General features: G+C 44.5%; 1 protein-coding gene and 2 pseudogenes across 1 annotated transcript in view; all 3 read left to right on the top strand.

Annotated features, from left to right (window-relative positions):
- The first annotated feature begins 849 nt into the window (after positions 1–849).
- LOC134395709 (zinc finger protein OZF-like) lies at positions 850–2,876 on the top strand (annotated as a pseudogene).
- Positions 2,877–7,479: 4,603 nt separating this feature from the next.
- LOC134395708 (zinc finger protein 845-like) lies at positions 7,480–36,721 on the top strand (annotated as a pseudogene).
- Positions 36,722–58,479: 21,758 nt separating this feature from the next.
- LOC134395707 (zinc finger protein 239-like) overlaps positions 58,480–61,325 on the top strand; it is a 3,445-nt gene continuing 599 nt past the window's right edge. Inside the window, exons 1-2 of the mRNA XM_063121871.1 lie at positions 58,480–59,332; positions 61,025–61,092. Of these exons, the coding sequence (XP_062977941.1) occupies positions 58,531–59,332; positions 61,025–61,092 (870 nt within the window). The 5' untranslated portion in view covers positions 58,480–58,530. The remainder of the gene's footprint in view (positions 59,333–61,024; positions 61,093–61,325) is intronic.

Here is a 61,325-nt window from a genome sequence, read left to right as displayed (position 1 = left end):
TTTAAGCTTTCCCTTCACTTATTATTTAACCAAAATTTATTCCCCCCGCATTGGGATGATGGTTATTATAAAAATAAAGAACACATCTCTGAATTGCAGCTAGGAGTGCTTACAGGGGGTCAGGTAGTCACCTTTAGGAACATCTGGCTTGGCCCTAAAGTGGAGTTTTCTCCTGTCTCCTGAGAAGAGAAAGGATCTGGTCATACTAGGCAGGGCTCCTGCAGCTTGAACAGTTGTGGTGAAGAGGGAATTTCACCTGGCTTTGCATATATACAAATGACACCTGCTGAAATTCCCTTTTCTGTACAACTGTTAAAGATACAGGAGCCCCGTCCCCCTTTTCATTTGATCACCCTACGAATGGAAATGAAATCCATATATAGGTTCAACCAGTAATGTAGAAAACGTTAAAAGAGTAATTAGCGATTTGGATTTGATAGTGATAGAGTAAGAAAAAACCCAGTATTGTCACATACCTTTGCTGGGGAGAATAATGGAAAATATTTTATTTTTGTGTGTGTTTTCTGTTGTTGTTGTTTGATTTGCTTTGTTTGGTTAATGCATGTGTGTGTGTGTGTGTGTGTGTGTGTGTGTCTGTCTGTCTGTCTGTCTGTCTGTCTGTCTGTCTGTCTGTCTACCTATATGTATTATATTTTGCTCTGTAATGTCTTTCATTTATTGGTGTTTGGAAAAATAAAAAAGGATTTTTTAAAAAGGAGCCCTGTCCTCTTTTCCATAGGATCATCCTACTTTATTGACTCCCTCCCCTGTTTTTCGTTTCCCACGTTTCTCTAGTCCAGGGTATCAGTTCCTTGGGATTCTCTTGTTTCTCCAGCTGACGAAGAGTAGATGAACAGAGATGATGGGGAGGAAAATAAGGCAGAAGAACAAGGACAGGAGGGGCCACGAGAGTCATCGGTGTCGGGAGTACGAGAGAACCTTTCCCCAAGTGGGGGACCGGAAGCTGCCTCAGCAACCTTGGAAAGAGCAGAACGTCGGCAGGAAACCCACCCAACGGAGGAAGCGGAAGGCCACAGTCAACCCGGAGTCAAAGCTATTCGCAGGAGGAAGAAGATGTTATCCCGTGAGGAGCTGCAGTGTTATTCTCAGAGGATTAATCCCCAAGAGCTGTTAGGTAAAGTTACCTAATTTGACTTCTACTGACTTTTTCAAATACATAGTACAGCACCCAAAATTGTCTCCAGATATATAATATAATATAATAAAATATAATATAATTCTACCAGCTTTATCTCTGCTGCTGTGGTTCTCTTACTTCTCCAGTAAATAGTTGATAATAAGAGAAATCTGGCCTTTGCACATCCGCTGGGCTTTCATTTGCAATCTGCGTTGGGGGCTTTCCCCAGAAACCCAGGAAATCGTTCAGGTTTTTTTGTTCGTGTTTGCTTGGGTAAATTTACCTAAACAAGCAAAAACCTCATTTCTGCCAACAGATAACTTAAAAAATGAGGTGCATTTACCCTATAATTGATCCCCCAGCTTCTCAACTCTGTTTTCTCTTATTGATTCCATCAGAGGAAGTACAGGTGAGTGAGGATGAGGGAAAACAACATAGAGAACCTCCACCAAGAAGAACTAGAAGTGAGGAGGTCTGCAATCAGCCTCAAAAAAGGAAGCAGTCAGGAAACAGTACGCAGGGAAGGAAGGATAAATCCGTTCCCTCTGTGAGTGGGGTCTCCCTTGAACAAGGAAAACAGAAAACAAAGAGACCCAAAAAGTGCCTTGATGCTGCTTTGAGAATCCGCACGGTGAAGGAACCCAGCCAAAGCTCAGAGCCTGTGAAAAGTGACCCTCTAAGCAAAAAATCGATGAAACATCCAAGGCGTGATGCCAGGGGAAAGACGCATAAATGTTTGGTGTGTGGAAAGAGTTTCAGATCGGATTCAGTCCTTAAAATACATCAGCGAATTCACTTCGGGGGGAAACTGCATAATTGTACAGAATGTGGAAAGAGCTTCACTCGAAGATTAGACCTTATTGTACATAAAGTGTACCATAGAATCGAGAAACGCTTTAAATGCAAAGAATGTGGGAAAAGCTTCAGGCAGAAAGTATACCTTACCATACATCAACGAATTCACACAGGAGAGAAACCCTACACGTGTAAGGAATGTGGGAAAAACTTCAGTCAAAATGCAAACCTTAAAAGACATAAACGAATTCACACAGGGGAGAAACCGTATAAATGTGAACAATGTGGAAAGTGTTTCCGTCAAAGATCAGCCCTTAAGCAACATCGCAGGTGCCATACAGGGGAGAAACCCTATAAATGTGAACAATGCGAAAAAAGCTTCAACCGTAAATCACACCTTAAACAACATCAGAGGTGCCATACAGGGGAGAAACCCTATAAATGTGAACAATGTGAAAAGTGTTTCAGTCATAGATCAACCCTGAAGCAACATCGCATGTGCCATACAGGGGAGAAACCCTATAAATGTGAACAATGCGAAAAAAGCTTCAATCATAAATCAGACCTTAAAAAACATCACAGGTGCCATACAGGGGAGAAACCCTATAAATGTGAACAATGCGAAAAAAGCTTCAACCGTAAATCAAACCTTAAGAGACATCAACAAAATCACTCTGGGAAGAAAGATTTTTAGTGTAAAGAATGTGGAAAAACCTACAGTCTGATCTTATCCCTTAAGAGACATTGAGGAATTCACACAGGTGAGAAACCCTTTCAATGCAAAGACTGTGGAAAGGACATCAGTCAAAGCAACAACCTTAATGTGCACAAAAAAATCCATACTGGAGAGAAATGTTTTCAATGCTCTTCGTGCACAAAAGCATTCCATCCCAAGTCCCAAGTTATTAACCATCAGAGAGTTCATAAACAGGAGACTCTCTAGAATTGCTCAGGGTGTGAGAAAAGGTTGACTTGTATCGTAAACCTTACCGTACATAACAAAGGTTTTTATAAACAAGTGGTCTTTTGCATCTCAGAAGGAATTCCATGTAACAGGGTCTTTTGAGTGGTTGTGATACATGGATCACCCAACCTCCGTTTCATGTGCTTTATTAAATGTACATTTTAGTTAGATTAAGCTTTTAATACCTTAATTGTACTTCCATATTCTTAAGAAAATTTCATGGGAGGATATGCCTTGTGAATGTGTAGAGATGCGTTCAGAGTTCGGAACTTACTGCAGTTTAGAGAATGCACACAGGGAAGTCTCCATATAAACATGTAAAAATATATATTCACTTGTACAGAAAAGTTTAAGGAACATCTTGGTATCCATACAGAGGAAAAGTCACATAAATGATCACAGTGTAGGGGTTGTTTGGATGATGAATCAAGCCCCTGTGAACTTGAGATTGTGCACAGGAGAGACATCCCTTATGTGGAATGTGGTAAGTTTCAGTCTCTGCAAACACATTCTTTCTCATCAAAGAGGACACATTCCTGTTAGAATCTCCAAATATAAAGTGTTGATCAGCTGGTATTTTGATTTGTGTGTTGTTGCTTTAAATTTTGGAAGGTATCTGCATGAAGCAGGGCCTTTTTAGTGGTGGCAGCATGTAGGATTCCCTCTCTCATGGTGAATGACTCATTGGCTGTATTAGACATTTTTTGGGGGATGATTTTTACAGCTTAATATTCTATGTATGTGGTTCATTGATGGTATTAATTGCATGTTTTATCTGAATGTTTTTAGTATATTAATAGTATTGTATCATTTTATGAAATTTGGCTTTGGGAGAAACCTGAGGAAATAACTCCCCCCCCCCCCCCAGCTGAAGAAATGCCAGCCATCTTGTTTTGACATAGCGGCATTCCCATGGCAGCAGCCACACCAAGGAATGCTGAGATGGTGGTGAGAATTCTGAGAATTGGGCCAAGCTATACAGGTTTAAATGGAAACGTTCGGGATTTTGAAGTCACCCAGAGGAGAGAGGAAGAAGCGAAATGTTGCAGCAGCTTCTGTTTTTTCTCCATTATGGAATTGAACTGGAAACCTGGTAGAGTACCTGTTGCTGTTTTTTAGACAGGCTATGTAATTTTTAATTTGTTTGATTAGTAATAAATCTGTGTTTGTATTTTATTTGTTATAGTCTTTGTTGCTACTTTTAAACAAAAATGGTCACAGGTTGAAAATTTAGACTACCGTTTCCCGCAGTGTGAGTTGGCCACGTCACACATTGTGAGACAAAACCCCCAAATAAAATCCGTCTCTTCTCCCCTCCACCAGGGCCTCTTGTGCTGCGTGGGCGCAAGACTGAGCATCCGACTAACGCCACACCCACGTTGGATGAAAACAAGGGGAGACCACCAGGGACATGGGTGGAGTGCAGCCACTTGATAACGATTGGGCAGATAGAGCCACACACGTGCGGCACTCGAAACTAGGGCTGCACTCACTGTTGGCCCAGACGGGAGCTGTCAGGGCAGCTGAATAAATCAAGCCGTGTGTGCAGTGCGGCTGCCGGCTGGACAAGGAGGGTAGTGTGGGCTGCGCTAGCTGAAGACCTTGGTAGGAGCAAGCTGAGGCAAGCCGTGTGTGGCATGCACCACGGTTGGAAGAGCGGGTGCTGCAGGCCTGAGCAGGGAGCAAGCCCAGGCAAGCGGCCTGTGCCACGTGCTGCATCTAAACAAAGCGATGGACTGGGCTGCGTGCCACAACTCAGAAAAAAGGAGGGCGCCCGGCCAGGGGCAAGGCAACCTTTGTGCACTGCCTCCGGCTTCTTCCTCCTCCCCCTCCCCCTCTCCTTCGCCCATGGACTGTGGTGTTTGTGTCCTCCTCCACCTCCTCCTCCTCCTTCTTCTCTACTGCTCCTCCACCACTTCTCCTCCTCTGTCGCTTCTCTGCTGCTGCCACCCGTTCTCCTTGGGTCTCCTCCTTTGCTGCTGCTTCTCCTTTGCCATCGCTTCTCTTCCGCGTTCCACTGCCAGTGCTGACTTGCATAGCAAACCTTACCGTACATAACAAAGATGTTCAGGAACAGGGGGACATGAAAATGCCCCCACTGTACTTCTAATTTTCATGTTGAATCCATCCACATGAGAATGCACACACACACTATCTCTTTGGAACGTGGTTGAATGTTCATATCTTCCACACACTTTACAGGAAAGAATCCAAATGCTTTCTCATCTGATCATCACAAGATTAGTTCATTATCAGTTAGAACCCTGTTTATGGTGGCCTTTTGCATCTTGGAAGGAATTCCATGAAACAGGGTCTTTTGAGTGGATATGATGTACAGGTCACCCAACTTCCATTTTATTGGCTATATTAATAGTATGTTTTAGTGAAATTAAGTTTTTAATACCTTAATTGTACTTTTATTGTTTTAAGAAAATTAAATAGTAGGATATAGCTCATGTATGTGTAGAGATGCATTCAGAGTTCGGAACTTACTGCAGTTCAGAGAATGCACACTGGGAAGTCTCCATATAAACACGTAAAAATATATATTCACTTCACAGAAATCCTTACGGTACATCTTGGTGTCTGTTCAGGGGAATGTCACATAAATGTCACATAAATGCTCACACTATAGGGGTTGTTTGGTTGAAGAATCAAGCTCCCTGAACTTGAGAAAGTGCACAGGAGAGACATCCCACATGTGGAATGTGGTACGTTTCAGTGTCTGCATTGATGGTATTAATTGCATGTTTTATCTGAATGTTTTTAGGATATTAATCGTATGGTACCATTTTATGAACTTTTTCTTTGGGAGGCACTCTAGAATCAGAACTTTGCCACCCAGTTGGAGAAATGCCAGCCATCTTGTTTTGACATGGCAGAGTTCTTGTGGCAGCAGCCACACCAAGGAATGCTGAGATGGTGGTGAGAATTCTGAGAACTGGGCCAAGTTACAGAGGTTTAAATGGTAACGTTTGGGGATTTTAAACTCACCCAGAGGAGAGAGGAAGAAGCGAAATGTTGGACTAGCTGCTGTTTTTTCTCCATTATGAACAGGGAAACTGTATTTCTAGCCCAAGGAATAAGTTCCTTGGGATTCTCTTTTCTCTAGCAGAGCAAGAATGGATGAACAGAGATGATGGGGAGGAAAGTAAGGCGGGAGACCAAGAATGGGAGGGACAGGAGAACCTCAGCAGGTTTGGAAAGAGCAGAAGGTCAGCAGGAGACCATCCCAACAGAGGAAGCAGAAGACCCCGGTCCTTCTGGGGATGTAGGCATGGGCCCCAGACAACCCACAGTCAGACCTATTCGCAGGAGAAGGAAGGTTTTAACCCATATGGAGCTGCAACATTATTCTCACAGGATTAATCCCCAAGAGGTATTAGATAAGGCTACCTGATTCGACTTCTACTGATGTTTAAAATACACAATACAGCACCTAAAATTATCTCTAAATCTCAATATAATATAATATAATATAATATAATACTACTAGCTGCACCTCTTTCTCTTCTGCTGGGGTTCTCTTGCATTTGCGATCTGAGTTGGGGGCTTTCCCCAGAAATCCAGGAAATTGGTCAGGTTTTTGTTTATTTGTTTGCTTGGGTAAATTTACCTACACAAACAAAAACCTCATTCCTGACAACACCAAGCAACTGTCCCTCCCCTCTAATGGGCACTGTCAGAGGGAGGCGCATTTGCTTGGCAGTAGCTGTGACAAGGTGAGGTCAGGGGGGAGAACCAAGGTGCTTCCCTCTCAGCTCCAACCCTGTGGCCCACCAAACGCTAACCCTCATGGTCTCCTCACTGGTGTCCGTAGCACTGGCAAGACGAGCATGAGGAAGTGGAGGTCTGAGAGCTGTCCCAACTCACTCTGGTCAAGTTAAGCCAGATCATGGACAAACAAGCAAGGCAGAGTGCAAAGGGTGGAGGAGGATCTGCCCAAGGGCAGGCCGGATCCCCTGGATGGATTCCTCTGACATCCCTAAATGGATCAGGGAGGAAGGAAGGAAAGATAACTTAAAAATTGAGATGCATTTTTCCTATAATTTATCCCCAAGCTTCTCAATTCTGTTTTCTTCTATTGATTCCATCAGAGGATGTACAGGAGAGTGAGAATGTTGGAAGACAACATAGAGGACCACCACCAAGAAGAACTAGAAGTGAGGAGGTCTGCAAACAGCCTCAAAAAAGGAAGCAGGCAGGAAACAGTATGCAGGGAAGGAAGGATAAATCCGTTCCCTCTGTGAGTGGGGTCTCCCTTGAACCAGGAAAACAGAAAACAAAGAGATCCAGAAAGTGCCTTGATGCTCACTTGAGAATCCCCACAGGGGAGAAACCCAGCCAAAGCTCAGCGTCTGTGAAAAGCGACCCTCTGAGGAAAAAAACGATGAAACATCCATGGTTCAATGCCAGGGGAAAAACACATAAATGTTTGGAGTGTGGAAAGAGTTTCAGATGTGATTCAGTCCTTAAAATATATCAGGGAATTCACTCAGGGGAGAAACTGCATAACTGTACAGAATGTGGAAAGAGGTTCATTCAAAAATTAAACCTTATCGTACATAAAATGTACTATAGAATGGAGAAACCCTTTAAATGCAAAGAATGTGGGAAAAGCTTCAGTCAGAGAGTCCAGCTTACCATACATCAACAAATTCACACAGGAGGGAAACCCTATATGTGTAAGGAATGTGGGGACAGCTTCAGTCATAATGCAAACCTTAGAAGACATGAAAGAATTCACACAGGGGAGACATCCCATACATGTGAAGAATGTGGGAAGGGCTTCAGTCAAAGCAAGAACCTTAATGCACATAAAAGAATCAGTACTGGAGAGAAACCTTTTCAATGCTCTTGGTACACAAAAACATTCCGTTACAAGTCCAAACTTATTAAACATCAAAGCATTCATAAACAGGAGACTCTCTAGAATTGCTCAGGGTGTGAGAAAAGGTTGACTTGCATAGCAAACCTTACTATACATAAAAAGATGTTCATAAACAGAAGGCCATAAAATGCAGCCACTGTACTTCTAATTTTGATTTTGAGTCCAACATTCATGCACATGAGAATGCACACACACTATCTACTTGGAACGTGGTAGAATGTTCAGAACTTCCACACATTTTACATGATAGAATCCAAATGCTTTCTCATCTGATCTTCACAATATTAGTTCGTTATCAGTTAGGACCATGTTTATGATGGTCTTTTGCATCTCGGAAGGAATTCCATGAAACAGGGTCTTTTGAGTGGATGTGATACATGGATCATCCAACCATCTCATTGGCTAAATTAATAGTACGTTTTAGTGAGAACAAGCTTTTAATAGCTTAATTGTACTTCCATTGTCTTAAGAAAATTTTATGGAAGGATATGCCTTAAGAATATGTAGAGATGCGTTTAGAATCCGGAACTTACTGCAGTTTAGAGAATGCACACGGGGAAGTCTCCATATAAACATGTAAAACATATATTCATTTGTACAGAAAACCTTATGGAACACTTTGGTGTCTGTTCTGGGGAAATGTTTTTTGGAATTTAACTCAAACAAAACCCTTCTTTTACCTCCACCAACGGGGCCTCTTGTTCTGGGTAGGAGTGCTGCATGGGTGCAAGACTCAGCAGCCAACTAAGGCCACACCCACATTGGATGAAAAAAGGGGAGACCACCTGGGAGCATGGGTGGAGTGCAGCCACTTGAAAAAGAGAGGGCAGATACAGCCACGCATGTGCGGCACTCAAAACTATGGCTGCACTGACTGTTGGCCCAGATGGGAGCTGCCAGGGCAGCTGAATCAATCAAGCCGCGTGCGCGGTGCGGCTGCCGGCTGGAAAAGGAGGGTAGTGTGGGCTGCGCTGGCTGAAGGCCTGGGTAGGAGCAAGCTCAGGCAAGTGGCATCTGCCACGTGCTGGATCTAAGCAAAAAGATGGACTGGGCAGTCAAATCCCCATGTGTGTGCCACAGCTCTAAAAAAGGGGGGGCACACTGACTGGCTCAGCCTCCTCCTCCTCCTCCTCCTCCTCACAAACTCCTTCACCCATGGGCTGTGGTGCTTGTCTCCGCCTCCTTCTCCACTGCTGCTTCACTGCCTCTGCAGCTGCTTCTGTGTCCTCCTCCTCTACTGCTCCTCCACCAGTTCTCCCCCTCTGTCGCTTCTCTGCTGTTGCCAGGAGCTTTCACGGACCCACCCGGAGACTTCCTTTCTAGTTCACTCCCCCAGGCTTCTTGTTGCTCGCAAAGATGGTGGCAGCACATTGTTAAATTATGGAACTCACTGCCACAAGATGTAATGATAGCCACCAATCTGGATGGCTTCAAAAGGGGGCTGGATAAATTCCAGGAGGCAAAGGCTATCCATGGCTACTAGCCCTGATGGTTGTGTGCTATCTCCAGTATTCAAGGCAATAAGCCTGTGTGCACCAGTTGCTGGGGAACATGGGTGGGAGGGTGCTGTTGCACCATGTCCTGCTTGTTCATCCCTGGCCGATGGCTGGCTGCCCACGTTGTGAACAGAGTGCTGGACTAGATGGACCCTTGGTCTGGTGCAGGAGGGCACTTCTTATGGATAGCAGCCAAAGTTAGTCCCAGGTACAGTAGACCTTTCCATTTCACTGTAGAAATGACCAACACCTGGTCCCATTTAAATCAGCAAAGACATTGAAGTGAGAAGTGAGGATTGGAAGGAAGGAGGAAAACTATAAATCCCTCTTTGTATCCAGCAAGAACTCAGCCAACAACCCAGTCTGAATATCCAGAAGAGAACTTCAGGGTTGGGCCTTTCCACCCAGGTTTGTTTATTTGGAATTTAACTCACTGGCTGCTCTGTTGCAGATGTTCTTCCTCACCTGGGGTGTTTGCTGGTTTGTTCCTGGTTGTGGCTCCGTCCTTGGCTGTAGACCTTCCTTGGCTTTTGGGGAGATATTGGTGAGTTCAAGGAAGATTGTGCCTCTCTTAAGTAAAACAAAGCAGAATTAGGGAACTCCCTGGTTAGAAGGGAGGAAGATGACCAGCAAGGCAAGGAACTACAGGAGGAGTCACCACTCCCATGGCAGCATGAGAGGTGACAGGAACTTATTTTTTTCCATGGCAAGATCTACAGTACTGCTTTAAAATAGTAGTGGCAACTGTTGGGGCCAGGAAACACTCCATATACAGTTTTCAAACTGTTTTCAAAGTGTTGTGTCCTGCTTGGTATAGGTCTGGCCCACGTTTGCAGGTGTGTTAGGGGTGTTCCTTTCTCCAGGTTCTTTAAAAACAAACTGAAACTATCTCCTAAGTATTTTACTTACCCTTGTGTAAGCCCACACAGCCCTAAGTTGGGTTAGAAACATGGACGTTCAGGAGGGGGTGGGATTTAAGCTTTCCCTTCACTTATTATTTTACCAAAATTTATTCCCCCCACATTGGGGTGATGGTTATTATAAAAATAAGGAACACATCTCTAATTGAATTGGGGCTGGCAGTGCTTACAGGGAGGTCAGATAGTCACCTTAGGGAACATCTGGCTTGGCCCTAAAGTGGAGCTTTATCCGGTCATACTAGGCAGGGCTCCTGCAGCTTTAACAGTTGTGGTGAAGAGGGAATTTCAGCAGGTTCTTCATATATACAAATGACACCTGCTGTAATTCCCTTTTCTGTACAACTGTTAAAGATACAGGAGCCTTGTCCTCCTTTCCATAGGGTCACCCTACAAATGGAAATGAAATCTAAATGGGTTCAACCAGTATTGTAGAAAATGTTAAAAGAGTAATTAATGATTTGGATTTGATAGTGATAGAGTAAGAAAAAACACCAATATTGTCACATACCTTTGTTGGGGAGAGTATTAGAAAACATTTTATTTTTCTGTTTTTTTCTGTTTTTTTTGTTGTTGTTGTTGCTTTGCTTTGTTTGTTTTCTGCCTGTGTGTGTGTGAGTATGAGTCTACCTATATGTATTATATTTCGCTCTGTAGTGGCTTTCATTTACTAGTGTTTGGGGAAAAAAAAGATTTTTTTAAAAGGAGCGCTGTCCTCTTTCCCATAAGACCACCCTACTTTATTGACTCCCTCCCCTGTTTTTCATCCCCCAGATTTCTCTAGTCCGGGGTATCAGTTCCTTGGGATTCTCTTTTTTCTCCAGCTGACGAAGAGTCGATGAACAGAGACGATGGGGAGGAAAAGAAGGCAGAAGAACAAGGACAGGAGGGGCCACGAGAGTCATCGGTGTCGGGAGTACGAGAGAACCTTTCCCCATGTGGGGGACTGGAAGCTGCCTCAGCAAGTTTGGAAAGAGCAGAAAGTCAGCAGGAAATCCACCCAACGGAGGAAGCGGAAGGCCACAGTCAACCCAGAGTCAAAGCTATTTGCAGGAGGAAGAAGATGTTATCCCGTGTGGAGCTGCAACATCATTCTCAGAGGATTAATCCCCAAGAGCAGTTAGGTAAAGTTGCCTAATTTGACTTCTACTAACTTTTTCAAATACATAGTACAGCACCGAAAATTGCCTCCAACTATAATATACTATAATGTAATATAATAATATAATACTACCAACTTTATCTCTGCTGCTGGGGTTCTCTTACTTCTCCAGTAAATAGTTGATGATAAGAGAAGATGGGGAGAAATATAGGGTAGCACATCTAGAATTCTATTGGAAGCACAACTGCCTCAGTTGAGTGTGAGTGGTGGTGTGAAATAGCTGCAATGAGGTCTCCTAGAGTAGGTCATCCTTCAGCCATTCCTGATGAACCATCACAGGGAGTCAGAGTATGCTGCTCAATCCCTAGGATCATAGAATTATAGAATAGCAGAGTTGGAAGCTACAAGGCCATCTAGTCCAACCCCCTGCTCAATGCACGAATCCACCCTAAAGCATCCCTGACAGATGGTTGTCCAGCTGCCTCTTGACGGCCTCTAGTGTGGGAGAGCCCACAACCTCCCTATGTAACTGATTCCATTGTCGTACTACTCTAACAGTCAGGATGTTTTTCCTGATGTCAAGCTGGAATCTGGCTTCCTGTAACTTGAGCCTGTTATTCCGTGTCCTGCATTCTGAGAGGATCAAGAAGAGCTGCTTGTTCCTGGAGTAGGTTTCCAGGAACGAGCAGTGGCCAGGAACTCCATGTGAGGAGAAAAGTAGTTTAGATGAGTGGTCTTCAACTGGTGGGTCATGACCCAAAAGTGGTTTATGAGATCAGTCCAGATGGGTTATAGCAAAGCTGTTGCCGCCATGTTGGGCATGGAGGAAATTGTGAAAGTGGGTTCCATGTTGGGAGTCCAAGGTGCGTATTGGAGCTGGAACAGTTCAGGACCACTGGTTTAGATTAAAGAATTAGTGATGAGAACACACAACATTGGGGGGTTCTTCATGGACTATTTTGCTAGGCTACAAAGTGGTGGGCAAGAGTCATAAAAACAAACAAAATCCCCAGCCACTCTACATGCCAATACAACAGTCTTGCAGGAGGATTTGGTACACAGGGACAAAGTGGGCAAATGAAGAGGGAAACAACCAAGCCAGGAATGAGAGCACAAACCAGGGTTTGTTCAGTTGTCTACCAGACAACCCTTGGACAGGGCTACAAACCATGGGCCTTCATGGGCCCAGGCAGATGCTTGGACTGACCCCTGCCTGAGTGCTCTGGAGCCTTCTGAGAGCAGTCGGGCGCCAGTCTGCACTGACCTTGGCCTTTCCCCTTCCCCCCTCCCAGCTGCATTAATTTCAGCCACCATTCACACAGTGGTGGGAAATATGCTATTTTTATTATTTATTACATTTATGTACTGCACCATAGTCCAAGCTGTCTGGTCCAGAGTGGAGGGAGAAAACATGCAATTAATGCAGCCTTTGGTGAAATGGCCTTTTTCTTTCCCACCCCCTGCATCAATGGAGCCCTTAAAGGCTTTATTAAATGGTCCTTTAAGCTCCCCATTGGTGGAGGGGGGGGCGGAGAAATGCAATTTCCCCAAGAGTGGGGACATCTCATATTATTTTTGCATTTATATTGTGCGTTTTTCCCTCCAAAGAACCCAAGGTGGCATACTTAATCCTCCTCCTCCATTTTATCCTCACAACCACGACCCTGTGAGGTAGGTTGGGCTGAGTGTCTGTGACTTGCGCAAAGTCACCCAGTAGGATCTCCGGACTCCCAGTCCAACACTTTAGCCACTACACCACACTGGCTGTAGTGTTGTGGTGGTGGCCTCCACTAGAGTGGAGAGGAAAATATACTATGTCCCCAACCAGTTGCTGGGGAACATGGGTGGGAGGGTGCTGTTGTACCATGTCCTGCCTTGTTGGTCCCTGGCCAATGGCTGGTTGGCCACTGTGTAAACACTGTGCTGGACTAGATGGACCCTCGGTCTGATCCAGCAGGGCACTTCTGGTTTAATCTTTTTTTATTATTTCCAAACATCTGTAAATAAAAAACACTAACAAAACAAATACATCCACAAAAATAAGACAAAACAAAATCAAACAAACAAACAAAACACCAAATAAAATGTTCTTCCAATAGTCTCCTCAGCAAAAATATATAATAATGTTGTCATTATTATTGTTTTTCTTTATCACTGTCAAATCCAAATCTCTAATTTCTCTCTCCACATTTTCTACACTATTGGTTGAATCCACAGATACACAAGTCATTTTTTTCTCGTCCCTTCATAAAGTTTACAAAAGGTTCCCATTCAGTTATAAATCTTACAGTCGATTTTTCTCTCATTGTTGCCGTGAGTTTCACCATCTCTGCTAGCTCAAACATCTTCATTGGCCATTCCTCTGTTGTGGGCACTATTTTGCCCTTCCATCTTTGTGCATATATCAGTCTTGCAGCTGTCATCATACATAAGAATATAGTCCCATGATTCTTCTTCATCTGCTCATCCATAAATCCCAAAAGAAAGTATTCTGGTTTCAATTGGATATTGATTTTTAGGATTTTTTGGATTACAGAATGAATTTGTATCCAGAAAGACTTTGCTATTTTGCAGGTCCACCATGCATGGTAGAATGTCCCTTCCTGCTCTTCGGATTTCCAGCACAATCCTGATTCCCCTTTATACATTTTGGCCAATTTTGCTGGTGGCATATGCCACCTATACATCATTTTGTAAAAAAATTCTTTAAGATTGGTACTTAAAGTAAATTTTAGCCCTCTTATCCACATATTTTCCCTATGTCCCATATTTTGGCCCCATTTTATCAAACATTCTTTCACTTGTTCTTCCTCCATCTCAAACCTCAATAAGAGTTTATAAATTTTAGCAATAACATGTTCGTCGTTCGTACATAATGCCCTTTCAAATTCTGACTTTGTTGTTTCAAAACCACAGACTTTTTTTTAATCAATTTTAAACCTTTCTGACATTTGCATATATTCAAACCATTGACAGGGGTACCCTTCTTTTGTCCTCTTGACTTCAATTGATAATCCCCTTGCCATTGTTCTAAAATATCACGGTATGTCCACCAATTGTAACTGCCTGTCCTCTCCCTTCTTTGGTATGCTTCCTGCACTGATATCCATAATGGTGTTTTTTAACATAATCTGGGCTTATATTTATTCCATATTTTCAGGATAGCACGCCGTATATAATGGTTGTTGAACTCTACATTAACTTTAACTTTCTCATACCATATATAACCATGCCACCCAAATCTCAAGTCATGTCCCTCTGAATCCAATAGCCTTTTGTTTTTCAACAGTATCCAGTCTTTCATCCATACCAAGCCACATGCAGCAAAGTATAATTTTAGATTTGGTAAACCTAGACCCCCCCTTTCTTTTGCATCCTGTAATACTTTATATTTAATTCTGGGGTTGGTTTTTTTTGCTTTCCATATAAAATGGGATATGTCCTTCTCCCATTGTTTAAATGGTAACTCCGAATTCACTACAGGTATTGTCTGAAACAAGAACAACATTCTTGGTAACACATTCATCTTGATAGTGGCAATTCTTCCCAGCATTGATAGTTGTATTTTATCCCATTTAATTAAATCTTTATTGATTTCATTCCACACTTTAAAATAATTATTATAGAGCAACATACAATTTTTATTTGTTAACGTTATTCTTAAGTACTTTACCTTCTTTTCAATCTTAAACCCTGTTTTTTATATTAGTTTTTATTGGTCTTGGGAGTTCAAATTTTTTGTTAAGATCTTTGTCTTCTGTTTGTTAACCTTAAAGCCTGCTACTACACCAAATTCTTTTAGTTTATGCATCAGAACTTCTATTCCCTTTAATGGGTCTTCTAGGGTAAGTACTAGGGGTGTGCACAGACCCCCGCTCCGCTTCTCTTCCATATCCACGATTTGCAGATCGGGCCATTCCGCCCCGCCCCCACTCCGCCTATGTCCGCTCCGCTCCGCTGCGGAGCTCCGGATCCGGATCGGAGCTCTGCTTCCCCCCCATAGGCTTGCATTAAGCTAAAAAAGTATACAACTTTTTTTCTGTTAAAGTTAGAAACCTCAAGTTTGGCACCATGACACCTCATGGATGTATACACACGCATGCCAAGACTCAAGGCAATCCCATCATCCCCTGATTTTTTGGGAACTTATGAAAATCGGGCACCCCATTCACACCCCTTTCGATAGCTCCGTCAATTTGCACGTTAAAAACCTCAAACTCACCACCATGATAGCTTATCCAGGGATACACAAGCATGCCAAGACTCAAGACTGTCCCATCATCCCCTGATTTTGGGGGAATTTATGAAAATCGGGCACCCCATTCACACCCCTTTTGATAGCTCCATCAATTTGCATGTTAAAAACCTCTAATTCGCCACCATGATAGCTTATCCAGGGATACAAAGGCATGCCAAGGCTCAAGGCAGTCCCATCATTCCCTGATTTTGGGGGAATTTATGAAAATCGGGCACCCCATTCACACCCCTTTCAATAGCTCCGTCAATTTGCATGTTAAAAACCTCAAACTCACCACCATGATAGCTTATCCAGGGATACACAAGCATGCCAAGACTCAAGAGAGTCCCATCATCCCCTGATTTTGGGGGAATTTATGAAAATCGGGCACCCCATTCACACCCCTTTTGATAGCTCCATCAATTTGCATGTTAAAAACCTCTAATTCACCACCATGATAGCTTATCCAGGGATACAAAGGCATACCAAGGCTCAAGGCAGTCCCATCATTCCCTGATTTTGGGGGAATTTATGAAAATCGGGCACCCCATTCACACCCCTTTCAATAGCTCCGTCAATTTGCATGTTAAAAACCTCAAACTCAGCACCATGATAGCTTATCCAGGGATACACACGCATGCCAAGACTCAAGGCAGTCCCATCATCCCCTGATTTTGGGGGAATTTATGAAAATCGGGCACCCCATTTGCAGACATGGACTGTTCTCTGACATTTGGACAGATAAAAAAAGGGAAGTGGGCACACTCACAGATGCCATCTAGACCCACAATCATGCCAAGGTACAAGGCAATCCCATCATCCCCTGATTTTTGGCAGAGCTTAAACCTGCAGACAGCTCAATGGGGCCATTTCAAAGGAAATCCCAACATGCCATGAATTGGGGAGTAGAGAGATCAACCTAAATATGAATCGTCTTCCACACTTGAAAAATTGATTTGGAACTTCCAAAAGTCTAATTGAGCGCAGGAAGGACTTCTCCCCTGAGTCAAAGCCAGACACACACAACATCCCTGCGAGGCGGGCAGGGGAGGAAGGAGGGAAGGCAGGCAGGCAGCAGACATTTCTGGGGGCATAAGGAAGTGAGCCAAGGATAAGCCAGTAATGCATATAAAATGGAATAAATAAATAAACAAAGGAGGGGTGGAATTAAAAGCAGCAGTGTTGCTGAATAAACAACAAGAAGAACTTTTTTAAAAGGCTATATCTGTCTTTTACCAGTAATGGGGTGGTGGTGGATGTGCCCAAACCGGGAAGCATCAGCCATTTGACTGGTCTTGTGTAGGTACCAGTCTTTTAAGAAGCAAACACTCACTTCAACTCATGATAGGCATTGCTCCACTCTTTGGAGGGCTCTGATGGCCCTCCAAGTCCAGGAGAGTGAGGGCACGTCCACATGCCCTAGGGGAGCTCATCCCCTTGCACCACATGTATTCAGTTGTTCCCCAAAGTTAGGGTGGGTAGCACTGCTGTGTGTTTTCCTATCTGTTAGTATGATTTCAGGTTGTGTTTGTGCATTTGGTGGAGCTACTTTTTTAAAAAAACACTGGGAAAACTCAGTTCAGAGTAGAAAGAGAAGTTTCCCATAATCCTAAGTTACCCATTTTGCCTATCGCCTCCTCCAACTTTGGGATCATGTGATCATGACCGGGAGTTGACTCTGCCCCTCAGCAATCGAAAAAACGTAATCTTTTCCTCCGCTTTTACCCTACTTTTTAAAACATTCTAGCACACGAACCACACCACACAGAGAGCTGAGAGTAGGTTCAAAATGTCCCCCAGCCATGACTCTCTAAGCACAAGAATTTTCAGAAAGATAGCTTCAAAAACAAAACAGTTATCCCCTTTTCTTTTCCGCAATGCAATCCTATGGGCGAAATGTTTCAAAATGGCGATCGGTTCGGTCCGCGGAAAGAGGATCGCTCCGAAAATGGGCGCTTCTCTTCACCTTGTTTCTAGGGGTCCGCGGTCCGCTTCTACTCCGCCTCTGGACAAGGCGGAGCAGACCAATTCGCTTCTGATTCTCCGGTTCTAATCAGAGCAGAGCACATGCCTAGTAAGTACCAGATCATCTGCGAACACTCTCAATTTATATGATTCTTTTTTAATCTTTATCCCTCCATTTTTTTATCTTGTCTTATAGCCCTGTTCAATATTTCCAAAACTAAGATAAATAACAGGGGTGACGATGGGCAACCTTGCCTTGTTCCTCTCTGTACTTCACATGGTTTTGATAGTTCCCCATTAATGAATATTTGTGCCTTTTGTGAAGAATAAATTGATTTAACCCATTTCATGAAGTTATCTCCAAAACACATTTCTTCTAAAATTTTGAAAATAAAGTTCCAGTTAACATTATCGAATGCCTTCTCTGCATCAAGAAAAATCAAGGCAGCATGTTTCTCTGGATGTTTATCTAGGTATTCCACAATATTTAAGATGGTTCTAACATTGTCTTTTAATTGTCTCTTTGGTAGAAAGCCACCCTGATCTTCATGAATTATCTCTTGTAGAACTTTTTAATATCTTTCTGCCAGTATTGTTGTGAATAATTTATAATCATTGTTCAATAATGAGATTGGTCTGTAATTTTTAGTCAAAGTAGGATCTTGTCCTTCTTTTGGTATTAATGTTATATATGCCATTTTCCAATTATCTGGTATCTTCCCAGTATCCAGGATGGAGTTGTAGCGGTTGTAACAACTCCTTTTCAAAGTTTTTGTAATACACGCCTGAAAAACCATCTGTGCCCAGAGATTTTCCCAGTTTAATTTTTCTAAATGCCTCAACCATTTCTGTTACTGTTATAGATCTATTCATGATTTGTTTCTGTTCTTCTGTAATTTTGGGTAATTTTTGCTTTTTAATGTATTCATCTATTTTCTCTGGTGCAACCTCGTGTCTTCCGATGTTCTTAACCTTGGGGAAATGGCATTTATGCTCCCCTGCTCCAATTGGGGCCTCAAAGGCCCGATTGATGTGTCAGGGAAAGGCAATGCCTGCTTTCCAGGGCCTCCAGAAAGTGCGCAATTCTCCTGGCACATCCGGAAATCACATTTTGCAGCCTTAAAGGCTGTCTTCATGCAAGATTAAGAGGAACTTTAAGGTCCTGATCAGCATAGCGCGTGGGTGGGTGGGTGGGTGGGTGGTCTCTTTCCGGGGCTTCCGGAAAGGGCAAAATTTCCCATCCACACTAATGGCCCCAGAATAATGTTGTATCTAAATCGTAAGGCTTTGGAATTTTCTTTAATGTGTGGATTCCTGTTTTGTGCTGTAAAAGATTGATTGAATTAGGAAACCAAGATGTTGCTTTACCCATCTGGCAGATGAGCAGACACTGATTCAAGAGACCCTGTTTGGCCAGCTTCAAATGGAAACAGATTGGGAGGCAGCATTGAAAGAAAAGCTAATGGTGAATGGGGTGGGCCGTTGTGGGGAAATCTGGCCTTCACACATCTGCTGGGCTTCCATTTGCAATCTGAGTAGGGGGCTTTCCCCATAAATTCAGGAAATTGTTCAGATTTTTTTGTTCATGTTTGCTTGGGAAAATTTACCTAAACAAACAAAAGTGTAGTGCAGGACACGGAATAATGGACTCAAGTTAAAGGAAGCCAGATTCCAACTGGACATCAGGAAAAACTTCCTGACTGTTAGAGCAGTGCGACAATGGAATCAGTTACCTAGGGAGGTTGTGGGCTCTCCCACACTAGAGGTCTTCAAGAGGCAGCTGGACAAGTATCTGTCGGGGATGCTTTAGGGTGGATTCCTGCATTGAACAGGTGGTTGGACTCGATGGCCTTGTAGGCCCCTTCCAACGCTGCTTCTGTGATTCTATGAAAAACCTCATTGCTGCCAACAGATAACTTAAAAATTAAGATGCATTTACCCTATAATTTATTCACCAGCTTCTCAACTCTGTTTTCTCTTATTGATTCCATCAGAGGATGTCCAGGTGAGTGAGGATGAGGGAAAACAACATAGAGGACCACCACCAAGAAGAACTAGAAGTGAGGAGGTCTGCAATCAGCCTCAAAAAAGGAAGCAGGCAGAAAACAGTACGCAGGGAAGGAAGGATAAATCTGTTCCCTCTGTGAGTGGGGTCTCCCTGGAACCAGGAAAGCAGAAAACAAAGAGACCCAGAAAGTGCCTTGATGCTCATTTGAGAATTCACACAGGGGAGAAACCCAGCCAAAGCTCAGAGCCTGTGAAAGGTGACCCTCTGAGCAAAAAATCGATGAAACATCCAAGACTTGATGCCAGGGGAAAGATACATAAATGTTTGGTGTGTGGAAAGAGTTTCAGATGGGATTCAGTCCTTAAAATACATCAGCGCATTCACATAGGGGGGAAACTGCACAATTGTACAGAATGTGGAAAGAGGTTCACTCAAAGATTAAACCTTATCGTACATAAACTGTACCATAGAATGGAGAAACCCTTTAAATGCAAAGAATGTGGGAAAAGCTTCAGTCAAAATGCAAACCTTAGAAGACATAAACGAATTCACACAGGGAGAAACCCTATAAATGTGAAGTGTGTGGAAAAGGCTTCAACCAAAAATCACACCTTAAACAACATCAGATGTGCCATACAGGGGAGAAACCTTATAAATGTGAACAATGTGGAAAGTGTTTCAGTCAAAGATCAACCCTTAAGCACCATCGCAGGTGCCATACAGGGGAGAAACCCTATAAATGTGAACAATGTGGACAGTGTTTCCGTCAAAGATCAACCCTTAAGCAACATCGCAGGTGCCATACAGGGGAGAAACCCTATAAATGTGAACAATGTGGACAGTGTTTCCGTCATAGATCAACCCTTAAGCAACATCGCTTGTGCCATACAGGGGAGAAACCCTATAAATGTGAACAATGCGAAAAAAGCTTCAACCGTAAACCACACCTTAAAGAACATCACAGGTGCCATACAGAGGAGAAACCCTTTAAATGTGAAGAGTGTGGAAAAGGCTTCAATCACAGCTCATCCCTTAAGAGACATCAAAAAACTCACTCAGGGAAGAAACATTTTTAGTGTAAAAAATGTGGAAAGACCTTCAGCCTGATCTCATCCCTTAAGAGACATTGACGAATTCACACAGGCGAGAAACCCTTTCAATGCAAAGACTGTGGAAAGGGCATCAGTCAAAGCAACAACCTTAATGTGCAGAAAAGAATCCATACTGGAGAGAAACCTTTTCTATGCTCTTCATGCACAAAAGCATTCCGTCACAAGTCCCAACTTATTAACCATCAGAGCATTCATAAACAGGAGACTCTCTAGAATTGCTCAAGGTGTGAGAAAAGGTTGACTTGTATAGCAAACCTTACCGTACATAACAAAGGTTTTCATAAACTGGAGGCCGTAAAAATGCACCCACTGTACTTCTAATTTTTGATGTTGCGTCCAGTCTTCATGAACATGAGAACGCACACACTCTGTCTCCTTGGAACGTGGTAGAATGTTCAGACCTTCCACACACTTTACATGAAAGAATCCAAATGCTTTCTCATCTGATCTTCTCAATATTAGTTCGTTATCAGTTAGAACCATGTTTATGGTGGTCGTTCGCATCTCGAAAGGAATTCCATGAAACAGGGTCTTTTGAGTAGATGTGATACATGGATCACCCAACCTCCGTTTCATGTGCTTTTTTAATAGTACGTTTTAGTGAGATTAAGCTTTTAATACCTTAATTGTACTTCCATATTCTTAAGAAAATTTCATGGAAGGATATGCCTTATGAATGTGTTTAGAGAATGCACCCAGGGAAGTCTCCATATAAACACGTAAAAATATATATTCACTTGTACAGAAAACTTTACGGAACATCTTGGTATCCGTGCAGAGGAAAAGTCACATTAATGATCACACTGTAGGGGTTGTTTGGATGATGAATCAAGCCCCCGTGAACTTGAGATTGTGCACAGGAGAGACATCCCTTATGTGGAATGTGGTAAGTTTCAGTCTCTGCAAACACATTCTTTCTCATCAAAGAGGACCCATCCCTTTTAGAACCTTCAAATATAAAGAGTTTATCATCTGGGATTTCAATTTGGGTGTTGTTGCTTTACATCTTGGAAGGTATCTGCATGAAGCAGGGCCTTTTTAGTGGTGGCGGCATGTAGGATTCCCTCCCTCAGGCTTAATGGCTCATTGGCTGTTTTAGGCATTTTATCAGGGATTGTTTTTAAAGCTTAATATTCTATGTATATGGTTCATTGATGGTATTAATTCCATGTTTTATCTGAATATTTTTAGTATATTAATAGTACTGTATCATTTTATGAAATTTGGCTTTGGGAGAAACTTGAGAAAATAACCCTTCCCCCAGCTGGAGAAATGCCAGCCATCTTGTTTTGACATGGCAGCGTTTCCGTGGCAGCAGCCACACCAAGGAATGCTGAGATGGTGGTGAGAATTCTGAGAACTGGGCCAAGCTACAGAGGTTTAAATGGAAACGTTGGGGGATTTTGAACTCACCCAGAGAGAGGAAAAAGCGAAATGTTGGAACGGCTTCTGTTTTTTCTCCATTATAGAGTTGAACTGGAAACCTGGTAGAGTACCTGTTGCTGTTTTTTAGACAGCTTATGTAACTTTTAATTTGTTTGATTATAAATAAAGGTGTGTTTGTATTTTATCTGTTATAGTCTGTATTTCTCCTTTTAAACAAAAATGGTCACAGGTTGAAAATTTCGACTACCGTTTTCCTCTGAGTGAGTTGGCCACATCAAACATTGTGAGACACTTGGCCTGGATTGTCCGTGTGTTAAAGCTAAGCCTCCATAAGAAGCGCCTTCCCAACCTGGAACGAGTGATGCCGTGGGCTGGCAACACCCTGGTCACCGCATGGAAGGGGAAATGGGCAAAAGAATGTCCCCGCTCACCTTTTGGCTCTTTCCACGCAAACCGTTTGTTGGACGTTCTAAACGTTTCTTTTAGAGTTTATAGCAGAGTGGGAAACGTCTCCCAGCCAGAACACTGCAAAGACTCAAAAAGGCTCAAAGAATCTTTGTTTAAGTTAAAAACAGACTCTTTACTTGCACAGAAGTAAAGTTACAGCAACATACTCAGATACGATCATAATAATTTTACAACAGCAATACAAATGAGTAAAATGAAGATGAAGTAATGAAGAGCATACAAAACACAGCTACTTATATAGAGTAAATTTGTGCAATGATAAAATCACTAATTGATTAATTGCAAAGCATCTCATGCCAATAATACAATAATTGTCCATCTGTAACTTCAACATTTAGAAAACACACACTTCCAATTGCTTCACTTTTCTTCGTGCCACCAGGCACTTGTAAAATAGTAAAAAAACAACAACTAAATCCAATCCAAAATCCAACACCTTTAACGAGCATTGTGCTAATGGAACAACCAGGGATAAAAGCATCTTGCTAACCTAACTAGACTTCGACTCTGTTCAGATGACACATTAAGCCACAGTGGTTAAGCATTTTGAGCCAACAAAAACATAATGTATTCTATTAAAAAGTACACAAGAGCTTATTATGTTAAGAGTGCTGCTATTTCTTTTAAGCAATTGAATTGCAGCCTCATGAGAGGGGCATGTGGGCTGTGTACAAGTGCAGGATGTGCTCAGTTAAAATGGAGAATGAGACAAGTTAATGGAGGAATTCTATCAGGGCTTATTACCTGTGATGGAGGAAAAGAGTATCCATGGTCAAGTGGTGGTTTATACAACAAAGGAGTGGAGAATGCAGATAGGGAAACATTTTTCTCCCCCTCTCATAATCCCAGAACCCAGAGGGATCATCCGATGAAGCTGATTCATGGGAGATTCAGCACGGATGAAAGGAAGGACTTCTTTGCACAGCACAGAGTTAAACAATGGAATTGACTTCCACAAGATGAGGTGATGGCTGGGCTGACCATATTTTGGAAACCGAAAAGTGGGACAATATGGCCACCCTCAAGGAGACGTGCCCAGCCCCCAAGCTGGAACCATCGTGAGATGACCGGCCCCCAAGGGGGTGTGGCCTTAGTCACATGTCTAATTCTACACTTCACCAACAAGTGATTTATTATGGTTTTAGTTTTTGTGAACCGCCCAGAGAGCTTCGGCTATTGGGCGGTATAAAAATGTAATAAATAAATTAATAAATAAATAAGACAAACGTACTGAACATAATATGTTAATATTAAAATAACTGTAATGAAGAACAAGTGAGACATTCAATGTATCAGGAATTCACATTTATTTTAGTTGTTGTACAAGTTTTGAGGCTCTTCATCTCAATGTGCCCAGGTGTATTTTTCAGTGGATCTTATTGCTTTTGCCCTCTCAGTATGATGAACCAAATCAGGCTTTATTGAAAGCAGAAGAGGAATGTTTGCCATGAACCTGAATTCTTGGCAGCCGCAGTTAGCTCAACCACAGCTGCACTTTGCATCCCCCTCCACTAGGGCCTCTTGTGCTGCATGGGTGCAAGACTGAGCATCCGACTAAGGCCACACGCATCTTGGATGAAAACAAGGGGAGACCACCTGGGAGCATGGGTGGTATGCAGCCACTTGCAAAAAAGGGGGGTGCAGATACAGCCATGCATGTGCGGCGCTGGAAACGAGGCCTGCACTCACTGCTGGCCAAGATGGGAGCAGCCAGGGCAGCCGAACCAATCAAGCCACGTGTGCAGTGCGGCTGCCGGCGGGACAGGGAGGGTAGTGTGGGCTGCGCTGGCTGAAGTCCTGGGTAGGAGCAAGCTGTGGCAAGCCGTGTGTGGCATGCACCATGGTTGGAAAAGTAGGTGCTGGAAGCCTGAGCAGGGAGCGAGCCCGGGCAAGCGGCATGTGCCACATGCTGCATCGAAACAAAGCGATGGACTGGGCAGTCAAATCCCCATGTGTGTGCCTCAGAAAAAAGGGGGGGCACCCTGGCAAGGGCAAGGCACCCTTTGTGCACTGCCTCCGGCTTCTTCCTCCTCCCCCTCCCCTCGCTTCTCTGCTGCCGCCACCAGTTCTCCTCGGGTCTCCTCCTTCTCCTTCGCTGCTGCTTCTCCTTCGCCACTGCTTCTGTTCCGCGTTCCACTGCCAGTATTGCCACTGCTGCTCCTCTGTTACCGCTGGGACCACCTCCTCCTCCTCCTCCTCCTCCTCCTCCTCCTCCTCCTCCTCCTCCTCCTTCTTCTTCCTTCGCCTCCTCCACAGACTCACCATCCCTGTGCAAGAGCTGCTGTCCCTTGGCTTGGCTACAGCTGCTGCTGCCGCCGATAGCTGGGTCTTTTCTGTTTGGTTCGTCCGCAGCCCCCACCCCAACTTTCCCAAGAGTCTCAAATCTTGTGAGACATCCAGGATAAGTTGGGCCTCGACGGAAGTCTCGGGAGAGTTGAGGCTTCTCTTCTGGGGTTTTTGATGCTGTGTCCCAGGCTGTTTGGACATGGGTTGTCATGGTAATGGAAGGAGGGGAATAGAAGGGTGTGGCAGTTAGAAGACGAGCAGGGGAGAGTGGAGGAGAAGAGGAGGAGGGAGAAAAAGGAAAGGAGGAAGGTTTTTGAGGGATTTGGGGAAGATAAGGAAGACAAGGCGATGCTGGACAGAATGGCTGTAAGGAGCAGGGAGTTGGGCAGCCTGTGACATTGAACAGCATTTCAGGAGTGGCCTAAGACGTTTACCCAAGCAACACTATGGAAAACGTCAATTAGCTCCTCATAAGCTGTGTTGCACTGATCTGGGGACTTGCTGGAAATTATCTTGTTGGTGATATCTGTGATACGGGTAGTTGGCGTAAGTTGGTCAAAAATTTGTGCTGTATCTTCAGTCCATTTGATTTTATCGGCTGTTGCATTTAGAGCTTGTGTGTCAAACAGCGGATGGCACGGTAAGGAGACTCACAGTGTGTTAATGGTTATTAGGGCTGTGCTCCACTTCGCTTCAGTTTGTAGAGGCAATAGCGGAGCGGCCTGATTCACTTCTGACAAAGGCGGAGACGGATAGGGTTTGGGGGGCTGTAGTTCGAGGCAAAGCAGTTCGCCTCGATCCGGAGCTCCGGACGCAGGTAAGTGGGGTGGGGGAGGGGGACTCAACTGTCTGTGTGGCGCCGGTGATGGAGCCAATTAAGTCGGCAGGGGGGAGGGGGGCTTACCTTTGTCTGTTGCGGGCTTCAATTGAGGCCCTGGCTTCAAGCCAGAAGAGGCTGCAGTCTCCTCTTCCAGCCTGAAATCGGGGCCTCAATTAAAGCCCATGATGGACCGCGATGGACACAGGTAAGGGGGTAGGGGGAGTTTGGCTTCTTGGCCCCCATTTTGTCCCCCCTTCCCCATTTACCTACCTCCACCATCCACCACAGAGGCAAGTAAGTAGGGAATGGGGGAGCAAAATCTCAATCCCCCCACAACGGATCTCGCTCTGTGGAGGGGGGGACAGGTGGATTGACCCAAAGCGTTTCGGGCCCAGTCCAGAAGTTCCAGATCAGGCCACGAAGTGGTTCAGGGGGTCCGTGCACAGCCCTGATGATTAGGTTGCTTCTAATAAATTCTTAAGTTTTGTGAAAAGAAGGGCTTCCACGTTTGACTAAATCCTGGTGCCTTACCCAGATGGCGAGCGATGGCAGTCAGCCTGATTTCTCCGAAGTTTTACTGAATAGAGTAAATCTGTGACCGGAGCCCAAGTTCTGTGCTCCAGAACTTGATCAAACTGGGTTTTCACTGGGCCACCAATTCAGATGGCTTTAAAAGGGAGTTGGATTAAATCCTGAAGGAGAAGGCTATCAATAGCTAGTAGTCCTAATGGCTATGTGCACCCTACAGTACCAGTAAGCCTGTGTGCCCCAGTTGCTGGGGAATATGGGTGGGAGGGTGCTTTTGCACCATGCCCTGCTTGTGGGTTTTAAACCCCATTTTTCAGGCTTCACTCTACACCCCTGCAGGCTCCCTGCTGCCCACTGTGGCTCCCCTCATCCACTCTGCCTGGCTCCCTGTCGTTCACAGGACATGAAGATGACAGCAACAGAAGGCCTTCACCTCGGCCAGTATCCAATCTGAGTCATACATAGAGAAGCCGCATTAACATTTATTTAATCACGACTCACTTAAGTCTCATCGATGTCAATGGTTCTACTCTGTGCAGGACTGACATTGGACACCCTCTTTGTTTGTTTTGAAGCATGTCACATGGCCGGCAAGAAATTGTGTTCACAACCCCCCCCCCCTAAAAACGGAGGAGCGTTTCCGGACCCACCCGCAGACTTTGTTTCTAGTTCACTCTCCTGGGCTTCCTTTTGCTCAGGAAGATGGTGGCAGCACATAGTTTAATTATTAACTGAAACTCAATCCAGACAAGACGGAGGTACTGTTAGCGGGTGGTTCTTCTGTCCGGCGAGGTGATGTTTGCCCTGTCCTGGACGGGGTTGCACTCCCCCTAAAGGATCGGGTCCGTAGTTTGGGGGTGCTCTTGGATCCAGAACTGTCACTTGAGGCACAGGTGAACTCAGTGGCAAAGAGCACCTTTTATCAGCTCAGGCTGATATACCAGCTGCGCCCTTATCTGGACAGAGATAGCTTAGCTACAGTTATCCATGCTCTGATAACCTCTCGTTTGGATTACTGCAATGCGTTATACGTGGGGCTGCCTTTGAAAACGGTCCGGAAACTTCAACTGGTGCAAAACAGGGCAGCAAGGTTATTAACAGGGACTGGCCGGCGAGATCACATTACGCCAGTCCTTTTACAACTTCATTGGCTGCCAGTCCAGGTCCGGGCCCAATTCAAAGTGCTGGTATTGACATTTAAAGCCCTAAACGGTTTGGGGCCAGGTTATCTGAAGGAACGCCTTCTCCCATATGTACCTACCCGGACCTTAAGATCATCTACAGGGGCCCTTCTCCGTGAGCCCCTGCCAAAGGAGGTGAGGCAGGTGGCTACTAGGAGGAGGGCTTTCTCCACTGTGGCACCCTGGTTGTGGAATGAGCTCCCCAGAGAGGTCCGCCTGGCGCCTACACTGTACTGCTTTCGTCGCCAGCTGAAGACCTTTTTATTCACTCAGTATTTTAACACTTAATTTTAACTTAAATTTAAATTTTACTGTTTTAACTCTGTATTTTAATCTTATATCAACTTTGCTGTGTGGTTTTATCCTGGTTGCGCTTTTTATACTGTATTTCATAATTGTGTTTTAACCTGTTGGGTGTTTTACTGTGGTTTTAACTTTTGTGAACCGCCCAGAGAGCTTCAGCTATTGGGCGGTATAAAAATGTAATAAATAAATAAATAATTATGGAATTCACTACCACAAGTTGTTGTGATGGCCACCAATCTGGATGGCTTCAAAGGGGGGTTGGATAAATTCCTGGAGGCAAAGACTACCAATGGCTACTAGCCCTGATGGTTGTGTGCTATTTCTAGTATTTGAGGCAATAAGCCTGTGTGCACCAGTTGTTTGGGAACATGGGTGGGAGGGTGCTGTTGCACCATCTCCTGCTTGTTCATCCCTGGCCGATGGCTGGTTGGCCACTGTGTGAACAGAGTCCTGGACTAGATGGACCCTTGGTCTGATCCAGCAGGGCAATTCTGATGTTCTTATGGATAGCAGCCAAAGTTATTCCCAGGTAGAGTAGACCCTTTCATTTCACTGTAGAAATGACCAACACCTGGCCCCATTTAAATGAGCAAAGACATTGAGGTGAGAAGTGAGGATTGGAAGGAAGGAGGAAACCTATAAATCCCTCTTTGGATCATGGAAGAACTCAGCCAACAACACAGTCTGAATATCCAGAAGAGAACTTCAGGGTTGGGCCTTTCCACCCAGGTTTGTTTATGTGGAATTTAACTCACTGGCTGCTCTGTTGCAGATGTTCTTCCTCACCTGGGGTGGTTGCTGCTTTGTTCCTGGTTGTGGCTCCGTCCTTGGCTGTAGACCTTCCTTGGCTTTTGGGGAGATATTGGTGAGTTCAAGGAAGATTGTGCCTCTCTTAAGTAAAACAAAGCAGAGTTAGGGAACTCCCTGGTTAGAAGGGAGGAAGATGACCAGCAAGGCAAGGAACTACAGGAGAGGTGAAAGGAGCTTTTTTCTTCTTCTCATGGCAGGATCTACACTACTGCTTTAAAACAGTTCATAATAGTAGTGGGAAGTGTTGGGGCCCAGGAAACACGCAATATACAGTTTTCCAACTGTTTTCAAAGTGTCGTGTCCTGCTTGGTATAGATCTGGCCCAGTGGCCCATGTTTGCAGACATGTTCCTTTTGTCAAGGTTCCTTTACTTAAGTTGGGTTAGAAACATGGACGTTCAGGAGGGGTTGGGATTTAAGCTTCCCCCTCACTTATTATTTTACCAAAATTTCATCCCCGCCCCCACATTGAGAGGACAGTTCTGATAAAAATAAAGAACACATCTCTAATTGAATTAGGGTTGTGAGTGCTTACAGGGAGGTCAGGTAGTCACCACAGGGAACATCTGGCTTGGCCCTAAAGTGGAGCTTTATCCTGTCTCCTGAGAAGAGAAAAGAAAAGACTTGCTGGATTTTATACTAGGGAATGCAACCTTTAATTGATTAATCGTTAAGGGTTCAATCCTGTGCATGGCTGGCTGAGGAATGCTGGGAGGACTTTTTTTCTGTCTAAAAGTGCGTAGGGCTGCTATTAGACCTACAGCTTATGTCGAATCATTACGAATGTTACAGCACCATGTACATTGATGGTGCTATATAAATTAATAATAATAATAATAATAATAATAATAATAATATTTATTTATATAGCACCATCAATGTACAATGTAGAATGTAGAATAAAAAGCCGGAAATAACACTATGGAAGTGGTATATGGAATGTGTATTGCGCTCCAACAGTTATCATGAACCTACCCGTAAACTGCGCTCAACGTCTAAGGTCCTCCTGCGAGTGCCTACTCTGAGGGAAACTCGGAGGATGGCAGCAAGATAGAAGGCCTTTTCAGTGGTGGCCCCCCAATTATAGAATGATCTCCCACATGAGGCTCGCCTGGCCCCAACACTGTTTATCTTCTCAGCCCCAGGTCAAGACCTTTCTCTTCTCCCAGGCATTTAACAGCATTTAACAATATATGCTATGTTTATTTGTTTTTTAATGGACCCCAGAACTGTTGTTGTCTAAAAAGGATACTGTTTTATATTGTTGGTTTTATATTTTTGATGTTTTTAATTTTATATACTTTTTAATGTTCACTGTTTTTAACTTTTGTAAACCTCCCGGAGAGCTTTGGCTATGGGGCGGTATATAAATTTAATAAATAAATAAATGCATACATACAGTAAATATCAGTGCACTTCAATACCTGCTCTAGCCTTCAGACTATTTAAAAAGCTTTTGACCAGTGGTTCATCTGGGGATGAAATCCAGGGCTCTGTAACCCCAGCATCCCTGAATCACACCAGGAGGAGCAGAGGGTCAGGACAGAGGGAAATTCAGCAGGTGTCATTTGTATACCTGCAGCACCTGCTGAAATTCCCTCTTCATCACAATAGTGAAAGCTGCAGTAGCCCTTCCCTCTTTTGTATGTAGTCATACTAGGCAGAGCTCCTGCAGCTTTAACTGTCGTGATGAAGAGGGAATTTCACCAAGAGCTGCATGCATACAAATAACACCTGCTGAAATTCCATTTTATATACATCTGTTAAAGATACGGGAGCCCTGTCCTCCTTTTCATCTTACCCTCACTACAAACGGACTTGACATCCACATTGATTCAACCAATAAAGTAGAAAATGTTAAGAGAGAAATCAGAGATTTGGATTTGATAGTGAAAGATTAAGAAAAACCATAATATTGTCACATACTTTTGCTGTGGAGAATACTGGAAGAGCATTTTGTTTTTGTGGTTTTTTCTGTGTGTTTTCTTCTTTGCTTAATTTGGTTTCTTTCTCTCTCTGTGTGTGTGTGTGTGTGTGTGTGTGTGTGTGTGTGTGTGTCTGTCTGCCTGTATGAATTATACTTTGCTCTGTAGTGTCTTTCTTTTATTGGTGTTTGGAAAAAGAAAAAAGGATTTTTTAAAAAAGGAGCACTGTCCTCTTTTCCATATGGTCACCCTACTTTATTGAGTCCCCCCTCGTTTTTCCATCTCCCACATTTCTCTAGTCCAGGGTATCAGTTCCTTTGGATTCCCTTGCTTCTCCAGCTGACGAAGAGTAGATGAACAGAGACGATGGGGAGGAAAATAAGGCAGAAGAACAAGGACAGGAGGGGCCACGAGAGTCATCAGTGTCGGGAGTACGAAAGAACTTTTCCCCATGTGGGGGACTGGAAGCTGCCTCAGCAAGTTTGGAAAGAGCAGAAGGTCGGCAGGAAACCCACCCAACAGAGGAAGCGGAAGGACCCTGTCAACCCAGAGTCAAAGCTATTCACAGGAGGAAGAAGATGTTATCCCATGTGGAGATGCAAAATCATTCTCAGAGGATTAATCCCCAAGAGATGTTAGGTAACGTTGCCTAATTTGACATCTACTGACTTTTTCAAATACATAGTACAGCACCCAAAATTGTCTCCAAGTATAATAATATAATATAATGTAATTGAATGTAATGTAATATAATAATATAATACTACCAATATAATATAGTGTAATTCTACCAGCTTTATCTCTGCTGCTGGGGTTCTCTTACTTCTCCAGTAAATAGTAAATAAGAGAAGATGGGGAGAAATACAGGGTAGCAGAACTAGAATTCTGTTGGAAGCACAACTGCCTCAGTTGAGTGTGAACGGCAGTGTGAAATAACTTTGATGAGGTCTCCCAGAGTAGGTCATCCTTCAGCGATCCCAGATGAACCATCACAGGGAGTCAGAGTATGCTGCTTATACCCTAGGAGTTGGTTTCCTGGAACGAGCACTGACCAGGAACTCCATGTGAGGAGAAAAGTAGTTTAGATGAGTGTTCTACAACTGGTGGGTCGTGACCCAAAAGTGGGTTATGAAGTCAGTCAAGATTGTTCATAGCAAAGGTATTGCCGCCATGTTGGGCATGGAGGAAATTGAGAAAGTGGGTTCCATGTTGCAGGTTGGCAGTCCAAAGTGGGTCTTGGAACTGGAACTTGGTTATGGACCACTGGTTTAGATGAAGGAATTAATGATGAGAATACACAACGTTGAGGAGTTCAAATTAAAAACAAACAAAATCCCCAGCCTCTCTACATGCCAGGACTACAGTCTTGCAGGAGCATCTGGGACACAGGGACGAAGTGGGCAAAGGAAGAGGGAAACAAACAAGCCAGGATTGAGAGCACAAACCAGGGTGTGTTCAGTTGTCTACCAGAGAACACTTGAATACTAGGGGTGTGATCCGCTCCGATTAGGAGCGTAGAAGCAGTAGCGGATTGGCCTGCTCCGCCTTACCCAGAGGCGGAGTAGGAGCGGAGCGCGGACCCCTAGAAGCAAGGCGAAGAGAAGCGGCCATTTTCGGAGCGCTTCTCTTTCCGCTGAGCGCTCCGATCGCCATCTTGAAAACATTTCGCCATAGGATTGCATTGCGGCAAATAATCGCGGATAACTACGTTCTTTTTGAAGCTATCGTTCTGAAAATTCTTGTGCTCAGAGAGTCGTGGATGGGGGTCATTTTGAGACTACTCTCACTTCTCTGCATCATGCGGGTCGCGTGCTATATTTTTTTGAAAATCGGGTCAACCGCGCGGCTCAAACGGCGTTTTCGGCTTTTCGCCCATAGGATTGCATTGAGGGAAAGACTCGGGCATAACTGGGTTGGTTTTTAAGCTATCGTTCTGAAAATTCTTGTGCACAGAGAGTCGTGGATGGGGGTCATTTTGAGACTACTCTCACCTCTCTGCGTCATGCGGGTCGCGCGCTAGAATTTTTTAAAAAATCGGCGGGAAAAATACCTTTTTCAAAGGGCTGAGGGGCAGAGTCAGCTCCCGGTCATGATCACATGATCCCAAAGTTAGAGGAGGGCATAGGCAAAACGGGTAACTTGGAATTCTGGGAAACTTCTCTTTCTTCATCTGAACGGGCTTTTCCCAGTGTTTTTTTAAAACAGTAGCCCCACCAAATGCACAAACACAACCTGAAATCATATACTAAGCCAAGAATAAGAGATAGAAACACAGCACTGCTACCCACCCTAACTTTGGGGAACAACTGAAAAGATGTGGTGCAAGGGGATGAGCTCCCCTAGGGCATCTCATCGTGGACGTGCCCCCACTCTCTCCTGCACTGGAAGGCCATTAGAGCCTTCCAAAGAGAGTAAAATGGTGGAGCAATGCCTATTATGAGTCGAAGTGAGTGTTTACTTCTTAGTGGTGGAGCGATGCCTATTATGAGTTGAAGTGAGCGTTTACTTCTCAATCTCAGAGCTGTTGGTGAAGCAATGGCTGTCTTGAGTTGAACTGGCAGCTGCTTCCCCCTCCCCCAGGCACGTCCCCCTATTGCTGGTAAAAGACAGATATAGCCTTTTTAAAAAAATTCTTCTTGGTGTTTATTGAGCAACACTGCTGCTTTTAATTCCACCCCTCCTTTGTTTATTGATTTATTCCATTTTATATGCATTACTGGCTTATCCTTGGCTCACTTCCTTATGCCCCCAGAACTGCCAGCTGCATGCCTGCCTGCCTTCCCTCCCTCCTCCCCTGCCCACCTCACAGGGATGTTGTGTGTGTGTGGCTTTGACTTAGGGGAGAAGTCCTTCCTGCGCTCACTTCGAGTTTTGGAAGTTCCAAATTTTGCAGGTTTAAGCCCCGCCAAAAAACAGGGGATGATGGGACTGCCTTAAGTCTTGGCGTGCGTATGTATCCCTGGATAAGCTTTCATGGTGGCGTGTTTGAGGTTTCTAACGTGCAAATTGACGGAGCTATGGAAAGGGGTGTGAATGGGGTGCCCGATTTTCAAAAATTCCCCAAAAATCAGGGGATGATGGGATTGCTTTGAAACTTGGCGTGCGTGTGTATACCCCCATGAGGTGTCATGGTGCCAAACGTGAGGTTTCTAACTTGAACAGAAAAAAAGTTGTATAATTTTTTAGCTTTCAATGCAAGCCTATGGGGGAAAAAAAGGGAGCTCCCGATCTGGATCCGGAGCTCCGAGCGGAGCGGAGCGGAAGTGGGCAGAGCGGGGGTGGGGCAGAGCGGCCCGATCCAGAAAATGGTGGATCTGCAAGTGAAGCGGAGCGGGGGGGTCCGTGCAAACCCCTATTGAATAGGGCTACAAACCATGGGGCTTCATGGGCCCAGGCAGAAGTATCCGGTGCTGGGAGTGACCCCTGCCTTAGTGCTCTGGAGCCTTCCGAGAGCAGTCGGGCACCAGACTGCCCTGACCTTGACCTTTCCTCTTCCCGCTTCCCAGCTGCATTAATGGCAGACACCATTCACACAGTGGTGGGAAATATGCTATATTATTATTATTATTATTATTATTATTATTATTATTATTATTATTATTATCTACATTTATATACTGCCCCATAGTCCAATCTCTCTGGTCCAGACTGGGGGGAGAAAATATGCAATTAATCCAGCCTTGGTGAAATGGCCTTTTTCTTTCCCACCTCCTGCACCAATGGAGCCCTTAAAGGCTTTATTAAATGGTCCTTGAAGCTCCCCATTGGTGGGAGAGGGGGAGAAATACAATTTCCCCAAGACTGGGGAAATCTCATATTATTTTTGCATTGATATTGCTTGTTTTTCCCTCCAAAGAACCCAAGGTGGCATACTTAACCCTCCTCCTCCATTTTATCCTCACAACAACAAGCCTGTGAGGTAGGTTGGGCTGAGAGTCTGTGACTGGCCAAAAGTCACCCAGTAGGATCTCTGGACTCCAGGTCCAACACTTCAGCCACTACACCACACTGGCTGTAGTGTAGTGGTGGTGGCCACCACTAGAGTGGAGGGAAAAATCAGCTATGTCCCCAACCAGTTGCTGGGGAACATGGGTGGGAGGGTGCTGTTGTCCCATGTCCTGTCTTGTTGGTCCCTGGCCAATGGCTGGTTGGCCAGTGTGTAAACAGAGTGCTTGACTAGATGGACCCTCGGTCTGATCCAGCATGGCCCTTCTTATGTTCTTAACCTTGGGGAAATCTTATTTATGCTCCCCTGCTCCAATCAGGGCCACAAAGACCCAGTTAATGTGTCAGGGAAAGGAAGTGCCTCCTTTCCAGGGCCTCCAGAAAGTGCACAATTCTCCTGGCACTTCCGGAAATTATGTTTTGCTGCTTTACAGGCCATCTTCCTGCACAATGAAGAGGACATTGAAGGCCCTGATCAGCATAGTGGATGCGAGGGTGGAGGCAAAGGTCTTTTTCCATGGCCTCTGGAAAGTGCGCAATTCCCCATCTGCACTAATGGCCCCAGGACAATGTTGTATCTAAACCCTGAGGATTTGGAATTTACTTTAATGTGTGGATTCTGATTCTGTGCTGTAAAAGATTGATTGAATTAGGAAACAAAGATGTTGCTTTACCCGTCTGGCAGATGAGCAGACACCGACTCCAGAGACCCTGTTTGGCCAGCTTCAAATGGAAACAGCTTGGGAGGCAGCATTGAAAGAAAAGCTAACGGTGAATGGGGTGGGCCGTTGTGGGGAAATCTGGCCTTCTCACATCCCTGGCCCTCGCACATCCGCTGGACTTCCTTTTGCCATCAGAGTTGGGGGCTTTCCCCAGAAATTCAGGATATTGGTCAGGTTTTTTTGTTCATGTTTGCTTGGGTAAATTTACCTAAACAAGCAAAAACTTCATTCCTGCCAACAGATAACTTAAAAATTGAGATGTATTTATCCTATTGTTTATCCCTAAGCTTCTGAACTCTGTTTTCTCTTATTGATTCCATCAGAGGATGTACAGGAGAGTGAGGATGAGGGAAAACAACATAGAGGACTACCACCAAGAAGGACTAGAAGTGAGGAGGGCTGCAATCAGCCTCAAAAAAGGAAGCAGTCAGGAAACGGTATGCAGGGAAGGAAGGATAAATCCGTTCCCTCTGTGAGTGGGGTCTCCCTTGAACCAGGAAAGCAGAAAACAAAGAGACCCAGAAAGTGCCTTGATGCTCCTTTGAGAATCGAAACAGGGAAGGAACCCAGCCAAAGCTCAGAGCCTGTGAAAAGTGACCCTCTGAGCAAAAAATCGATGAAACATCCAAGGCTTGATGCCAAGGGAAAGATGCATAAATGTTTGGTCTGTGGAAAGTGTTTCAGATGGGATTCAGTCCTTAAAATACATCAGCAAAGTCACTTAGGGGGAAAACTGCATAATTGTACAGAATGTGGAAAGAGGTTCACTCAAAAATTAAACCTTATCATACATAAACTGTACCATAGAATGGAGAAACCCTTTAAATGCAAAGAATGTGGGAAAAGCTTCAGTCAGAAAGTATACTTGACCAGACATCAACGAATTCACACAGGAGAGAAGCCCTACATGTGTAAGGAATGTGGGGACAGCTTCTGTCAAAATGCAAGCCTTAGAAGACATAAACAAATTCACACAGGGGAGAAACCCTATAAATGTGAAGTGTGTGGAAAAGGCTTCACCCAAAAATCATACCTTAAGCAACATCTGAGGTGCCATACAGGGGAGAAACCCTATAAATGTGAACAATGCGAAAAAAGCTTCAACCGTAAATCACACCTTCAACAACATCAGATGTGCCATACAGGGGAGAAACCTTATAAATGTGAACAATGTGGAAAGTGTTTCAGTCAAAGATCACACCTTAAGCACCATCGCATGTGCCATACAGGGGAGAAACCCTATAAATGTGAACAATGTGGAAAGTGTTTCAGTCAAAGATCAAACCTTAAGCAACATCGCATGTGCCATACAGGGGAGAAACCCTATAAATGTGAACAATGTGGAAAGTGTTTTAGTCAAAGATCAACCCTTAAGCAACATCGCATGTGCCATACAGGGGAGAAACCCTATAAATGTGAACAATGTGGAAAGTGTTTCAATCAAAGATCAACCCTTAAGCAACATCGCATGTGCCATACAGGGGAGAAACCCTATAAATGTAAACAATGCGAAAAAAGCTTCAACCGTAAATCACACCTTAAAAAACATCACAGGTGCCATACCGGGGAGAAACCGTATAAATGTGAAGAGTGTGGAAAAGACTTCAGTCAGAGCTCATCCCTTAAGAGACATCAAAAAACTCACTCAGGGAAGAAACATTTTTAGTGTAAAGAATGTGGAAAGACCTTCAACCTGATCTCATCCCTTAAGAGACATTGACGAATTCACACAGGTGAGAAACCCTTTCAATGCAAAAACTGTGGAAAGGGCATCAGTCAAAGCAACAACCTTAATGTGCACAAAAAAATCCATACTGGAGAGAAACGTTTTCAATACTCTTCATGCACAAAAGCATTCCGTCCCAAGTCCCAAGTTATTAACCATCAGAGCATTCATAAACAGGAGACTCTCTAGAATTGCTCAGGGTGTGAGAAAAGGTTAACTTGTATAGCAAACCTTACCGTACATAACCAAGGTTTTCATAAACAGGAGGTCTTTTGCATCTCGGAAGGAATTCCATGTAACAGGGTCTTTTGAGTGGATGTGATACATGGATCACCCAACCTCTGTTTCTTGTGCTTTATTAATAGTACATTTTAGTGAGATTAAGCTTTTAATACCTTAATTGTATTTCCATATTCTTAAGAAAATTTCATGGAAGGATATGCCTTATGAATGTGTAGAGATGCGTTCAGAGTTCGGAACTTACTGCAGTTTAGAGAATGCACACAGGGAAGTCTCCATATAAACACGTAAAAATATATATTCACTTGTACAGAAAACTTTACGGAACATCTTGGTATCCGTACAGAGGAAAAGTTACATAAATGATCACACTGTAGGGGTTGTTTGGATGATGAATCAAGCCCCCGTGAACTTGAGATTGTGCACAGGAGAGACATCCCATATGTGGAATGTGGTAAGTTTCAGTCTCTGCAAACACATTCTTTCTCATCAAAGAGGACACATTCCTGTTAGAACCTTCTAATATAAAGAGTTGATCGGCTGTGATTTTGATTTGGGTGTTGTTTCTTTAAATCTTGGAAGGTATCTGCATGAAGCAGGGCCTTTTTAGTGGTGGCGGCATGTAGGATTCCCTCCCTCAGGCTAAATGGCTCATTGGCTCTTTTAGGCATTTTATGGAGGATGATTTTTACAGCTTAATATTCTATGTATGTGGTTCATTGATGGTATTAATTGCATGTTTTATCTGAATGTTTTTAGTATATTAATAGTACTGTATCATTTTATGAAATTTGGCTTTGGAAGAAACTTGAGAAAATAACTCCCCGCCCCCAAGCTGGAGAAATGCCAGCCATCTTGTTTTGTCATGGTAGCGTTCCCGTGGCAGCAGCCACACCAAGGAATGTTGAGATGGTGGTGAGAATTCTGAGAATTGGGCCAAGCTATAGTGGTTTAAATGGAAACGTTGGGGGATTTTGAACTCACCCAGAGGAGAGAGGAAGAAGCAAAATGTTGGAGCGGCTTCTGTTTTTTCTCCATTATGGAGTTGAACTGTAAACCTGGTAGAGTACCTTTTGCTGTTTTTTAGACGTCTTATGAAACTTTTAATTTGTTTGATTTGTAATAAAACTGTGTTTGTATTTTATCTGTTATAGTCTTTGTTGCTCCCTTTAAACAAAAATGGTCACAGGTTGAAAATTTAGATTACCGTATTTCTCTGAGTGAGTTGGCCACATCAAACATTGTGAGACACTTGGACTGGATTGTCCATGTGTTAAAGCTAAACCTCTACAAGAAGCACCTTCCCTACCTGGAACGAGTGATGTCATGGGCTGGCAATACCCTGGTCACCGCATGGAAGGGGAAACGGGCAAAAGAATGTCCCCGCTCACCTTTTGGCTCTTTCCACGCACACCTTTAACGAGCAACGGGCTAATTGAACAACCAGGGATAAAAGCATCTTGCTAACTTAACTAGACTTTGACTCTGTTCAGATGACACATTAAGCCACGGTGGTTAAGCATTTTGAGACAACAAAAATATAATGTATTCTATTAAAAAATACACAAGAGCTTATTATTTTAAGAGCCCTGCTATTTCTTTTAAGCAATTGAGTTGCAGCCTCATGAGAGGGGCACGTGGGCTGTGTACAAGTGCAGGATGTGCTCGCTTACAATGGAGAATGAGACAAATTAATGGAGGAGGTCTATCAGGGCTTATTAGCTGTGAGAGGGGAAAGAGTATCCATGGTCAGGTGGTGCTTTATACAACAAAGGAGTGGAGAATGCGGATAGGGAGACATTTTTCTCCCCCTCTCATAATCCCAGAACCCAAAGGGATCATCTGATGAAGCTGATTCATGGGAGATTCAGCACAGATGAAAGGAAGGACTTCTTTACACAGCACATAGTTAAGCAATGGAATTGACTGCCACAAGATGAGGTGATGGCTGGGCTGACCATATTTTGGAAACCGAAAAGGGGGACGATATGGCCACCCTTAAGGAGACGTGCCCAGCCCCCAAGCTGGAACCATTGTGAGATGACCGGCCCCCAAGGGGGTGTGGCCTTGGTCCCATGTCTAATTCTACACTTCACCAACAAGTGTTTTATTATGGTTTTAATTTTTGTGAACCGCCCAGAGAGCTTCAGCTATTGGGCGTTATGAAAATGTATTAAAAAATAAATAATACAAACGTACTGAACATAATATGTTAATGTTAAAATAACTGAAATGAAGAACAATGAGACATTCAGTGTATCAGGATTTAACGTTTATTTTTAGTTGTTGTACAAGTTTTAAGACGCTTCCTCCCACTGTGCCCAGGAATATTTTTCAGTGGATCTTCTTGCTTTTGCCCTTTCAGTACGATGAACCAAACCAGGCTTTATTGAAAGAAAAAGAGGAATGTTTGCCATGAACCTGAATTCTTGGCAGCCGCAGTTAGCTCAACCCCAGCTGCACTTTGCATCATCCCAAAAGTCTCAGAAGAAAGGGCCTTTTTTGGGTTTGTGTTTTAGGATTTATCCCCCATTTCCACAGGCTGTGCAAGATGGAGGCAAGAAGTAGTTAACAGAACGGTTGGGCAAAGGATGAATGGGCACAGCCAGAATAGTTGCAAAGAGATGGCAATCCCTTCAAACTGGTATATCTATATTTCATAAACACAGCAGCAGCAGCAGCAGCATCACAAAATGTACCCTTTAGAGTTATCGTTCAGTTCAGATTATGAAAATATATGTAGGGGTTCTTTTAGCCTTCCCTAATCACAGCTGACAAAGTGTAAAGGAAAAAAAGGAGATTAGAAGAAGGGGAAGGCAAAAAACACAAATAAAATCCATCTCTTTCCCCCTCCACCAGGGCCTCTTGTGCTGGGTGGGCGCAAGACTGAGCATCCAACTAAGGCCACACCCACAGTGGATGAAAACAAGGGGAGACCACCTGGGAGCATGGGTGGAGTGCAGCCACTTGAAAAAAAGGGGGGCAGGTACAGCCACGCACGTGTGGAGCTGGAATACAGGGCTGCACTCACTGTTGGCCCAGACGGGAGCAGCCAGGGCAGCCGAATCAATCAAGCCGTGTGCGCATTGCAGCTGCTGGCTGGACAAGGAGGGTAGTGTGGGCAGCACTGGCTGAAGACCTGGGTGGCAGCAAGCCAAGGCAAGCCGTGTGTGGCATGCACCACAGTTGGAAAAGCAGGTGCTGGAAGCCTGAGCAGGGAACAAGCCTGGGCAAGCGGCATGTGCCACATGCTGCATCTAAACAAAGCGATGGACTGGGCAGTCAAATCCCCATGTGTGTGCCTCAGAAAAAAGTGGGGGAACCCTGGCAAGGGCAAGGCACCCTTTGTGCACTGCCTCCAGCTTCTTCCTCCTCCCCCTCCCCCTATCCTTCGCCCATGGACTGTGGTTCTTGTCTCCTCCTCCTTCTCCTCTGCTTCTCCTTCACCACTGCTTCTCTTCCACGTTCCACTGCTGCTCCTCTGTCACCGCTGGGAGCGCCTCCTCCTCCTCCTCCTCCTCCTCCTCCTCCTCCTCCTCCTCCTCCTCCTCCTTCTTCTTCTTCTTCTTCTTCTTCCTCCTCTTCCTCTTCCTCTTCTTCTTCTTCCGTTGCCTCCTCCACAGACTCACCATCCCTGTGCAAGAGGTCCTTTCCCTTGGCCTGGCTACAGCTGCTGCAGCTGCCGATAGCTGGGTCTTTTCTGTTTGGTTCGTCCGCAGCCCCCACCCCAACTTTCCCAAGAGTCTCAAATCCTGTGAGACATCCAGGATAAGTTGGGCCTCGACGGAAGTCTCATGAGAGTTGAGGCTTCTCTTCTGGGGTTTGTGATGCTGTGTCCCAGGCTGTTGTGACATGGGTTGTCATGGTAATGAAAGGGGGAATAGAAGGATGTGGCAATTAGAAGAGGAGCAGGGGAGAGAGGAGAAGATGAGGAGGGAGAAAAAGGAAAGGAGGAAGGTTTTCAAGGGATTTGGGGAAGACTAGGAAGAGAAGGCGATGCTGGACAGAATGGCTGTAAGGAGCAGGGAGTTGGGCAGCCTGTGACGGTGAACAGCATTTCAGGAGCGGCCTAAGACGTTTACCTGGACAATGCGCAGGGCCCTGCAGGAACGGCTGGACAGTTATTTAGGAGTTGGGATAACTCAGGGACTCATGGTGTGTTAATGGTGAGTAGGGCTGTACTCCACTTTAATTCAGTTCATAGAAGCGATAGTGGAGCGGCCTGATTCGCTTCTGACAAAGGCGGAGACAGATAGAGTTTGGGAGGCTGCAGATCGAGGCAATGCAGTTTACCTCGATCCGGAGCTCCAGACGCAGGTAAGTTGGGCGGGGGAGGGGGACTCAACTGTCCATGTAGCGCTGGTGATGGAGCCAGGTAAGGGGGCAGGGGGGAGGGGGGCTTAGCTTTGTCTGTTGCGGCCTTCAACTTAGGCCCTGGCTTAAATCCAGAAGAAGCTGCGGCCTCCTCTTCCGGCCTGAAATCGGGGCCTCAATTGAAGCCCACGATGGACTGTGATGGACACAGGTAAGGGGGAAGGGAGAGTTAGCCTTACCGGCCCCCATTTTGTCCCCCCTTCCCCATTTACCTGCCTCCACCGTCCACCACAGAGGCAAGTAAGTAGGGAACGGGGGAGCAAAATCTCAATCCCCCCACACCGGATCTCGCTCTGCGGAGGGGGGGGACAGGTGGATTGACCCAAAGCGGTTCGGGCCAAGTTCAGAAGTTCCAGATCGGGCCACGTAGCGGTTCAGGGGGTCCGTGCACAGCCCTGATGGTTAAGTTGTTAATAAATTCTTAAGTATTGTGAAAAGAACGGCTTGCATGTTTGGCTAAGTCCTGGTGCCTTGCCCAGATTCCTTACTTACTGTTACATTGACTTCTGAGCCGGCTCAGAGTAAATCTGTGACCGGAGCCCAAGTTCTGGGCTCCAGAACTTGATCAAACTGGATTTTCCCAGGGCCAACAATTGAGATGGTTTTAAAAGGGAGTTGGATTAAATCCTGAAGGAGAAGACTATCAATAGCTAGTAGTCCTAATGGCTATGTGCACCCTACAGTACCAGTAAGCCTGTGTGCACCAGTTGCTGGGGAACATGGGTTGGAGGGTGCTGTTGCACCATGTCCTGCTTGTTCATCCCTGGCCAATGGCTGCTTGGCCACTGTGTGAACAGAGTGCTGGACTAGATGGACCCTTGGTCTGATCCAGCAGGGCTCTTCTTATGGATAGCAGCCAAAGTTATTCCCAGGTAGAGTAGACTCTTCCATTTCACTGCAGAAATGACCAACACCTGGGCCCATTTAAATGAGAAAAGACATTGAGGGCCCCATTTAAATGAGCAAAGACATTGAGGTGAGAAGTGAGGATTGGAAGGAAGGTGGAAAACTATAAATCCCTCTCTGTATCCAGCAAGAACTCAGCCAACAACCCAGTCTGAATATCCAGAAGAGAACTTCAGGGTTGGGCCTTTCCACCCAGGTTTGTTTATTTGGAATTTAACTCACTGGCTGCTCTGTTGCAGATGTTCTTCCTCACCTGGGGTGGTTGCTGCTTTGTTCCTGGTTGTGGCTCCGTCCTTGGCTGTAGACCTTCCTTGGCTTTTGGGGAGATATTGGTGAGTTCAAGGAAGATTGTGCCTATCTGAAGTAAAACAAAGCAGAGTTAGGGAACTCCCTGGTTAGAAGGGAGGAAGATGACCAGCAAGGCAAGGAACTACAGGAGGAGTCACCGCTCCCATGGCAGCATGAGAGGTGAAAGGAGCTTATTTTTTTCCCCATGGCAGTATCTACACTACTGCTTTAAAACAGTTTATAACAGTAGTGGCAAGTGTTGGGGCCCAGGAAACAACCAATATAAAAGCTTAAAGCTCAACTAAAAACTTTTCTTTTTCCTAAAGCTTTTAAAACTTGATGTTGTGCAGACTTCTACTGTTACTTTCTACTGTTAGTTTTTCCCTACCCTGTGCCTGCTTACCCTACCCTGTACCTGTTTGCATTCTCTTCCCCTCCTTATTGTTTTACTATGATTTTATTAGAATGTAAGCCTATGCGGCAGGGTCTTGCTATTTACTGTTTTACTCTGTACAGCACCATGTACATTGATGGTGCTATATAAATAAATAAATAAATAATAATAATAATAATAATAATAATAATAATAATAATAATGTTTTCTAACTGTTTTCAAAGTGTCGTGTCCTGCTTGGTATAGATCTGGCCCATGTTTGCAGATGTGTTAGGGGTGTTCCTTTCACTAGGTTCTTTAACAAAAAACTGAAACTATCTCCTAAGTATTTTACTTACCCCTGTGTAAGCCCACGCAGCCCTAAGTTGGGTTAGAAACATGGACGTTCGGGAGGGGGTGGGATTTAAGCTTTCCCCTCACTACTTATTTTACCAAAATTTCATTCCCCCCCCCACATTGGGAGGACGGTTATTTATTTATTTATTTATTTAAAACATTTATATCCTGCCCTTTATTATTAAGATCTCAGAGCGGCATACAGATAAAAACATACAGTATAAAACAATAAATATGCACAATTAAAAACAAATTAAATTAGGATAAAAATAAAGAACACATCTCTGATTGAATTGGGGCTGTGAGTGCTTACAGGGAGGTCAGGTAGTCACCATAGGGAACATCTGGCTTGGCCCTAAAGTGGAGCTTTATCCTGTCTCCTGAGAAGAGAAAGGAAAAGACTTGCTGGATTTTGTACTAGGGAATGCAACCTTTAACTGATTAATCGTTAAGGGTTCAATCCTGTGCATGGCTGGCTGAGGAATGCTGGGAGTACTTTTTTTCTGTCTAAAAGTGCGTAGGGCTGCTATTAGACCTACAGCTTATGTAGAATCATTATGAATGTAGAATAAAAAGCCGGAAAAAACACTATGGAAGTGGTATATGGAATGTGTATTGCACCCCAACAGTTGTCATGAACCTACCCGCACACTGTGCTCAACATCTATGGTCCTCCTCCGAGTGCCTACTCTGTGGGAAGCTTGGAGGATGGCAGCAAGGGAGAGGGGCTTTTCAGTGGTGGCCCCCCCAATTATGGAATGATCTCCCAGATGAAGCTCGCCTGGCTCCAACATAGTTTATCTTTTCGGCACCAGGTGAAGACCTTTCTCTTCTCCCAGGCATTTAACAGCATTTAACAACACATGCCGAGTTTGTTTGCTTTTTAATGGACTCCAGAACTGTTGTTGTCTAAAATGGATATTGTTTTATACTGTTGGTTTTATATTTTTGATGTTTTTAAATTTTGTATACTTTTTAACGTTCACTGTTTTTAACTTTTGTAACCTGCCCAGAGAGCTTTGGCTATGGGGCGGTATAAAAATTTAATAAATAAATAAACACAGTAAATATCAGTTCACTTCAATACCTGCTCTAGCCTTCAGACTATTTAAAAAGCTTTTGGCCAGTGGTTCATCTGGGGATGAAATCCAGGGCTCTGTAACCCCAGCGTCCCTGAATCACACCAGGAGGAGCAGGGGGTCAGGACAGAGGGAAGTAGGCCTGGTGCCAGCATCTAGGCCGGCACGTGCAAGCTTAGGGTGACCCATCAGGGCAGTCTCTGGAATTCTTGCTTTTTTAAAAGGTTGTTCACATTAAGTGAGATTTTTCTGTTCTGCGTTTGTCTAAGGATTTTCAGTAATCTCATAAAGATACTTGGCCTCTCTTAGTGCCCCCAGGTCGATGGCAGAAGCACTTTTCTCCACAGAACTCCATTCTCATAAGGTCTCTGAGGAGAAAATATCCTTCTTGAGTTAATTTAGGGTGACCATATATTTTACAGTTGTACAGAAAAGGGAAATTCAGCAGGTGTCATTTGTATGCCTGTAGCACCTGCTGCAATTCCCTCTTCATCACAAAAATGAAAGCTGCAGTAGCCATTCCCTCTTTTGTATCTGGTGATACTAGACAGGGCTCCTGCAGCTTTAACAGTTGTGATGAAGAGGGAATTTCACCACGGGCTGCATGCATTCAAATGACACCTCCTGAAATACTGTTTTATATACATCTGTTAAAGATACAAGAGCCCTGTCCTCCTTTTCATGTAATCACCCTACAAATGGACATGAAATCCACATGGATTCAACCAATAATGTAGAAAATGTTAAGAGACAAATTAGAGATTTGGAATTGATAGAGATAGAGTAAGAAAAAACACAATATTGTCACATACTTTTGCTGAGGAGAATACTGGGAGAACATTTTGTTTTTGTGTTTTTTTTCTTTCTTTACTTTTTTTGGTCTCTCTCTCTCTCTCTCTCTGTGTGTGTGTGTGTGTGTGTGTATGTGTATGTGTGTCTGCCTATATGTATTATATTTTGCTCTGTAGTGTCTTTCCTTTACTGGTGTTTGGAAACAATAATAATTTTTTTTTTTTAAAAAAGGAGCCCTGTCCTCTTTTCCATATAGTCACCCTAGTTAATTGACTCCCTCCCCTGTTTTTCATCTCTCACATTTCTCTAGTCCAGGTATCAGTTCCTTGGGGTTCTCTTGTTTCTCCAGCTGACGAAGAGTAGATGAACAGAGACGATGGGGAGGAAAATAAGGCAGAAGAACAAGGACAGGAGGGGCCACGAGAGTCATCGGTGTCGGGAGAACGAGAGAACCTTTCCCCATGTGGGGGACTGGAAGCTGCCTCAGCAAGTTTGGAAAGAGCAGAAAGTCAGCAGGAAACCCACCCAACGGAGGAAGCGGAAGGCCACAGTCAACCCAGAGTCAGAGCTATTCGCAGGAGGAAGAAGATGTTATCCCGTGTGGAGCTGCAACATCATTCTCAGAGGATTAATCGCCAAGAGCTGTTAGGTAAAGTTGCCTAATTTGACTTCCATTGACTTTTTCAAATACATAGTACAGCACCCAAAATTGTCTCCAGATATAATATAACATGACCTATTATAATACTACGAGCTTTATCTCTGCTGCTGGGGTTCTCTTAGTTCTCCAGTAAATAGTCAATGATAAGAGAAGATGGAGAGAAATATAGGGTAGCACATCTAGAATTCTGTTGGAAGCACAACTGCCTCAGTTGAGTGTGAACGGCAGTGTAAAATAGCTGCAATGAGGTCTCATAGTGTAGGTCATCCTTCAGTGATCCTGGATGAACCATCACATGGAGTCAGAGTATGCTGCTCATTCCCTAGAAGTTGGTTTCTGGGAAGGAGTAGCCGCCAGGAACTCCATGTGAGGAGAAAAGTAGTTTAGATTAGTGGTCTTCAGCTGGTGGGTTGAGACCCAAATGTGGGTTATGAGGTCAGTCCAGATGGGTGATAGCAAAGGCATTGCCGCCATGTTGGGTATGGAGGAAATTGTGAAAGTGGGTTCCATGTTGGGAGTCCAAGGTGGGTCTTGGAGCTGGACCAGTTCAGGACCACTGGTTTAGATGAAAGAATTAGTGATGAGAACACACAACATTTAGGAGTTCTTCGTGGACTATTTTGCCAAGCTACAAGGTGGTGGGCAAGAGTCATAAAAACAAACAAAATCCCCAGCCACTCTACATGCCAGGACTACAGTCTTGCAGGAGCATTTGGGACACAGGGACGAAGTGGGCAAATGAAGAGGGAAACAAACAAGCCAGGACTGAGAGCACAAACCAGGGTTTGTTCAGTTGTCTACCAGACAACCCTTGGATAGGGCTACAAACCATGGGCCTTCATGGGCCCAGGCAGATGCATCCGGTGCTGGGGCTGACCCCTGCCTGAATGCTCTGGAGCCTTCCGAGAGAAGTCGGGCGCCAGTCTGCCCTGACCTTGACCTTTCCCCTTCCCCCCTCCCAGCTGCATTAATGGCAGCAACCATTCACACAGAGGGGGAAAATATGCTATTATTATTATTATTATTATTATTATTATTATTATTTATTACATTTATATACTGCCCCATAGTCCAATCTCTCTGGTGCAGAGTCGAGGGAGAAAATATGCAATTAATCCAACCTTGGTGAAATTGTCGTTTCTTTCCCACCCCCTGCACTAATGGAGCCCTTAAAGGCTTTATTAAGTAGTCCTTGAAGCTCCCCATTTGTGGGGGAGGGGGAGAAATGAAATTTCCCCAAGAATGAGGAAATGTCATCTTATTTTTGCATTTATATTGTGCCTTTTCACCTCCAAGGAACCCAAGGTGGAATACTTAATCCTCCTCCATTTTATCCTCACAACAATAACCGCGCGAGGTGGGTTGTGCTGAGCATGTGTGACTTGCCCAAAATCACCCAGTAGGATCTCCGTACTCCCAGTCCAACACTTCACCCACTACACCACACTGGCTGTAGTGTAATGGTTGTGGCCACCAGTAGAGTGGAGGGAAAAATCAGCTATGTCCCCAACCAGTTGCTGGGGAACGTGGGTGGGATTGTGCTGTTGTACCATGCCCTGTCTTGTTGGTCCCTGGCCAATCGCTAGTTTGCCACTGTGTAAACAGACTGCTTGACTAGATGGACGCTCGGTCTGATCCAGCATGGCTCTTCTTATGTTCTTAAACTTGGGGAAATCACATTTATGCTCCCATGCTCCAATCGGGGCATCAAAGACCTGGTTAATGTATCAGGGAGGGGTAATGCCTGCTTTCCAGGGCCTCCAGAAAGTGCGCAATTCTCCTGGCACACCTGGAAATCATGTTTTGCTTCCTTAAAGGCCATGTTCATGTACGATGAAGAGGACCTTTAAGGCCCTGATCAGCATAGTGGGGGGAGGAGGCAAAGCATACTTTCCGGGACCTCCAGAAAGAGCGTAATTCCCCATCCGCACTAATGGCCCCAGAACAATGTTGTATCTAAACCCGAAGGCTTCGGAATTTTCTTTAATGTGTGGATTCTGATTCTGTGCTGTAAAAGATTGATTGAATCAGGAAACAAAGATGTTGCTTTACCCGTCTGGCAGATGAGCAGACACCGGCTCCAGAGACTCTGTGTGGCCAGCTTCAAATGGAAACGGATTGGGAGGCAGCATTGAAAGAAAAGCTAATGGTGAATGGGGTGGGCCGTTGTGGGGAAATCTGGCCCTCGCGCATCCACTGGGCTTCCATTTGCAATCTGAGTTGGGGGCTTTCCCCAGAAATTCAGAATATTGGTCAGGTTTTTTTGTTCATGTTTGCTTGTGTAAATTCCTGCCAACAGATAACTTAAAAAATGAGTTGCATTTACCGTATAATATATCCCCCAGCTTCTCAACTCTGTTTTCTCTTATTGATTCCATCAGAGGATGTACAGGTGAGTGAGGATGAGGGAAGACAACAGAGAGGACCACTACCAAGAAGAACTAGAAGTGAGGAGGTCTGCAATCAGCCTCGAAAAAGGAAGCAGTCAGGAAACAGAACGCAGGGAAGGAAGGATAAATCTGTTCCCTCAGTGAGTGGGGTCTCCCTTGAACAAGGAAAACAAAAAACAAAGAGACCCAGAAAATGCCTTGATGCTCATTTGAGAATCCACACAGGGGAGGAACCCAGCCAAACCTCAGAGCCCGTGAAAAGTGACCCTCTGAGCAAAAAATCGATGAAACATCCAAGACTTGATGCCAGGGGAAAGATACATAAATGTTTGGTGTGTGGAAAGAGTTTCAGATGGGATTCAGTCCTTAAAATACACCAGCGAATTCACTTAGGGGGGAAACTGCATAATTGTACAGAATGTGGAAAGAGGTTCACTCAAAAATTAAACCTTATCGTACATAAACTGTACCATAGAATGGAGAAACCCTTTAAATGCAAAGAATGTTGGAAAAGCTTCAGTCAGAGAAGATACCTTACCATACATCAACGAATTCACACAGGAGAGAAACCCTACATGTGTAAGGTATGTGGGAAAAGCTTCAGTCAAAATGGAAACCTTAGAAGACATGAAAGAATTCACACAGGGGAGAAACCCTATAAATGTGAACAATGTGGAAAGTGTTTCAGTCAAAGATCAACCCTTAATCAACATCACAGTTGCCATACAGGGGAGAAATCCTATAAATGTGAAGAGTGTGGAGAAGGTTTCAGTCAGAGCTCACACCTTAAGACACATCAACGAATTCACACAGGCGAGAAACCCTTTCAATGCAAAGACTGTGGAAAGGGCTTCAGTCAAAGCAACAACCTTAACGTGCACAAAAGAATCCATACTGGAGAGAGACCTTTTCAATGCTCTTTGTGCACAAAAACATTCCGTCGGAAGTCCCATCTTATTAACCATCAGAGCATTCATAAACAGGAGACTCTCTAGAATTGCTCAGGGTGTGAGAAAAGGTTGACTTGCATAGCAAACCTTACCGTACATAACAAAGATGTTCATGAACAGGAGGCCATAAAATGCACCCAGTGTACTTCTAATTTTGATGTAGAGTCCAGCATTCATGCACACAAGAATGCACACACACACTATCTCCTTGGAACGTGGTACAATGTTCAGATCTTCCACACACTTTACATGAAAGAATCCAAATGCTTTCTCGTCTGATCTTCACAATATTAGTTCGTTATCAGTTAGAATCATATTTATGGTGGTCTTTTGCATCTCAGAAGGAAATCCATGAAACAGGGTCTTTTGAGTGGATGTGATACACGGATCACCCAACCTCCGTTTCTTTGGCTATATTAATAGTACGTTTTAGTGAGATTAAGCTTTTAATACCTTAATTGTATTTCCATGTTCTGAAGAAAATTTCATGGAAGGATACGCCTTATGAATGTGTAGAGATGCGTTCAGAGTTCGGAACTTACTGTAGTTCAGAGAATGCACAAAGGGAAGTCTCCATATAAACACGTAAATATATATATATATTCACTTGTACAGAAAACCTTATGGAACATAATGGTGTCCGTACAGGGGAACTGTCACATAAATGATCACACTGTAGGGGTTGTTTGGATGATGAATCAAGCCCCCGTGAACTTGAGATTGTGCACAGGAAAGACATCCCATATGTGGAATGTGGTAAGTTTCAGTCTCTGCAAACACATTCTTTCTCATCAAAGGGGACCCATACCTGTTAGAACCTCCAACTATAAAGAGTTGATGAGCTGGGATTTTGATTTGGGTGTTGTTGCTTTACATCTTGGAAGGTATCTGCATGAAGCAGGGCCTTTTTAGTGGTGGCGGCATGTAGGATTCCCTCCCTCAGGCTGAATTGCTCATTGGCTGTTTAAGGCCTTTTATGGGGGATGATTTTTACAGCTTATTATTCTATGTATGTGGTTCATTGATGGTATTAATGTTGAATGCTTTTAGTATATTAATAGTACTGTATTATTTTATGAAATTTGGCTTTGGGAGAAATTTGAGAAAATAACTCCCGCCCTCCAGCTGGAGAAATGCCAGCCATCTTGTTTTGACATGGCAGCGTTCCCGTGGTAGCTGCCACACCAAGGAATGCTGAGATGGTGGTGAAAATTCTGAGAATTGGGCCAAGCTACAGAGGTTTAAATGGAAACGTTGGGGGATTTTGATCTCACCCAGAGGAGAAAGGAAGAAGCGAAAGGTTGGAACGGCTTCTGTTTCTTCTCCATTATGGAGTTGAACCTGAAAACTGGTAGAGAGCACCTGTTGCAATTTTTTAGACAACTTATATAACTTTTAATTTGTTTTATTAGGAATAAAACTGTTTGTATTTCATCTGTTATAGTCTTTATTGCTCATTTTAAACAAAAATGGTCACAGGTTGAAAATTTAGACTACCGTTTCCTGCAGTGTGAGTTGGCCACGTCAAACATTGTGAGACACTTGGCCTGGATAGTCCGTGTGTTAAAGCTAAGCCTGTATAAGAAGCGCCTTCCCAACCTGGAACGAGTGAAGCCATGGGCTGGTAATCCCCTGGTCACTGTCCCAGCTCAACTTTTGGCTCTTTCCACACACAGCCTGAATGAGCAATAGGCTAATGGAACAACCTGGGATAAAAGCATCTTGTTAACCTAACTAGACTTTGACTCTGTTCACATCACACGTTAAGCCACAGTTGTTAAGCATTTTGAAGAAAAGATTATATAGTGCATTCTATTAAAAAGAACACAACAGAGCTTATTATTTTAAGAGTGTTGCTATTTCTTTTAAGCAATTGAATTGCACCAACATGAGGGTTTAAATGGGGGTAAGTAAGTCATAACATCATAAAACCTGTCATGCTGGATCAGACGAGATTCCATCAAGTCTTGCTCTCAGTTGTCACAGTGGCTGACCAGCTATTGACCATGGACCCACAAAGCAGGACATGGTGCAACAGTACCCTCCCACCCATGTTCCCCAGCAACTGGGGTATGCTGACTCTGACACTGGAGGTCCAGCAGCCAGCAAGGAAAGGTGTTCATAAAAAACAAATACTTGGAGGGGCACATGGGTGGTGTGCAAGTGCAGGATGTGCCCTCTTACAATGGAGAATGAGACAAATTAATGGTGGAGGAGAGGTCCATCAGGGCCTGTTACGTTTTGATGAGGAAATAGAGCATCCATGGTCAGGTGCAGCATACCTCTGAATGTCAGTTGCTGGTTTATACAACAAAGGAGTGGAGAATGCAGCTAGGGAGACATTTTTCTCCCTCTCTCGTAATACTAGAACCCAAAGTGGTCACCCTATGAAGCTGATTGGTGGGAGATTCGGGACAGATAAAAGGAAGGACTTCTGCCTGGGCAGGGGTGTGGCAAGTCATGAGCAACACCACCGGCCTCCTCCTCCTCCTCCTCCTCCTCACCTCCTTTGCCCATGGACCGTGGTACTTGTCTACTCCTCCTTCTCTATTGTGTTCCCCTGCCACTGTCACCAGTTCTGTCCTCATCCCTCGCTGCTTCTGTGTCCTGTTCTGCGGCTCTTCTGCCACTTCTCCTCTGCTGCTGTTTCTCTGCCACTGCCACCAGTTCTCCTCCTTGGCTCTCCTCCTCCTGCTCCTTTGCCACCACTTCCCTGCTATGTTCTGCCACCAGTGCTGCCACTGCCGCTCCTCTGCCAGTGCCAGCGGTTTCTCTTCCTCCTTCTCCTCCTCCTTCTCCTTCTCCTTCTCCTCCTCCTTCTCCTCCTTCTTCTTCTGTGCCGCTGACTCCCCGCTGCTGGGCTGGACCTCGCTGCTCCTTGGCCTGGCTACCTGATAGACAAGTACCCTGATAGACAAGTATTCTTTCTCTTTGGTGCATATGTGTACCCTGCCTCACCATTTCCAGGAGTCTCAACTCTCACGAGACATCTGGGATAAAGTGGGACTTGACGGAAGTCTCGTGGGAGTTGAGACTACTTCCGGGGTTTCTGACACTGCCTCCCAGGCTGTCTTCTGAGCTGAGAGACAGCAAGGGACGGGAGCCAGCCTGATTTCTCTGGAGTTTTACTCAATAGAGTAAATCTCCATTCAGAAGCCTGGTTCCAGGCTCCAGAACTGGATCAAACTTGGTTTTCCTGCTGGGTTGGTCAGTCTAGGGCCCCTAATTTAGAAGATTTAAAAGGGAGTTAGATTAAATCCTGAAGGAGAAGGCTATCAATGGCTACTAGTCCCAATAGCTATGTGCACCCTACAGTACCAGTATGCCTGTGTACACCACTTGTTGGGAACATGGGCGGGAGAATGCTATTGCATCCATGTCCTGCTTGTTGGTTCCTTGTTGACAGCTGGTTGGCCACTGTGTAAACAGTATGCTGGACCAGGTGGACACTTTGTCTGATCCAACATGGCCCTTCTTATGTTCTTAGGAGGCCTTCATGCTGAACATGTGGGTTCCCTTTCCAGGTCATCTCTGATCCTTCCCTGTGGGAAGGAGACTCCCAGACTCAATGGACTTTGGGACTGATCCAGCACGGCTCTTCTCACATTCCAAATCTGTTAGCTGTCATGTGCAGACAATATTTGAAAACTGGAAGAAAGGCAAAGAGGAAGGTAACGGATACCAGTGTAAGGGTGAGCAGAAACAAAACTATGAGATGATGATGGCGATTCTCATTTCTATACCACCCAATAGCCAAAGCTCTCTGGGCTTCAGGTTTTCCTTCTACCCAAGATCCAATTACAGCAGTCCTTGAAAATCCAAGAGCAATGACCAACACCTGGCTCCATTTAAAGGGCAGAGGCAGTGAGGTTGTTGAGAAGGGAGGATTGGAAGAAACAAGGGAAATTATAAATCCCTCTTTGTATTCAGCAAGAACTCAAGCAACAGCCCAGTCTGGATATCCCGAAGAGAGCTTCAAGTCTGGGCCTTTCCTCTCGGCTTTGTTCCCCCCTGGAATTTAACTCTTTTGCAGGTGTTCTTCCTCACCTGGTGTGGATGCGGCTTTGTTCTCGGTTGTTGCTCAAACAATGGGTGTAGATGGTAGACCTTCCTTGGCTTTTGGAGACATCTTGATGAGTTCCAGGATGGCTGTGCCTCTCTAAGGTAAAAAACACACAAACACACACACACAGAGACAAGGAACTTCCTTGTTAGAAGGAAGAAGACCAACAAGGCTAGGAAATACAGGAGGAGCCACCACTCCCATGGCAGAAAGAGGTGAAAAAAGCTCATTTCTTTCTGGGTTTGAAGGCATAGGGGTGTTTCTTGCAGCAGGCTCTCCTAAGGTCAAATTGAAATAATCTCCTAAATGTTTTCCTTACCCCTGTGTAAGCACAAGCAACCCTAAATTGTGTAAGTAAAGTGGCTGTTCAACAGTGGGTGGTTGTTATAAAAATAAAGAATACTTCTCTGGTTGAATTGAGGTTGTGAGTGCTTATGTGGAGGTTAGCGAGTCCTTTTAGAGAACATCGGATTTGGCCCTAAAGCAAAATGTTATCCTGTAACCTGAAAAGAGATAGGGGGAAAAAAAAGACTTGCTGGGTTTTGTACAAGAGAATGAAACTTTTAATTGACTAAGGGTGCAGCCATTTACGTGGCTGGCTGGGGCGTGCTGGGAATTGTAGGACTTTATTCTGTCTAAGCATGCATAGAATTGCTATCTAAGACTATTTAAAAACCTTTGGGACTGCGGTTCAACAAAGGCTGAAATCCAGGGCTCTTCACTCCAGGGCTTCCCTGAATCACCCAGGGAGAAGCAGGTGATCAGGACAGGGGAAAATAAGAGAGGTCCCAGCATCTAGGCCGGCATGGACAAGCTGGGGACCACCGGGGCAGACACTGGGCACTGCAGCATCCTTACGTCCTGTTTTTAGAAATAGTTTTGGACTCTTTCTCTCCCTGCAGGAAGTTATGGGAATCTTCCAATAGAAGCACTTCATGGCAAAAGCATGAATAAGAATGTTTGGAGAAGCCACAAACGAAACCTAGAATTAATTTCATCTTGGAATTTTTGTTTTTTTTAAAGGTTGTTCCTATGAAGTGATATTTTCCTGTTCCCCATTGGTGAAAGATAAGACTGTCAGGAACCTCACGTCGCTTTTGGGCTCTGTCTCGGTGCCCCCAGATGACTGGAAGGAGCAGTTCCCTTCCCCCACAGAACTCCATTCTCAGGCTCCAAGGAGGAAATATCCATCTTCTATATTTTCATCTTCTATATTTCTAGCCCAAGGAATAAGTTCCTTGGGATTCTCTTCTCCGTAGCAGAGCAAGGGTGGATGAACAGAGATGATGATGAGGAAAATAAGGCAGAAGAACAAGAATGGGAGGAACATGAGAACCTCAGCAAGTTTGGAAAGAGCAGAAGGTCAGCAGGAGACCCACCCAACAGAGGAAGCAGAAGACCCCAGTCCTTCTGGGGACGTAGGCATGGGCCCCAGCCAACCCACAGTCAGACCTATTCGCAGGAGAAAGAACATTTTATCCCGTATGGAGCTGCAACATTATTCACAGAGGATTAATCCCCAAGAGGTATTAGGTAAGACTATCTGATTCAACTTATACTGATGTTTAAAATATGCATTACAGCACCTAAAATTGTCTCTAGCTCATAATATAATATAATATAATATAATATAATATAATATAATATAATATAATATGACTACCAGCTACATCTCTTTCTCTGCTGCTGGGGTTCTTTTACTTCTCCAGCCGACAAAGAGTGAATGATCAGGGAAGATGGGGGACATATAGAGTAGAAGAACTAGAATTGTTGGGACCACACCAGTGAGGGAACTGGAGGAGAGGAACCATAGAGTGGTGAGGGAATGATAGAATGGGCCAGAAGTAGCCTCAGGTCAGGATTGATATTCAGTGCCCATTTGGCCTCCCTTCCCCACTTACTAGCCTCCATGGCAGATGGCGGAGGCAGGTAAGTGGGGAAAGGGGAACAAAATGGGGGCCGAATAAGCTGCCTCCCCCCTTACCTGGCTCTGCCGTCTACCAATGCACGGACCACGGCAGATGACGGAGCCAGGTAAGGCGTTCTCCCCCCCAGGTAAGCCCACCCTCCACCACTTACCTGGCTCTGTCGCAGTCCAGGCAGTGGCTTTAACTGACGCCCAGGCCCTTAGCATCAGTTGAAGCCAACGCCCTGACTGCAACAGACCCAGGAAAGCCCCCCTCCTGACTTACCTAGCTCCTCCGCCGTCGCTGCACGGCCCGCAGCAGTGGCGGACGGGGGAGCCAGGTAAGCTCCCCTCCCCACTTACCTGGCTCTGAAACTTCAGACTTGTCCTAACCACTTTGGGCTGATCCGGACCTCCCCCAATCCAATCCGGAACTGGGGATCTGAAAAGGAGCAGAGCATACTGCCACGACACAGGCTCTGAACACCAGGCCTGGCCACGGCTACTCCCTGCTCAAGCCAAGCACCACCGCTTGATATGCCTGAGACAAGGGACAAACACCACCTTCCACCAAACTATGTGGAGAAAGGGGTTAAATGGAGAAGGATTTCGATATATAAAATAAAACACTGTGAGTTTTATGTGCTGAGGTGAATTAGTGTCAGAGAGGGTGCTAAATGTATAAACTTCAGATGATAAATGCCAAACAGACACGTGGGATTTTTGTGATAGTTAAAATCAAAACAATCAAAATTAATTTTCAAACGTTCACAAGCTTTGTTTCAAATAAAACATTTAAAAACCATTTTGAAACCTTCCATCCAATCCTTTCACTCTTTCACATACGCGCTTTCCTTTCTCTCACACAATCACTCTTGAGCTTTCATTATTATCTGTATTGATTAATATACATCAACTACGTGCACACCACACTCCAAAGACACCACTCTCTACCCAGAACTTCAAATTTCCCAGAACTTAAGTACTCTACACACAGAGAGCACTAAAGACTCTAAGAGTACCTAAAAAGTCCCTCACAATCCCCTCAGTCCTTCCCTTATATATCACTCCTCCCCATCCCAAGACATTCTAACTCCGCCCACTCAGGCCAACATTCTAAACTCACCACAGACTTACAAACTGCAGACATACATTTGGGAACTGACTTGTGGGGCGTAACGCCACACATACACCTAATGCTAAGAAATAATGGCTTGTTACACATGACTAACCTAGAAACTGAACGCATGATGCATTCTTAGGCTATGAACGCATGATTCATTCTTCATGGACTATTTTGCCTGGCTACAAAGTGGTGGGCAAGAGTCATAAAAAAGAAAAGCCCCAGCCACTCTTCGGGCCAGGACTACCGTCTTGCAGGAGCATTTGGGACACAGGGATGAAGTGGGCAAATGAAGAGGGAAACAAACAAGCCAGGATTGAGAGCACAAACCAGGGTTTGTTCAGTTGTCTACCAGACAACCCTTGGATAGGGCTACAAACCATGGGCCTTCATGGGCCCAGGCGGACGCATCCTGTGCTGGGACTGACCCCTGCCTGGGACAATACACTATGTCCCCAACCAATTGCTGGGGAACATGGGTGGCAGGGTGCTGTTGCACCACGTCTTGCTTAGTTGATCATAAGAACATAAGAACATAAGTAGATCAGACCAAAGATCTATCTAGTCTAGCACTCTGTTCAACCAGCTCTGCCCGGGATGGCAAGCAGGACATGGTGCAATAGCACCCTCCCATCCATGTTTCCTGCAACTAGTGCACACAGGCTTATTGCTTCGAATACTGCAGATAGCACACAACCATCAGGGCTAGTAGCCATTCATAGCCTTCACCTGCAGGAATTTATCCAACCCCCTTTTGAAGCCATCCAGATTGGTGGCCATCACTACATCTTGCGGTAGTGACTCCCTGGCCATTGGCTTGTTGGCCACTGTGTGAACAGAGTGCTGGACTAGATGGAGCCTCGGTCTGATCCAGCATGGCACTTCTTATGTTCTTAACTTTGGAGACATCATATTTATGCTCCCCCTGCTCCAATTGGGGCCTCAAAGGCCCCATTGATGTGTGAGGGAAAGGCCCCAGAACAACGTTGTATCTAAATCCTAAGGCTCCAGAATGTGGGGATTCTCGTTCTGTGCTATAAGAGATTGATTCAATCAGGAACAAAGATGTTGCTTTACCCGTCTGGCAGATGAGTAGACACCGGCTCCAGAGACCCTGTCTGGCCAGCTTCAAATGGAAATGGATTGGGAGGCAGCATTGAAACAAAAATGAACAATGAATAGGGTGGGCCGTTGTGGGGAAATCTTGCCCTTTTAAGGTGTACTGAATTTCCCTCCCATGGCCGCTGGGCTTGCATTTGCGATCTGAGTTGCGGGCTTCCCAGAAATCCAGGAAATGAGTCAGGTTTTTTTGTTTGCTTTTGCTTGGGTAAATTTACCTAAACAATCAAAAACCTCATTCCCGCTGACACTGGGCAGCTGTCCGTCCCCCCCTCTAAGGAGCACTGTCAGAGGGAGGCGCGTTTGCTTGGAAGCAGCCGTGACAGGATGGGTTCTGGGGGGAAAGGGCCATGGTGCTTCCCTCTCAGCTCCCACCCTGTGGCCACCAAGCGCAACCCCTCATGGACTCCTTTCTGGGGTCCATAGCGTTGGAAGGAGAACATGAGGCAGTGGAGGTCTGTGAGCTGGCCCAACTCGCACTGGTCGAGTTAAGCCAGGTCGTGAACAAGCAAGCCAGAGTGCAAAGGGGGAGGGGGATCTGCCCAAGGGCAGGCCTGATCCCCAGGATGGATTCCTCTGACATCCCTAAATCGATCAGGGAGGAAGGAAGGAAAGATAACTTAAAAATTGAGATGCATTTTTCCTATCATTTATCCCCAAGCTTCTCAATTCTGTTTTCTTCTATTGATTCCATCAGAGGATGTACAGGTGAGTGAGGATGAGGGAAAACAACAGAGAGGACCACCACCAAGAAGAACTAGAAATGAAGAGGTCTGCAATCAGCCTCAAAATAGGAAGCAGGCAGGAAACGGTATGAAGGGAAGGAAGGATAAATCCCTTCCCTCTGTGAGCGGGGTCTCCCTTGAACCAGGAAAACAAAAAACAAAGAGACCCAGAAAGTGCCTTGATGCTCATTTGAGAATCCACACAGGGGAGGAACTCAGCCAAAGCTCAGAGTCTTTGAAAAGTGACCCTCTGAGCAAAAAAATGATGAAACAGCCTAGGCTCAATGCCAGGGGAAAAACACATAAATGTTTGGAGTGCGGAAAGAGTTTCAGATGGGATTCAGTCCTTAAAATACATCAGCAAATTCACTCAGGGGGGAAACAGCATAATTGTACAGAATGTGGAAAGAGGTTCACTCAAAAATTAAACCTTATCGTACATAAACTGTACCATAGAATGGAGAAACCCTTTAAATGCAAAGAATGTGGGAAAAGCTTTAGTCAAGGAGTATACCTTACCAGACATCAACGAATTCACACCGGAGAGAAACCCTATATGTGTAAGGAATGTGGGGACAGCTTCAGTCAAATTGCTAGTCTTAGAAGACATGAAAGAATTCACACAGGGGAGAAACCCCATATATGTGAAGAATGTGGAAAGAGTTTCAATAAAAGATCAACCCTTAGACGACATCACAGGTGCCATACAGGGGAGAAACCGTATAAATGTGAACAATGTGGAAAGTGTTTCAGTCAAAGATCAAGCCTTAAGCAACATCGCAGGTGCCATACAGGGGAGAAACCCTATAAATGTGAAGAGTGTGGAAAAGGCTTCAGCCAAAAATCACACCTTGAACGACATCACAGGTGCCATACAGGGGAGAAACCCTATAAATGTGAAGAGTGTGGAAAAGTCTTTAAGCAAAAATCACACCTTAAGCAACATCAGCGCTGCCATACAGGGGAGAAACCCTATAAATGTGAAGAGTGTGGAAAAGGCTTCAGCCAAAAATCAGACCTTAAACGACATCACAGGTGCCATACAGGGGAGAAACCCTATAACTGTGAAGAGTGTGGAGAAGGCTTCAGTCGCAGCTCATCCCTTAAGACTCATCAATGTACTCACACAGGCGAGAAATCCTTTCAATGCAAAGAATGTGGAAAGGGTTTCAGTAAATGCTACAACCTTACTGTGCACAAAAGAATTCATACTGGAGAGAAACCTTTTCAATGCTCTGTGTGCACAAAAACATTCCGTTGTAAGTCCCATCTTATTAATCATCAAAGAATTCATAAACAGAAGACTCCCTAGAATTGCTCAGGGTGTGAGAAAATGTTGACTTGCATAGCAAACCTTACCATACATAACAAAGATGTTCATAAAGAGGGGTCCATAAAAATGCACCCACTATACTTCTAATTTTGATGTTGAATCCAGCCTTCATTAACATTGTTTTAAGAAAATTGCATAGAAGGATATAGTTTATAAATGTATAGAGATAAGTTCAGTGTTTGGAACTTACTGCAGCTTAAAGAATTCACACAGGGAAGTCTCCATATGAAGATTTGAATGTAACTGCATGAAGCAGGGCCTTTTTAGTGGTGATGATATGTAGGATTCCCTCCATCAGTTTAAATGGATCATTGGTTGTATTAGACATTTTAGGGGAGATTATTTCTAAAACTTAATATTCTATGTATGTGATGGTATTAATTGCATGTTTTATCTGAAGGATTTTAGTATATTAATAGTACCGTACCATTTTATGAAATTTGTCTTTCGGTGAAACTTTAGAAACAGAACTATCCCACCCCCATTTGGAGAATGCCAACCGTCTTGTTTTGACATGGCGGCATTCCCATTGCAGCAGCCATACCAAGCAGTGCTGAGATGGTGGTGAGAATTCTGAGAATTGGGTGAAGTTATAGAGGTTTAAATGGAAACATTGGGGGATTTTGAACTCACCCAGAGGAGAGAGGAAGAAGCGAAATGTTGGAATGGCTTCTGTTTTTTTCTCCATTATGGAGTTGAACTGGAATCCTGGTAGAGTACCTGTTGCTGGTTTTTAGACAGCCTATAACTTTTAATTTGTTTGATTAGTAATAAAACTGTGTGTGTACTTTATCTGTTATAGCCTTTATTCTATTTTCTCCTTTTAAACAAAATAGTCAAAGGTTGGAAATTCAGACTGCCGTTTTCCATGGAGTGAGTTCACCACATCAAACATTGTGAGACACTTGGACTGGAATGTCCATGGGTTAAAGCTAAGCTTCTATAAGAAGCGCCTTCCCAACTTGGAACGAGTGATGCCATGGGCTGGCAACCCCCTGGTCACTGCATGGAAGCGAAACGGGCAAAATAATGTCCCCGCTCACCTTTTGGCTCTTTCCACGCACCCCCTGAATGAGCAATGGGCTAATGGAACAACCAGGGATAAAAGCATCCTGCTAACCAAACTAGACTTTGACTCTGTTCAGATGACACATTAAGTCAAAGTGGTTAAGCATTTTGAGGCAACAAAAACATAATGTATTCCATTAAAATGTACACAAGAGAGCTAGCTTACTATTTTAAGAGTGTTGCTATTTCTTTTAAGCAATTGAATTACAGCTGCAAGTGGGCTTACATGGGGTTAAGTAAGTCATAACAACATAAGAACGGTCATGCTGGATCTGTCCAAGGGTCCATCTAGTCCAGCACTCAGTTCACACAGTGGCCATCCAGCCATCAGCCAGGGACCAACAAGGCAGGACATGGTGCAACAGTACCCTCCCACCCATGTTCCCCAGCAACTGGGGTATCTAGGCATGCTGACTCTGACACTGGAGGTAGCATATAGCCATCAGGACTAGTGACCATTGATAGCCTTTTCCACCTGGACCCACCTGCAGGCTTACTGCTGCCCGTTGTAGCTCCCCACACCTGCTCTGTGTGACTCCCCATTGCTCAGATCACAAGAAGATGGCAGCTACAGGAGGCCCTCTCTTGAGCAGTCCCATTGAAATGAACGGGACTCAAGTAAGTCATAATTTCCATGGGTCTGGTTATGAAGGACTAACCTGGTATACTATCCTTGGTTTTGAATAAAAAAAACCTTGTTCAAAAAACACAAAAACTTGGAGGGGCTGGGCACCAGCAGTACATGGGTGGTGTACAAGTGCAGGATGTGCTCATTTACAGTGGAGACTGTGACAAATTAACGGCGGAGGTGAGGTCTCTCAGGGTCCATTAGCTGTGATGGGGAAATAGAG

This window comes from Elgaria multicarinata, chromosome 3 (assembly GCF_023053635.1).
Source record: "Elgaria multicarinata webbii isolate HBS135686 ecotype San Diego chromosome 3, rElgMul1.1.pri, whole genome shotgun sequence".
NCBI classification, from domain to species: Eukaryota; Metazoa; Chordata; class Lepidosauria; order Squamata; family Anguidae; genus Elgaria; species Elgaria multicarinata.
The sequence above is the reverse complement of the archived record's forward strand: the minus strand, read 5'-3'. Positions and strand labels throughout refer to the sequence as shown.